The sequence below is a fragment of the Seriola lalandi genome, unplaced genomic scaffold (assembly GCF_002814215.2).
Source record: "Seriola lalandi dorsalis isolate HSWRI2012SDOR001 ecotype SW California unplaced genomic scaffold, Sedor1 jcf7180002054682, whole genome shotgun sequence".
Lineage (NCBI taxonomy): Eukaryota > Metazoa > Chordata > Actinopteri > Carangiformes > Carangidae > Seriola > Seriola lalandi.
In genome coordinates, this window is record NW_019525235.1 from 1224804 (window position 1) to 1296892 (window position 72089).

A 72089-nucleotide genomic window follows, 5' to 3' on the forward strand; every position below is an offset into this window, starting at 1 on the left:
TGCATCCTTTAGGAGTTGTCACATAGAGATTTTAATTTGAAACTTGTATTATTTCAGTTGAGCACTAGCAAAATGCAAAAATGAACTTCTGTTTTGGTTTGTGTTGAGTGAAAATGGGTCACAATTAATACAAAAAAACCCAAAACAAAACATCTGCTAAATGTAAGCCACTAATCCAAATATTAATTAGTCTCTTGATAAATGTATGGTTGTTGTAGTGAATGTAGTAGTACATTGTAATGTATTTGTCATAGCCAGCTGTTGACATCTTTGTAGACTTTTTTTTATCATACAGAGATCTCTAAATGATCTTATTACTGAAATAGACATAATGAATCTAACTTCTGTCTCAATGTCCACCCAGCTGGGCCTTAGCTATAGTTTACATGCAAAAGAAAAATGTTGAATAATTTATTTAGCCAAGAACAAAAACAGCCACATTATTATTTTTTTGTTGTGCTTGTGTTTACATCTTAATTCAGGATCCGCAACAAATGAAGGGCAGAAGAATCTCAAACATGCCCTCTGACCTTCTGGGGGAATCATTAAGAGCAGTGTAGTGAGAGAGATGATAAACACATCAATGTTCTGTTCCCGGCTGCAATATCACTGCTTTGTTAATGAGTACAGATAATGTGATCCTGTCACATTGTGGACAAGCCACTTCTAGTGTTTGAAGTGTGAACAGAGTCCATTGTATCAGCCCCTCTTGAGTTAATGTAGGCTTTTATTCCTGTGGGCAACTTTAGGGTGTCTGTGGATACCAGGTAGGAGGGACATTGGAAAATGGAATGAAAACTGTGTGGTCGGATGTGGAGGCTGCGCAGAGTAAATTGGCCTTTCAAGAGCAGCTCTTGTGAACTATACCCCTGTTGAGAATCTTGATCCCTTAAGAAATTTATGAGTTTGTGTGCGCGCAAGTGTGCCAGAGCAAGGAAGGAAGCTTGTGTCTTCTGTGTGTCATCATAAGCTCATTATTTTTCTTCTCTCCCATAGATCTGCGACCTGTCATCACCTCTCCCAGCAAGTGTGTGTGCCTGAGCACAGCGGCGCTTCTGTCACTTTGTGCTTCCAGAGCCCCCTCAGCGTCCACAAAAAAAAAAAAAAACACCCAAGGACCACAGGCTGTAAGATTAGGTGAGTTTAAGGCCACGTGCCTCCAGCTATTAGATCTGTCAGTGTCTCTTTCTTCAAGGGCTCTGTACTTACTTACTTTGCTTGCAGCCATCACTCTAACAACTACTAAAAGCCACTGATTCACTTAATCTTGCCAAATATTCAGGATAATCCTAATTTTATCACCTCTCGGTCTCTCTCGCCTCAGGCTTGTGGCTGAGAACTTCTGAGGTTTGACAAATGTGACATGACAAGTTATGAGGTATTCCACTTGTCCAGAGCAGTTCAGAGAAATGACTGAGGGCAGTGGTCTAATCACAGGAGCAATAAAAGCTTTCTAGTCAATCAAACAGGATCCCTGTAGTATTTAACAGGATTGTTTCAGAGAGGGGCCTGAATATGAAAGCAGCCGGAGCCTGTAACACGTGTGTATCTTGATTAATCATCCTGTTAAGGAAATGAACATGACTTTAACCTCTGCCTGCTCAGACGGACTGCTACTTAGAGGAAGTGGAGGCCTGATTGATTTTCTTTCGCATGTGAGTGAACTACATGAAGCTATCAATGCAGAAGATTAGCTGAACATGTGAATGCCTGTGTTATTGGATACAGTCACTCAGTAATATTGAACCCATCCCCTGTAACACCCCGAAGCGCATGCAGAGCACACACCAGCTGATGTATATACATGTATACACACTATCACTAATGCATATGATCACTACACACTGAGCCGTACAAAGATGCACAGACAAACTCAGGGGTTGGTTTCTTTGTATTCATTCTCATGTGTATGTTGTTTATGATACTTGTTACTCTCAAACTGCCACATCATATTCAGTGTCCTGAGGCAGACCACTATAAATAAGATACAGTTTTTGTTACTGCTCATGGCCCCCAGGCATTAACCTACAGCATGAGATAGTGTTGTGTGTCAGTCATACATGTGTCATCCATACATCTTTTATCTTCAGCATTGATATGCTAAGAGATAAGACCTGTGCATGTCGAGAATCCATCACTGTTATGTCCACTGATCATATACGCTCTTGCTCTTGCCTGTATGTCTGATGAAATAACCTTCTGGTCTAAACAAATCAGCATCTCTGTCACCGTCTTGATCTCTGCTGCCGCTCGCCCAGCAAAGCACATGTGGGTTTTGAAGGTCTTACTGAAGGAGACAAACGCAGGAGTGAAATTCTAAAAGAGCAGTGGTGTGTGTTTTGACAATCCAAAGCCTGCAAAGAAAGCACTTTAAGAGACCAGCTTGACATTTTGGGAAATGCAACAAAATCTGCCTACCAGCGTCTCTAACTGTGTGTGCAGACAGAAAGCGAAGCAAATCTCCACCTTGCATCATTCCTGTGAATTTCACTGCTGGGCCATTTGTGCAGTTTGTGTTTATTTGCCCCAAACATCCAATGCACCAGCTTGTCAGAGGTTAGCTGTGAGCTAGCTATATGTACGCACTAACCGTGTGTGTGTGGGAGTGTGTCTTTATGTGTTTGTGTACTGCTCAGCCTGTGACTGATCCCTGAACTCATCATAAACTCCAGGTCTTTCCATCATTTTCTTCCAGTCTTTCTCCTTCGTACTGTTATCTGTGCACATTTATAAAGCTGATTCATAAAGCGACAGGATAAGTCCAATCGCTTCGCTCAAGCTGAAACATTTTCACCTCACATGGTCACGCCTCTGTCGCAGTTTACATTGCCCTGGCCAAATTTGTGCTCACTTACTATGTGTATGTATGCAGTTGTGTTTTGTCTAAACACATAGTAAAGGTCACTAATTAAATGTCTGAGCTTTGGAGGTGCTGGTAGGTGGATTTTGTTACCTTTGCACAGAGCGACACCAGCAGTCTCCCCCTGTTTCCAGTCTATGTGAAGCTCAGCTAATCTAAGCTAACCAGCTGCTGACCACAGCATCTCACTTACTGTACACACATGAGGATGTCGAGCCTCTGATCTAACTCATGGGAAGACAGAGAATAACTGAATTTCCCAATAGGTTGAGCTATTTCTTTAAATGTTATTAAATTACTGTAGGTACAATACTTCCAAGAACAAATGAGTTCTTATTAGAAAGGACCAATATGAGGATAGATTCATTTATCTGCACAACATATATCTTTATTTTCCCCACTCTCAGAGTGAAAGATGGGGTCATCTGTTGCCCTGCTGGCCCTGCTGCTTGTCCTGGGCTTCGCCACTGGAGTATGGAGTCTGAACCCGGATGACCCGAATGTCTGCAGCCATTGGGAAAGGTGAGCATGTATCCTCTTGTGTTGACCACAGTACATTGAATTTTAGATTTGAAAGAGAGGCTGCAGTAATCTGAGAACACCAGCTCCCAGGACTGATGCTGTCGATCCTGGAACTTTTTCAATGCACCTGCTACAACCGCTCTTCACCAAAGTTCCAGATCTATTTTCAAAGTCCATACAGCAGTATTGATCTCACACAGCTCAAGTCGCCAGGCTCTGAGAGACTGGAGGAGTTGCAGCTTCAAATGAAATACGCAGGCAAATTGATCAGTGTACTCTCATTCCAATCAATCATGACAGCCATAGGGCCTGAATAATTATTAGTTGTGCTGGCCAGTGTCACTTTTGAGAAATAAGCAGGAATAATTTCCGTCTTCAATGCAAAGGGGAGGAAAGAAATCTGTGAAGATATATTATCTGGATTATTGCTTGACCAAGGTGAGGGTACTTAAGAATCACGGCTCCACCTTGCTGGCATCAAAATGAATTCCCTAAGTGGGCTGTCTTCATGGCTTTGTGGTCCCCCAGTATCCTCAGACTAGAACTGCATATATCACTAACGTGAATCACATAAAAGCGTCCTTCACTTCTTTTTGTTGTTTGTGTTGTTGTTGTATTTCCCTTCCCAAGGAGGATGAAAATCTATATTCCACGCTACATTCAACATGATTACAACAGTGTCTTTCACCAGTGTATTCAGTTCCTTACTTAAGTAAAAGTACCAAAGCAATATTGTAAAAAAAAATATCCCATTACAGGTAAAGGGCTGCATTCAAAATGTGCAATCAAAATGTATCATTTCAAATATCATTTCACTGTTTTGGTTGGTCAAAGTGGAGCAGGTTTTTAACTAGTCTAGATACAAGCAGTTTAATCCAGTCCCAACCGAGGGGGTGGGGCCTCGCTAAAGGGTCAAAGATGCATCTGACCTGCTGTGAGTTAATCAGTGGGAGAGTTCTGTTCTGCTACACAAATTTGTTCTTATTCTGTGGACTTTTTTTTCTAATCTTTGCTGTTTTTTGTGAAATATTGGATAATATAACCCCTTTTAAATGGTTGTTTAAATAAAACCATCTGCGACATTTAGGGAAATCACTGTTTTGGTTGAACTGCTAACAACTCATCTGAAACATGACAAAACACTGCTGTTTCGTAAGGACTCACAGGAAGCACTGACTTATTGTTTAACGATGGATTGTATTTTATTATCTTATCCTTTATGTAAAAAAAATCTGAAGGCTTACTAGTAACTAGAGATGTCAGATAAATGTAGTGAGGTACAGTAATTTGGAGGACTTGTTGAGTAAACTAGAGTACACTATTTCCCTTTGAAATGTAGTGGAGCTGGAGTATAGAGCAGCATAAAATGGAAATAGTCAAGTAAATTAAAAATGACCTCAAAACGGTTCTTAAATCCAGTATTTCTTTCTACCACATGTGTCCTTGCTTTTCTGTCTTTTAGCTACGCTGTGACTGTGCAGGAATCCTACGCTCACCCTTTTGACCAGATCTATTACACCAGATGCACAGACATCCTCAACTGGTTTAAATGCACAAGGCACAGGTAAGTTTACAAGAGTCTCCTTGTTTGTCCCCACATTTATTTCATCTGTGGCTCGAACTCTACCGTTTCCCAAAATCAGAGCCAAGTCTTTGAAGGCTTCAATAAACGTCCTTGTTAATGTCGCTGACAGTGAAGTAATCAGAGCCTGGATCTGACTGTAATCATCTTACAGTAAACAATTTAATTACTCCATTAAGGTTTATAGTGGGCATCCAACTAAATAAGTGCACAGAAAGTCACGTCCCAAATGCTGACTTTTATGTAGCAGGTGTTTTACACAAAATTCCACTGGCTTTTAATTCTTCTTCCTCTATTTTACTTTATAAACTTGATAATCCAGAACAACAAAATATCTTGGCACAAATGGCTTTGTCTATCTGTGTTTTTCTGCCCTTCAGAAATGGTCAGTCTTTACATCACGTAGCTTTCTCGGTGTGTCTGTTTTTCCAGGATCAGCTATAAGACGGCTTACCGGCGGGGAGTGAGGACCATGTATAGGCGCCGCTCGCAGTGTTGCCCTGGTTACTTTGAGAGTGGAGACTTGTGTGTTCGTGAGTGTCCTTTTTTTTAACTCCTTTGTCCTCGCTGATGACATTTTAGGTTATGCCTGCTAGACATTTAGAGAAAAGGAGTAAATATTAGGATTGATCCTTACTCTGGGTGGCTTGCAGATAAAGCTACAACTCCTTGGCAGGCCGCCACCGCCCCCCCTCACCCCCACCTCCGTCGCCCCCACTCCAGTCTGATCCTCTTTATCATGAACATCAAATAACACCCCACCACCACCTCCTCTGTTAGCATCCATGTGAGTTTACTCAGTTTAAGATGATTGAGCATGATTTAACATGGAGGAAAAGCATTTTACACCATAGCCTGCGCCCTGCTTTACTCTTCCTGCAAGAGTCATTTAATTGAAGTTGTATAACAATGAGAAAAATTAACGAGCCTAAAGAGTGCTGGTTACAGACTGAGTAGGTACAGCACCCACCATAAAAACACACTGGAGTTCAATAACATAAAAAGAGCAGAAGCCATGAAAATTGGACTGGAGCAATATGCTGATAACAATCCTTGACTGTCATTTTTATAGCTTCATTAATGGTCATCAATTTCTATTTTTAGTCACGCACATCAAACTGAATATGTTTGCATGTTGGCCAAATAAAGACAGAACATATAGCTTGTGATAGCGACGTTTTAGATATTCTCTCCTTACCTAATGTTTTATTCTCTTTAAATAAGATTAAAATCAAACTTTAATATTTTCCTACATCTTTTGCAGTATGAGGAGGTTACTGATACAGTGACTGCAGACATGTGGGTTTGCTCTTTGACCACAGCAGAGCTTGTCCTTGTCTAGGCTTTACTAGCCTCAGGGCAGGAGAGCACTGGGAAGTCAGCCAGCCGGCCAAGAATAAGAGTTGGTGTGATTATCTGGGGGTCGTAAGGAGATTGATCAATAATGTATCCATTAACCAGTTGACTAATAATGGAGGTACTTAGTCATTAAAAGTCTTTTCAGGGTGTTAACCAGGTGAATATCCAAGCTGTGGAGGTGCCTCTCCCATGTGGCCTCCCTATTGTATGAACAATAGGTTTTATTTTGATAATATATATGGCCAAGAGTGAAGACAGCCACTCTCCTCTTTAACCCTCTTTCAGGTGAAGTGGTGAGACTGAGTTGATAGGGGCCGAGAGGGCAGCTTTTTGCTTTCTGCTGCCTTTGCAAACTGTTCAACCCCTTTTAATCCTAGCACTCTCACTACCAGGATTAAGAGATTTGTACTCCCTGAGCTGTTTTGCATGCAGTGACAAAAGGGTGCCCCCTTTTGTTAGAGTAAATCGACCCAAAATTTACTCAAGTCGTTTATTTCTGGACACTTTGTTGTTTACTGAATGTAAAATATCCCTCCCCTTGTGTATTGTTAGTTTACTGTAGCATTTTCCATGAAGTAGATTTAATTAAAAGTCTGAAATGTTTGAAGAGTGTTTGCCTTTTAATCCTGCCTGTGTTTTTCTTTTTTTTCTTTTCTTTTTTTTTTCATTATGTGGCACCACATCAACACTTACATTAGCTCCAGTGAGAAGCGGCTAAATGAATCATGGGGATATGAGGACCTTGAATGAACCACAATTATCACACAAATAAGCAAAAGGAGAATACTTCTGACAGAATCACCAACATTATCTTTAAGGTTGTTTTATTTCCTTCCATATTTGGATTTGATTGCTTCATTTTCTCAAAGCTCTCCACTATGAGTTGAACTTTGATCTGTTTCTCGTTAATTAGTGCTTGAAGCCCCCGACTAGAGGTCTTTATTAATTCTGTGACCTTTGATCTGTCGTAAGTTATTACCTTAATCAGTAACTAGCCTATGTAGCGGATGTGAGGAACTCATTTCCCTCCTAATAAGCATGATTATTACAGTTGTGCAAGAGGAAGTGAGAGGAGCTCGCTAATGACAACAGCTTGTAATATCTTCAGAGGCTGACAGTCTCTGCAGGGCTGTGAGTCCCTCTTTTTGCAGAGCATTTAGGGCAGATGACTCCTGCATGACTCTTGCCCGTCCAGTGCTGCGAGACAATTCTAAAAATGGCATTGGCGGCAGAATTAGTTGGGTTTTGATAAAGTTTCAGACAGAAATATGCTAGCACATTTCACATTTGGGTTTTGATGAACGGGGAGATGATGAGATTTTTCTCCAGAAAGGAAGACTGTGCCTTTGATTTCTTTTTCATTTTGGCTTTGTTGCTCTATTTTTTTTTTTTTTTTTTTTTTAATGCTTCAAAGACGTAGTTTTAAAAAAAATCTTCTCGGTGCTACATAGAGGCACATGGCAGAAGCTTTGGAGGAAATTGTTTGATATGTTCTGTAGGCATCTCCCTTAGATTGATTTAACCATCAGCTACATCACATTGTTCCGGGCCTCTCACTTCACTTTGTACTACAAAACAATACAACTACAGAAATCGTAAACAGAATTGTAAAGGTAGGTCTTCTCTCCCTGACTGCAGCTAAGCTCTTCCAAAACACATTTAGAGTAGAGACTATAAAGATCTATTTTATCAGACATTTTAAAAGATTGTAGTTTGACTGGGCAAGAATATTAAATTTATTAACACTGCATGACAATCACCAATTAGCTCCATTGTTCGCCGTTCTGATAACACCTCTGCATAATGAGTTAGATTAGCCTTTTATCTAGATGAAAGACTCAATTTTCCAACAGATTCCTTAGACATGAGTTAAGCAGAGTGATTCATGAATTTCAATTAAAATGAAAGACCTACCTCCTACTTTATTATGCCATCCCTTCAGTACACCGGTTCAGATCTCAGGAGAAGGGTGCGCTTTATCCTTTCTCCCATATTCAAAACTTCATTTCCATATTTCTTTTTTTTCCTGAAGGATGTGACACATTTGCATTTCCCTGTTCTCGCTGATCAGAATTTGCTGATTGAAACTAAACGAAATCAACTCATCATGGTGACATTGAATTCGTCTCTCCGCTTCTCTTTGAATACTCTGCATACTGTGGACTCATTGATTACAGGTAGTCGATCTCACACCTTCGTCAGCACAAATGTTGGAGCTCTTCCCCCTTTTCTTTTTGCTGGCTTACTGCAATTAGACAGTTTCCTGCCAGAGTACTGATGCTCAGAAATCTGCCCTGAATTATCTTTCAATCTCTGGTTTACCATTTTTGCCTTGGGAGCATTTCTGAGATTAGCACCGGCTTGTGGGTGTTTGGGATTCGCTCCTCTTTCTCCACTCCTGCTGCATCTCTCCCGCTGGCGGTGGATCCTAATCGAAGCCTGATTGAGTGATAATCTATAGTAGCAGTGTTCAGGCCTGCAGCCAGCTCTTGCTGACCTCTCTGCCTGCAGGATGAGTGCCACGGTGTTGCACACAGAGCTGAAAAATTACCCCAGGGCTTATTTTGTTAAAAAAACAAAAACAACTCATAGATGCTGTCCTCGTGCCCTATTTTCACTTTTGATTATAAAACAAAAACAAACAAACAAACAAATTTAAAAAAAAAACAGAACAAAAGATGCAGAACTTGGATGATGTGTAGGATGAGGTCTGATCAGTAAGGAAGACGGACTGTCGGTTCTTCTGCCCTTGGATTATGTATCATCCCTCAACAGGCCATGTGGACTGCTGATTCCCATCAGGCAGGGCTTCTCTCCCCTTGTATTGGCCTGACTGTCTCCTTCCTCAGATAAGAGCCTGACTGTTTTAACCCTGCTGGCCAGATGACCTTGCCACAGATTTATTTATGCTAAGTGTCTATTTTTGTGATACTTCTCCTTCTTGTCCCGACACACACAAATAAACTGGTGCTGTGGCAAAAAAAAAAAAAAATTCCTTGTAGGTCACTTTATTATCCAGCTGCACCAAACTTCCAACTCTTGTGAACACGCTCCCAGGAATACTAATGTCGACCCAATCAATTGGGTGCCGTGTTGCTCAATATGAATGATCAAGAAAACTGCACACTTAGTAAACACTGCGGTGCCTGGACCTGCTACATTAAAGCATCACTATATGACAAAGCACTGGCTGATCAAATTAGAGGGGATTTACGGCTTGTTCCTTCATGGCTCAGCCTGCTGATAACAGCTCATTGTGGAAAGTAAAGCTATGTGATAAACCAAGATGTTGACCAAGGACTCAATCTCCTAAGAAATCATTTAGCCCAGTGTCAAGCAGTGAAGATGGATGTTGAATATGAGCGCCATGGAGAAGATTTAGTCCCTTGATGGTATTAGAGAGATATTGAGTGTTCAATTTTATGGACCATTTTCTTTCAGCTGTTATCTTGGTGGTTTTCGTTATGCTGTTTATTGGTGGTTTAATGATGTTTTACACTCTGTTTGTGTGTGTTAACTCCATTATAAACTGCACTGATGAGGGAACATCTGTGTGTGTGTGTGTCTCAGCTCTGTGCACAGAGGAGTGTGTCCACGGTCGCTGTGTGTCTCCTGATACATGCCAGTGTGAGCCCGGATGGGGTGGTCTGGACTGCTCCAGTGGTGAGTGCACTTTACTTCTAAACCCACAATCAGTCACTTAGACTCATTTATTCCTAAAAGGTGTTCACAGCCAGGTAGTCCATAAGACTTTGCTGTGAATCTGTTTTTGCCTCAATGTTCGTCTATCTCAAAGCTGCTCAGCTTTGTATCCTCTCTTCTTAGCAAACACAGCCAATGGAACAGGTAAGTCACAATGAATTCATTCTCATTTGCTGGAAGTGGAAGTGATTTGCTTGATGAATATAGCGGATGGATGGATGGTTGCATCCCCCTGTGTCTACCGAGTTCTCTGTTATGGTCTTAATCATGATTAGACTGATGCCTATGACTTGTTCAGTGGAAAGATGAATCAATGCCAAGCTGAAACAAACCATTGCAGTGGCCTTTCTGTTTACTGGGGTTAATTCAGCTTCCCGAGCTGGCTGGGAAGGTGGAGTTCGGGCTATCCGTCCCGCAATCAGCTAAATGCTGGAGCGTCACTGGGGCCAGACAAAGAGGATGGAATATATTTATACCTTTGTGATGTTTATATGTGTACAGAGAAATAGTGAATATGAAAACAGGAAGTCAGGACGGAGATAGCAATGACCCGGGTTCCATCTTTCTGACCCCAAATTCTTCAACTGTCTGCTCCCTGTAGCATTTAACTGTTATTACCTATTGCATATTTAGGAATGAGTAATGGGAGCAAAAATCAAATCAGTAGTGTTATTGTATAGATCTATGAGTTTTCATTAGCAAGAGAGCCATTCAACTGATTAGCAACTGTGTGTAAATCAGCTGCTCTCTGTGCGGCGCCGGTCCATTGGAGGTGGATTCATGGGCATAAATGACAAGGCTGAGCTGTTTGCTACTGCTCGCTCCCACAGACTGGTGAGGGTCCAACAGGGAGGATGTGAGGTTCAGGGCCCGCAGGGACTCTTGTCCCACTCTTGGTTGGTTAGGAGTGCAGCCGTGTGTGCCTTTCAGCCTGCAGGTGCTGGGCTAATCCACCTTATTAAAACAGACTTGATGATTGAGACAGAGGCATTATTCATAACTTTAGATTTCCATACCAGGCATGATTCCAGGCTTTTTCATTTATGAGCTTTCATCTGTAGAAATGAGGAATGCGTGCCAATTTTTAAATTAAATCTGCCCTCTTTTTCCTTCGTGTAAATGGTTCAGCATGTTTTTTTTGTCTTTCACTGTAAATTTTACTTTCAGCCAGCAAAGATAGGTGAAGTGAGATTTAGTAGCGTTCATGTAAGTGGATGTAGCCATCACATTAAGGCTCACATAGGCTGAAAAGCACACATTAACATCTATTCAGCGCTAACACAGTCAACACCATGCTTTACTTGCTGTTTACTTTACTACTGTTGTGTTTGAGTTGAGGTATCTGCGATTGCACAAAAGCCAATTCCGTGGTATGATAGCTGGTGAGAGGGCAGAATGGGCTGGTCACATGACGAAGGATGTGTGAATGTGATAAAAAAGAAAAAAAAGAAAAAGTGTGTCGCCCAGGCTTTGAGATGAAGAGCTGCCGTGGGATGCTCAGCGGCCTAAAGCTGAAGTGACAGTCTTTCAGCCAGTGATCTGGAGCTGGATCAAAGGCTTGGACCTCATTTCTGGAGCAGCACCCACCAGGAAGCAGTTTTGTATATGGGTCAGGTGGTGAAAATAAAGAGTCGGACTGTTTGTGGCCAGAAAAGAGAAGGCGATAAGGTGGGAGAGATTCAGTAAGTTGTGTTGGGAGGGGTGGTGAAGGCTGCAGAAAGATATCGCCTGTTTTTCACCTGCTGGTGTCCACCTGCTGTAGCCAGAAAACATTTCATCCTCTTCCCTGGCCTGAGGCAACTGTCCCACTGAGACCAGACCTGCCCTGTGACCTCCCTGGAGTCCTGGGATGTCTTCTCAAGGACACACTGGTAGATGTGACCAACAGATAAAACAGCAACACGGGATGTTTGCTATTGACTGTTGTTTGCAAATGTTGTGTTGTTCTACGTCTATCACATGTGGATTTGGAGCAGTCAGAGTTGAGGTTGCGTTCTCCCAGAAGAGTGATGAATGATTAATTGTTGCTGTTGGTTGGTGTGATTGCTCTAATGCCTGTGTATCGTGTTTGTGGTATGTGGTCTTGAACATGTTTCTCTAGTCATATATAATGAAATTATTATTTACTTTTTTTATTTTTTCATTTAACAGCTCAGGGTATTAAATGAGTGTGGTGACATGTACCTGTTAATGTTTGGGGGTTTTTTTGTCTATTTTTCTCTGTTGTGCTTGTGTTTTCTGTCACTTTGCCTTCTGCTCTTTTTATATTGAAATGCACTGTGCTTGTCTCCTCTGTGCCACTGTGTATACTTTGTTTTGTCAGTAGGGTTCGTCTTGAAAAACAACATTGTTCTCTGTAGGATTTGCACCATGTAAAAAAAAAAAAAAAGAAAAAGAAAAAACTAAATGATGAAAAAATATTAGGCACAATAAAACAGGGACAGCAGCAATTGTTGTGGCACAATTCAGATAGATAGAGCTCTGCTTATCGGGCTGAACAGCATGTCTTTAGTCATTTTAGTCTACTGAAGCATAGGACTGTGTTCTGCCAATGTGGTGATATTATTGGTTGTAGTTTGCAACAAATATAGTATATGTTGCTGTAAAAAGAACAACACAGTATGAGATGAAATGGGAAATCAAATCATTGTAGAATATTATGAGTTTATTGAATGAAAACTATATAATTTTTTTTCAGACTCTTATGAGTTTCTTGGATTTAAAAGTAGACTTTCCTTTTCTAAAGTTGCAGTGAAATGACGTAGTCTCTATCTCTGTGTACTTTTCAGCACTTGTGATTTAGTCCCTCTTTATGAGTCTGTCACACAGGGTCACTATATGCTACAGTAATAACAGCTTTCAAATAAAGATAGTGATAAAGATAGATGTTGTATGTACAAGGTATATTTAGCTATGACTGCCATCACTTGTTAAATATTATGTGCATTGAAGCACTATCATTGATTTCATGTGCTTCAGTTGGATAATGATACGTCCCCAGTGCTCAGGGATAAGAAATGTGCATAAATACAGAGGTTTGATTTTACAGTTACTTCTCTCTGCCATCTCCAAGTTTCCTTTTCCTTATTGTGGTGGAAACGTTCGCCCACTTGTGCAGAGATTCTATAAATCAATGCTACCAAGATGCATATCTGAAAAGTCCAAGGAGTAGTTTAGCTTTGTTAACCGCAAAAGCATCCTTTGTGTTCTAAGAAGAAATCTATCACACTTAATAGCCAAATCTAATGTGGTTGGTCAGCCGTGGTCCATGAAGTAACATATTCCTCCCTAATTTATTCAAATAGGAAGGCAGCCACTGCTGTGGGTGCATACACGTAGTTAATTGATGAATGTGGCCTATGAATGCTTGTTTATGGGATATTGCAGTAGACAGCGGCGGCTACATGCTACTTATTTTATGTTAATTGTCAAATAAAACAGTGAGATTTTTTATTATTAAGGTTTTAAATCAGCGATTAGTCTTTTAACCTCCTGGGTTGAACGGTGCAGATGCAATGTGAAAGAGTAACTAGACCGAAACCGTCCTTTCATTTTGGCTTGAGAAACACCCTTGTGAGGACTCCCTCTGGCACCCATCAGTAGGTACACATTATTCTCAGAAGTGCATCTGAGCCATATGGTTCCTCTCCAATCCCACAGCAGCAGGACATTGACATGCATCGCTGTCAAAGACCAAGAGACCGTGAATTACACTGAGAGGTACAGAGATGCTCACACAGATTTACTCTCGCTAAACGCATCACTCCAAGTGTCTCTGTACTTAATGTTTTTCTCTCATAACTTCTCTCCCCATTAATCTGACAGATTAAACAGAATTCACTGTGTGTTCATGTGTGTGTGTGTGTCTGTGTGTCTGCATCAGTGTATATGCAACAAGTCACTTCTCTTTGAGATTATGGGACCAGATCAACAAAAAAACAGGAAAAGTGTGATTTGATGTCCACGTCAACTAAATTGATTGAATTCCTCATTGTACAAACACATAAAGAGACATTTTGTGAGAATGATAAATATTCTAACTATCCTTCTGAGCGGGGTTCCTTGCTGCTTGTAACATCTGATGCCAAATGCCTCATTCATTTTGATAGATCAAACTGCCCAGGCAATGGTATTTCTCGTGGGGGCAGAAGATTGACCGATCTATAGAGCCTCATGGAGCACACTTAACTGCTCTATATGAGTGTGTGTGTGTGTGTGTGTGTGTGTGTGTGTGTGTGTGTGTGTGTGTGTGTGTGTGTGTGTGCGTGCGTGCGTGCGTGCGTGTGTGCGTGCGTGCGTGCTTGTCCATGAAGCCCTCCTGCGTTGACAGCTTTGTTTTTCTATAGCACACTGGGCTCCTGGAGAGCGTTGCAGCCAGTTTATATACTGCCAAGTATGTGACAGTGTTATTTATTTCTCCGAAGCACAGAGTTCATGCTCATTTCTGACTCCATATCACACTGATGAAATGGAGCCAGTGGAACCAGCTTTCCCTAAATTCAAACCTAACCTAGTTATCACATGTGTATTAGTGTTCATACAAAGCAGCCCTGCATCAAAACAATGGAGTGGATGTATTGCCTCAGGTACTAATAAACATAATTTACAAACCAGGAAGCCCAGTTTGAGTGACAGAGCCATGTGTTTGCCATCAGATGTGAAAACACTGAACAGTGGTTTACAGTACTCTGACTCTGACACAGGATTATTTCATCTTTTGTTGTGACCATTGCGATGTAAACAGCAGAAATACAGTGTTCATGTTACAAAGCAATAACCAGGAATGTGAGCTTGGTGTATGTGAAGCTGAGCCTGAATGAACTTTTGTTGAACATCATTTGGCAAGGCGCAGTGGTTAGGGTTTGGGTTATGACCCTGTGTTTTTTTCTGTCCCGGCACCGATGCTGCATCACCGGATTGGCCTCATACATATTAATGAGGCTGCGTTTTTTTCATGCAGGATTATAATTGGTCTGAACTTGGTCTTCATAACTAAAAACTGGTTTCGCCACACAGACTCATTCTTACATTAAAAATAGTTGCTATTAAATATTTACAGACAGTAAGATGTAATTCTTATGTAACTGACTGAACCAACTAAAGTTAGCTTACTAATATAGTAAGATCCATTTATATTGAACAGTAAATGCTATTTGATAATATAAACTAGATAGATTTTAAATTGCATTTCTCAATGAACACAGTACACCTCAAACATTATGCCAAGACTGTCAGACTAACTGATTAAATAATCTTGGTTTGATTAGTGTAATAGGATGTTTTCCACACATTTTAATCTGCATAAATACAACTACAATAACTCTGAAACACACATATTTCCTTTTGTTTGCATATATAATTGAAACAAAGTCATACCTTCATTTACAATTACAAGTTTAAGGTACCCTGTTGGGCCTTTGAACACTAGTAGCGCTAGAAAGCAACGTTTTTATGGGCGGGTTCCCATTTTGTTTGTAGCCAATCATGCAAGCAGCGCAATTCACATCACATGCTGCTGGTTTCATACTGTTCTGTTCATCAACAGTTTGTGGTGGTGAGGCTCCTACAAATGTCGCAATGGCAACAACAAAGTCAGAGAAGAACAAGACTGTGAGCTTGTAAACATGGATGTTAACAAAGCTTGATTTGAAAATATATTATAAATTAGCTTTGCAAATGTTGCAAAGATGCTTGTTAGACCTCAAGGATACACACACTGTGTTTTGTTGGAAAAATATGAACTTGCAAGAAAACTTTTAGATTTAATTTAAGCTTGGCCTTGTAAAACTTTTGTTTTGTTTTGTCTTTTTAAGTTATGTCACAGCTCATGATGCTGCAGTGGTGATTGCTTTTGATCGGATGGTAATACAGATATTTCCTAGCAACTGATTGACTAATTATCAAAGTCTTAACTAGCTAAGACAAGCTTTAATAATGCAACTCAACTTTAGTAAATCACTAGGTTGAAAGTAGTTACTTATGAAGGAAAAACTTTTATTTATGAATAACTGGTGCAATGCAAATCCAGGGGAGGCGTTTTATGTGCAGTTCAGAAGCGGGCGCTGGTGTTGGCTGTTGAACAGACCAGACTGAACCATGTGGATATGGGTGTCACTGCTGAGGCTCTGACAGAGATGCTTCAGGATGTGGCTTGGACAGTGTTGCCTCTCAGATCTTTCCCTGTATGTCTCTCATGTGACTTATGTGCTGTGTAAATCACTGTGCCAAGACTTCAGCAGAGTGATGGCGAGTCCACCAAATGAATTGTAGTAAATACACTGTAGCTGGGAGCCCTCTTTACTGCTGACAACACACACACACACACACACGAATGCTGATCGTGAACTAAATACGATTAAAATATTCTTACTGAAAGCGACCAACACAATCTTTTGAAGAGGTTTTGCATTAGCATCATGCATCAGCTGGTTTGACACACACACACACACACACACACACACACACACACACACACACACACACACACGTATCTGTAACACTTTCTGTACATATAAGCCTCATTGGCCCAGTATGCAGATTGACTTTGCCCGGCTCTGAAGATTTTTTTGTACCATCCCATTAAGCAGGATTTATTGTTCCCCAAGAGCTCACTGCTCCATTACCTTTGGGAGAATGCCTAAATGTGTGTGTGCGCATGTGTATGTGTCTGTGTCTGTGTGTGTGCTTTCCTTCCATGCATATAAGCCAGTGGATATCATGGCATATCGTGGTGATGGTTAGTATGATACAACATCCAGTCCCGCTGGTCATTATCACTGTGAAGTTTGTCATTAGTCAGAGAAAGAGTGTTAAGAGCTCCTGGAACACACTACCCAGCTCTGAGAGTCTGCATAGATGGCTTGATTTAATAAGGACATTAAAAATCCTTATCTCCTGTCCTTAAGAGAAGGTCAGTGTGTCTAAAATAGCTGAAATGCTATGATAACAGTTTAGAGAGATAAGGTATCTCCTGAATACTAACATGGAACAAAGCTGTTTTAGGCTCATTTCACAGTCTATAAGTCACACTTGATTTTGTGGTTCATTGCCGTTTTTATGAAGTTTGTTTCCATAGATTCAATAGATTTTTACTGACCATTGACTTTGATGACCTTTTTACAGGTCAATGTGTGGTAGACTTATTATCACACACCTGATATAGACTGTCACGGTGTTTTGTTTTGTGTTTCTCTCCATCTTCTCCGTTCAGTCTTCAGTGTCATATTTTTTTTTGTTTTGACCGGTTGCACATCGTTTGTGGCTTGTGACCTTTTAAAGCGAAGCTGTGTCTTCTTGTGAAGAAGTTTTTAGGGGCCTGAAGAGATATATCTGCTCAGTATAATATGATGAAAAGAAAACGATTATATAATTTTCTATTTCTCTCCTTATTAATCATCTCACTCAGTTGCGTATGTTGTGAGTAAGTAAGTTCAACCAGAGTGAGATTTTTTTTTCTATAGTTTTGTTTGAGTAATTTTTTAATGCTAGAAAAGCCTAAAATTATCCTATAATTCACAAAAAAACAAAGATTAGAGGAATGTGTGAGAAAAAGACAGAATATTGTTCAGGAGAATATTAATTAATATCCTGTTAATCTGTTCAGGACCCCCCAGTGTGAACTTGTGACCCCTTGTGGGGGTCCCGAACCCCAGATTGGGAACTACTGATCTAGACTAAACATTTGTCATAGACACCCGTATTACCTCTCGGGACCTTGGATTTGTGATCATTTTAGTCAGAATAATAGCCTGAGGTGTAACTCTGTTCTTAGGGATCATCACAGTCCTTTGGGTGCTGTGTTGCAGTGTCCTTGGTTTGCTTTGGGAGTGGGAGCATATTAGCAGTCTTTCTCAGATCCTCTGGTGCACCTGCAATCTCCTGATGTTTAACCCTGGACTTCATTGGAGTGTTGCAGTGATTACAGGCCGTCCTGAGGGACATCGATTGTCCTGCTCCTCCTAGGCAAGCCCCACACAATGCTGACGAATGAACTCGTGGCCCTGCCAAGTCCAATTAACTGTCAGTGCCGCATCGACGAGCTCCTCCGTTTGTTGAGAGTGAAGAAAAACAAACTTTTAATCAAATTTGCCTCCGGGCCCTAGGGTATTTGGGGTTGTATTTTGCATTCCACTGTGATCTGCCTCGCCTGCAGTTGTGCCACCCTCTCAGAAGGTTATATTGCATGTTGTTTGTGTGAGATAGCAGAATGCCCTGCACCTTACTTTAATGGCAGCACTATCTTTCCACTGTCTGTGACTGATGAATCATCTAGCTCTAGCATCTTAATATTACAGCCACAAAGCAGAATGACAAAAGACTAGGAAGCTAGGTCAACTCATGCAAAATTTATTCGTCCACATTGGCATTGTTTTATATTAAATGCAGAACTGGTCTGTGAAATAGACTCACAGTAGAGTATTGTGTATCTTTGGTGTGAGTTTAGTGCATTTTGTCACTGCAACATGCTTTCTTTCTGATGCCTGACTGCACCTCACTGACTTGAATGTCTATAAGCACCTTTGACTAGTTGATCGATAAAAGCTTAGGTCACGATCTTGCAGAATAGTTTGTGTTTTTTTTTTTTTAAACGTTACCATCTCCACAAATACCCTCTGCTAATTCTACCAAGGTCGAGATAAACAACTCCCCTCCTCTCTGATTAGAGTAATGCAGACATTAAAAGCCCAGAAATTCAATTAAATTGGTGGCTTTTGCCACAGAAGAAAAAGGAAAAAGGACAAAATGCGAAAAGACACTATCGCATAGCTAGGGCGTACTAAGTGGAACAAAGAGATGTAGCCTGGGATCTAAACATTGACAAAAGGGCATCTGGATGATAAGAATCAAAGGAAATTTTAGAGGAAATGTAATCATTACCAGACACAAGGATGCATTCATAAGGATCCAATCTGTGTTGTGCAGAAACCGATCCAAAATTAGCTGTAAAGCCGATACAAACAGCACCACCACCCCACCACCCCCCCCACACACACACACACAAACCCAAACCAAAAAAAAAAAAAAGAAGAAAAAAACAAGGTCAATGCCAATGAAGCGGAGTAGCCAAACACGTGGCGCTGGCGAATACGATGTTAGGTCTGAGCAGAAAAAGCAGCCCTATAGGAGTTCATCATGTCCTGTTGTATGCACTTCATTAAGACCTTTCAACTCAGTTTAGATGGATAAAAGACGGAAAATGCTGACTTACTGGTTCAGGCACCTGCATCCTCAAAGTGATGAAGCCCCCCTGAGAAATTAGAGTTACAAAGAAACTTGACACCATGTGATTATCTCGGCCTCGCACTTTAAACATTAGCTTGTATTATGATTCTGGGACTCACTTCCATTCCAGGCGCATGTATACTGTAGTATGAATGACAAAATCGCCCTCCGCCACAGAACAAAAAGAGGGTTAAGGTCCATGGATCAATAACACTGGTTCTTGCCTTGACTCTAAAATAAGGTTTTGGATGGAAATTTTTTTTTCTCCTGTAGCTTCTGTCTGTCCTTAAACTAGACAACTTCAGTTTAATCAAAAGTGACCAATGATTAAATCTATTGTTGTCTTCTTTTAAATATTTTAACCACTGCTCCTTCACTCATAGTAAATGTCATGTAGACTAGATTCAGGATTTATGCCCCATGCTGACAGGGGCTGGAGCCTCCTGCTCTTCCCAGATGGCTCGATTCATTTCTAAGCTGCCTGTTTAATGTAACTACAGTATCCCTTTCACTCACCCTCTCTCTGTCACTCAACCCCCCAACCCCCACCCTCTCTCACATACACACACAATACTCCCTAAGTTGCTGTTGTATACTTTTCACTTCGCTTTGACTTTGAGAATCGAGGAGAATAATTCATGGGCTTAGCGAGTTTCAGAGACTGGGAGAACAACGCTGCTTTCAGAGCCAGCAGTTCATTTGAGATGAACTCCAGGATTTCCTTTTTTTTAAGAGGGGGGGGGGGTTCCGCATTATCCTGGAGAGATGATGGTATAGAAGAAAACCCCTTAATCTACAGTTTTTCTGTGTTAATCAAAGGCTAGAGATGTTTTCGTGTTTCATATTGTAGCAGCTATTTATCCATCCTGCACCGCATCTTTTCATACCTAATTGAGTGTAACGTGCTGCTGTGGATTTCAAACTTCTATTTTTCAGATATTGGAATATTTCACAAGATCTAGTGCTAATTTGGTATGTTATTAAACACACCACACTTTGTCTGTTTTTAGATAAATATCAGTGAAGTCAGCAGAATTTTGCACAAAGGTGTTTCTTTTTGGCTTCTGTCTTGACGGCTCAGATCATTTAAATGCACAGGAGAGCGCTTTCTGATTGCACAGAGGACTAGATCGAGGCCAGTGAAAGTCTTCTGCCTCTTAACTTCCCTCACACAACATAATACAGTGTGTCAGTCTGTTGGCATCACTGGTGGTCAGGCAGGTAGAAACTCCCACCAAGATTTATGGCTTGATGATGGGCATTTGCATAATGTGAGATCATTAAAAAGCAATTATCCTTGTGTTTGCGTTCGCGTATGTGATCCTGTATTGTTGGGATTAATTTGGAAGGTGGATATCGGCACTGATGGTCCGTCTTTAAGCTAAATCATGTTTGTGTTTACAGTGAGGGACACATCCATATGCTGTCACATGTTAGACGCGTGTCATCGTTGGTGTGAGTCAACACTTGACAAGCGGCGTTTGCTTGCACAACACTCCACGGAGAGAAATGGTCAAGGCATACAAACAGGAAAAAATAATAATAACTTGCACTGCATTTGCATTCATACACCTCTCTGTGTTGAGTGATGGGTTTTAGTGCTCTTTGACTCCAATTTTATTACTTTCCTGCAGAGATACAGCTTTAGGTAATGCCAATAATCAAATAGATGGAAAACATTATTTACAGCCGCACACTTTAAGTTCTTGTCTTTTTTTTAAGTGACTGGTCTGCTTTTAGACATCCACAGAGAAATATGACTTGGAGGCATGTAACAGTAGTAATGAAAAAAGTTTAACTATTCTATACCCATTATAGTTTAATTTTTTTTTCATTTACTCTTGGAGCTTAGATTTCAACTTGAGTTTAATTTTAGTTTGTTCCCATTGGACATTTGCAGTTTTTTTTTTTTTCTGGAAATCTATTAGTGTCTAAGAAAAGAAATTTCTACAATTGATTTGTCTAAAAAGAAATTTCTGTGTATTTTTCCTTGCACAGACTGTTGGTGTACTTACTTCCCTTCAGGTCCTGGACACATGATTGATGATTAATTGCAAGGGACTAAACAATAAAACGAAGTCTAAGTTGACAGTCAAACAGCATTTTCCAATATCACTTTATTTTAACTTTCACAACAACTGGAACAAAATGTGAAACTGTGTCTAAGAAGAGATCCACCAAAGATTTTAAACTGGATGCAACAGTGGTCCATTAAAGTTTACAATCACATAATACAAACCCTTAAACCCTCCAAAATAGTAAATACACATGTTCCATTTGTCACAACCATAACATAAGAGGCTTTTCACCTGAGCTCAACATGTCAGCAGCAAATGAAAAAAATGTACATACAGTCAGTGGTGATTCAGTAGTAGAAAATGTGGATGTGGACGTTCTGATTTTCCAAAATTTTCCATTAAGAAAAATCCTTGCAGTCAAATTTAACTGTCATGAGTTCAAGCTAACCAGAGCCACTGTTAAACTGCCAACTTTGACAGCGGCTTTTCAGGCTTAGCAGGAGCTGAGTATTTGGTTCTTTTTTTGCCACTGACCAAATGGCAGGTGGTTGCTGAGATTTGGGTAATTAATACTGAGGAGCATGTTCAGGTAAAAAGAAAGAAAAAAGTCATGGCACATCCTGTAACTGCAGTCATCGACATACTACAGGTTGGACTATCTCAATTCCTCTCAAATCTGTTGATTACTCAATCAACAGAAAATGAATTGAACTATTTTGGTAATTGAATTAAACTTTTAAATGGTTTTCAAGCTAAATGACAAACATTCTTTTGCTCCAATATCTTGATTGGTAGTCCAGATTTTTTTATTATTATTTTGGACAAAGAATAACCAACCAACAGAAATTGGACAGGAATTGATGATTAAAATAATCATTATCTGCAGCCCTGTGGAGTTTTTATGTTAGTGTTCATAAAAATAACTCACTGGTGCTTTTATCCAGGTTGCACGAATAAGCTACCTACGGGTCAGGGGGAAATTATTGAAATTTAAAAAAATTAAATAAATAAAATAATCATGTTATCTTTAAAAAAATTATTTGTGCTCTAGGCTGTTCAAACAGTGTCTACTGTATATTTAACTGCATGGCCGCTTAGTGTTGGTCATTTATGAATGAATGAATGTATGAATGAATGAATGCTTTTCTGTTGTGTGACATTGATTGTAATGTGTGCATGTGACTGAGCCACTTGGCCTCACAGCTGTATGCTGCGTGATATCAGGTTGTCTGTACAGTGTGGCGTGCTGCGCTGATGCTGATTTTTGTGGTTGTGTTTTTGTGATGTTCCAAACAAACCTCCTTTTCAAAACCTGCTATTTTCTGGCACGTACATAGATAATTGATGTCACCTAGATGTTAAAGCAGACTAGTTTAAAAAATCTCTTTCAAGCTCACATCCCCCTGATAACAAGTCCTAGATTCACCTATGAGTGCGTCTGTGTCCTCTGTTTGAAGAGAAACAAACTTGTATGTTCAGTGTCACATGAAACGCTCCTCATGCAGAAACATTTACAGTAGATCATCATCTGTTAATGGACTGTGTCAAATTGTCTGTGTGTCTGGTACAGAACTAAAGTCATACTATGCACATAGAGGTGCACTAATTTGAACCATGTGCACAAATTTAACAGCTAGAGTTTTATTTATTAAGACCACTCATGCAAATCAAGTCAGCTACAGTTCTCTAATGAGGATACCTGAGACATAACAATGGACCCTGACACTGCAGCCTCGCACTACAAATGAAATACAGTGCAGGGGGAAGAGACCACTGTGATTTCACTTGTGTGGTTGAGCACACCAGAGACTGCAAGATGAAAGACTGCCACGTCGTCGAGTTTTGTTCATCTCGCCTTGATTTGATGTTTTAGTTCACTGTGTATTTCATCTAGCAACATTGGGAATCTCTATTTTCATTCATTTCATCCCCTGACGTTTCAAAGATAGTTATTATCAAATGGAACACCTGTCCTTTGAAAAGTTTTGTTTTGTCAGGATCAGAGGATGTACCTTCTCTAAATGTGCTTCACTAGAAATTTACCTGGTCATTTATTCAGATCATTTACATAAATAGGAGTAATAATACCCCACTATAAAATTTGCCATTAAAATTTATATTTTTTACAATACAAAAATGCATTTCAAATATAACAGTACTCATTATGCAGAATGGGCCCCTTTCTGTTTATGGTGTTATTGGATCATAATTATTGATGTGATAATATGTAAACTTTAATTTATTGTTGTAGTGGGTTGAAGTGGGGCTAATCTTACCTACTTGATATGGTGTATGTAATATATAATACGGCACAAATAATATATATAATAGAAAATACATCACATTTTATTAACTGATTATATTTTTTGTATGTACAATGTTGCCTGAAAGGTAACTTGTAAGTGTAGCTTTGAATTAAATATAGTAAGTACAGTCTTTGCCTCTGAAATATAAAAGTATACATTAACATTAAGTTGAATTTCTCAAATTGTCTCATTGTTTGTGTAAGTAGAGAATCTGAAACCCTCTCTCTCAGACTCAAACACACAGCTGCATCAGTGCCAAAGCAAACATGAAATATGGCCCTCAGGATTCTTCAACTTTTTCATGGTGTTGATGGGGATGCCCCTACTGACATTATAGGAATGTCCATCAGTCCTCCACTCTGTGACCGCACCCCTTCATATTGACTGCTGCTGCCCCGTGGCACATTCTACTTCATCCTAATTAGAATTAATAATTGAAAATAGGAAATCAATGTGTGCAAATTAAGTGTGGAAACAGTTGGTTTTATCGGGTTGACATTGTTTTTTTGAGCAGTCACGTCGGTGCCCGTGACTGTTGTGTGTTATGTCTGTGATAGCTTTATTTATACTCTGGTCACTGTGTGTTGGTGTGTACTGTAGATAAATGTCCACCTCAGCTGTGATTGCTTTTTTGTTTTTGTCCTGTGGCAAGAGAGCAAAGGGTTTGTTTTCTGCAGGACAGGGTGAGGGATAAATTATTAATTGGAAGGAGCGGTGGGCTGTGTAACAATTTGCTCATCCAGAAGCATGAGCCGTGTCAGGTTCTGTTGAACAAGTGACTGGTTTACTGCACTAAAGCGAAAGCATCTTTTACAGCCTGCTTGTATTTCAGCTCAACACAGCCAGCTTTATTAGAAAGAGAGGCCGCTCTTTTAAGTAGCATCACTCTTAAGTGCTTGTTTAGAATAAAGCACGAATTGACCTGGCCTTGTCTGTCTCGGTCAACCACCAGCCCTGTTAACCCTGTTAGAGCTGCGCTGCAGGGGAGACGGCTGGCACCTGCAGGGCTTGTATTGATCCAGGTTCACATCCTGAAGAGAACTTGGACAAATGATCAGATCCTCCACGGGATAAACAACCAGGCCAGACCTTTTAATCAGTAATGCATAGATTTTAAAGGATTAAGTTATTCATTCATTGGGTTTGTGGTTCCAACTAAGCAACAGTCAGATCTTGTTGCTTCTTATCCACCTCCATGGTGGTATCAGGGGGAGGATATGGTGCATTACAGTGAACTGTGTCTGTTGAGAGAGTCTCTGTGTTGGTATTGTGGGCTTGGTCCTGTGCTGCTCTTCCCTCCAGGGGAATGTGAACACACAGTGGCTCGGCTAAGATGAATTAGGGCAGGACAAACGACACGCCCAACAGCAGAAGCTGCAGCATGTTGTTATTCCAATTCAGCAGAATTGCCCCCATGACTATTGGCATTTTTTTCTGTATATTTAGAAATTCATTTGTCAAGCTCACAGGGATGTATCTAAGTGTTTACTTGTCTTGTCTGTGTTTTCTGAGGACTAATAAATAACAGTGTAATAGGTGTCAGCAGAACATGGAGGGGGACAGTGGGGACTGTCTTGTAGCGTAGTGGCAGCTTTTACAGCCACAAGTTTAACAACTCTGAGAGACATTTGTCACTCAATGCAAATTTACCACTTTGCACAACAATCATCACTTTCCCTCTAGACCCCGGTACCAGTCCTGTCTGCTTTTCACTCTATTAGTCTGCGTCATTGAGTCAGGGAGCTGTGATGAATAGCTGAACGTTGAGTCGTTCTTTTATTGAATAACTCCTTTAACAAATAGCTCATACTGACTGAAGAGCAGAATATTACATACTCTTGTGTCAGCTAAATTGTAGGCAGAAATGTTTCATTGTTCCTTTTAAAAATGATCATTCTGACATTTAAAATCTCTAAAGAAAGCCCGTCTCCTCATGCCATTTTGAAGGAGTGACTTGTCGCCATTAATTCTGGTCATGAAGTGTAATTTGGAAATTCTGATCTGTCACGGAAAGTAAAAAAAAAAAGAGCAAAGTGAGTGGTACAAACTGTGAATCAGACAATATGAAATTCAGAGGTGCACTCTTCTCATGAGGCAACGCAGGAGACTCGTCAAGACAATGAGTCACGCTGCTTTGCTTCGCCAGAAGCTCTGCTGGAGAGTAAGCAAGAAGTAAAAGGCTCTCAGGAGCCTGAGCATTTGTCTTCTAATGTCTTGTCTGAGTTAAGTTATTTCTCAAGTGTCAACAGTGTGTGTTAATAATAGTTATGTGACAGTGAGTGGCTCAGGCAGTGGGGTGTGAAGTCAGGCTGCGAGCCAAATATTCCAATAGCAATGATATGGTTTTTCCCAGTTAGAATTGGCAAAGCAGTAAGCAACTGTCTGCACCAGCTGCGTCGACTGGCCAGCATTTATCCAGCATTTTAGTCCAGCCATGATTCTAATTGAAGTTTACTTTTGCCCCACGTCCAGCTGAATAAATGAAGAATAAAACCAGAATCCCACTTGAATGGAGAGAGAGATATTCTGTGTTTAAAGAGCTTGACTCAGGCCCTCATTTTCAATTTGGTTTTGAGAAGCTTACGGCAGCTTTCTGTGGCACAGGCTCCCCCTCATACAGAACAGTGACAAACATTTTGCTGAAGAGGCCAAGTTCAGGAGAACTTCTGAATGCAGTCAGCTGCTGAAAGCTGTTTGGTTTTAATCCTGTTGCAGCCAGCCCCTGATCATGCAGACTCTTGAGCACACTTCAAAGCTCAGCACCACCATGATGGCTCACTCAGCCCATTCTTTGGACATCACCTTCAGAAGTTTACTATCTGCTGGTAGCCCTCAACGTGATCTGTTTTGTTCCAGCCAAGGGGATTAGCACCTTGGGATTGGACCTTTCCCTGTGTGTGAGGTTATCCACATTCTAACTGTTATGTGTTATGAGCTCTGAGAGTTCAGTGTATGTTTCCTCTGTTAGGCTCACTGACCCAGGCCAGATCAGTTAATGGGCTGGACTGCAGCTTCTCGAGTTTCAGACTTGTGTGAGATTCACTGCCTACACACCACAACCCACGGGGTCCTCATCACCTCACACTATTTAGCTGTACTCTCCAGAAGCTTAAGGCTTCATGCTACATGCTACTTTCCTGTGCTGTTTCTCTGTGTTTTTGCCTGCAGCTCATCATGAACTCTGACTCCTTAATCACAGTTAAATGCTGTCAGAGCTGGGAAGTGAGAGACCACTGGGTAAAGTTTGAGAACCTCTGTGTAGGAGAGAGACAGCGAGATAATGGGCTTTGCTCTCAATGTGCTGAGGCCTCTAACTGCGAGCTAAAGAAGGTTTAAAACTTCAAATGGTAACATTTGCTGAGCTCCTAAGCACCAGAAAACTCTGCAAATTAAGCGTTGGATAGATTTTGGTTTATTTCTCTTTTTCTCTGCCGCTCTGGGTATTTTTTTTTTTTTTTTTTTACTGACATCATATTTTGAGTTATACATGTAAGAGTATAAAAAGCACTCTGTATTAATATGGTCAAGGTTTGAAGCTGAAACCAGAGGTGATGATGCCTCCAGTGCACTGCCTGTTTTTTTTCTGCTGTGCTGAGGGAGCACTGTTGAGCTGAGGGAGCTCTGAAGAGTACTTATAGACTGCTAAACCAAGTTGCAGCTAAACTGCTCATCCATTACTCCGGCTGCCCGCACACACCTCAGATTTAATGTGCCTGGGTCGTTTGCGTGGCAGCAGCTCAACCCTCAGGGAATTCATTCATGCCAGACTGGAGGCCGGGAGCAGATTAGATCAAATCAATGTGAGCCCTGTAATGTGGCCTCTAGTCTGTCTGACCGTAGAAGTAATACTGCACTAGCCCAGTGTTTCGGGACCCCCTTCAGGGCAGACCTGTCTGTATCAAGGAAAGGCTGATCATCCTCCTGCTGTGTACATGGAAAAACAGGCTTCAGTGCCGACCACGAAACAGGGTTCATTAAGCTCCCACTCTGGCTGATGAGAGTTCTGGCAAAGTGAGCATACAAGGAGAGGGCGTAGTGTCTTTACATTTACAACTGAGTCTGCGATGATGTGAGAATCAATAGTGAAATATTCGCCTTCTTAGTTGTTGTGCTGGTCTGGATCTCGAGCTGGGCTTTTATGTGAGGCAATACAGCTGCTGCTGCTGCTGCTGCTGATGATGATGATGGAGAGACATAAGGCCGTACCAATCACTTAAATCACCAGTAGATCCTCAAAAGAACAGGACCCTGGTGAGAGTGAATACAGCCTAAAACCCCAGTTCAGTAATTGTTCCTCACATAAAAGCTGGTTGTTCATTTAACCTTGAAGATTAGCTTTTTGCTTGCAGTTTATGAGACATATCGAGTTTTTCTGAGCAGAGCCATCCCTTGAGGAATGTGGAAATTGCTTGTTTTACATCATTCCCTTAGGTACCACTTAGTAATGTCACAGAACTGTTTACATTAACCCACGTAAAGCAGCTAGGTTATATAACTTAACTTAATTTTCTCGAGTGCCAATATTACAATACAGCTGGGAAGACTAATTTTGCTGCTCATCGTTCCTGATGGTTGACACCTCTGGGATATTTGCACAGTCGTCACAGAGGATGAACATTGTCTCATCCAGGTGTTATTCCATCAAATTGAAACTTCCTGCACTATTACTCCAAGTTCATTACAATTAGTCTGTTTGAAGTCGATTTGGAAAAAGTGAACATTTATGAACAGAAGTTCGAAAGTTTCACAGCCTCCAGTCTCTAAAGATTTTTTTTTTTTACCACTGGCCATTTTGACAGCTGACTGCAGAAGTTACACCTGCGAAAAGGTGTTAAAAGACATACTGTTATACATGAAAAATCTCGTTCCTCGTGTTCTTACTCTTTGCGTCCTCTTTTGCTCTTCCCTCTAGACACTGAGAGGTGTGAACAGCTTGCACATTTGCGTCCCATTTTACAGATTAATTTCATGGTGTTATTTAGACCTTTCTCTATGATGTTTGTGGTATGTCAACATCACACACACTCAGTGTGGTACATTTTATTTCTTTGCCCATTTCTCAGGAACAGAACTCTTTTTCTCACCAGTTTGTATTTCCAACAAGTAAAATGAAATGATCAGTGTTAGTCATTCTAAAACAAGGAAAGTGCCAGAGTTTTAATTAAAACACATTAAACCTGCATAACCATTGTTGATATTTATTCTGAATCTAATGAGTTAATGTCTACGGCTGTGTGTAATGTGTAGGCTGCCTGCTACAGAGGGTTCACACAAGTCTGAGTGAAAATGATTAGTTGATTAATTAATTTGTCAGTTCTTATCAAAGTCAATTTTCAAGCATAAATGCCAAAGAAATTCACTGTTTCTAGCCTTTCAGATGTAAAACCTTAATGGGTTTTTTTTAGCCCTCTTTGATAGTTAACTGAATATCTTTCAGTTTTGGACTGTTGGGCGGATAAAACAAAGCAATTTGAAGATTTGTGCTCGAGGAAATTGTGATGGGCATTTTTCAGTTTTCTGACATTTTACACAAAAAAAATTAATCAAGAAAATAATGTGCATCTTAATTGACAAAATAATAGTCAGCTGTCCGTCTTCAAGCTCTGCTTAACCCATATTAAGCTAGTTATCAAGCACCAAATGACAGGTAAAGTTAGCTAGCATTAGCTGGTGAATATGGGAGAGCATCTAATTACCTGTTCCTAAATACACACATAGTTTGCAGAGACCTAAACAGAACTTAAAGGGGAGTGAATATTGAACCTCAGATCACCAGAAAAACAAGCAAGTACTGATGTGTCAATAGTAGGCTACTGTTGCTGCTAACACTTGCTGCTGCACGGCTGTGTAGGAAGAAGATATGTTAGCATGTTTTGATGCTTCTCTTCCCCCTAGTGGTCAACTAATAAATGCAGCTGCAAATAATAGACAAAGACTAAGCAGCTGCAACCAATTATGCTCTTAGCATTAGCAGTCTTTCTCGAAGATGTGGATTAATGTTAGGAAATTTTTTTTTTGCAGGTGCTATCCATAGAGTTAGCTCACCATCACCATTTCTGAAAAAGAAAATGGAGAAATGCCTCAAAATATGCAATAAGGTAATTTAGTTCATATTAATGAGGTAACATACAGTCTTGTCTAATATATTTAGTGACTCGACAAAAAGACAAATGATTTTTTTTAGTTTAGTTTAGATTTTTTGAGTTAACTTGATTAAGCAACCTGTACGCAGAGTAACAGAAAGGTTTACAAGCTCTGTATGCAGTGTATTTTTCAGCCAGGAGCTTTCTTCAGTCACTTGTCTGGGATCCCAACAGGTTGGTTACAGCTTGATTAATGTTTTGGAAGGCTCATATGGACAGGTGATATGAATTTTGTTCTGCAATGTCGCTGGCTTTATATTTGTCTTTCAGAAGCTTTACACATAATAGAGTGTTTGATAGTGTGAAACAGAGGCTCAGTGGTCACACACACAGTCTCATTTTGATTTCTGGCTCTGGTCCGTACTGTGTGGAGTTTGCATGCTCTTCCTATGTCTGTCTGTGAATGTGTGTAAGTGAGTGACTGTCTGTCATTGGTTCACTCTGTGATGGATAGCAGCCTGTAAATGGTGTTACTCCACTTTTTACTCAAGGCATGCTTGGATACTCTCCTGTACCCTGTGACCCTGACCATGAACAGTCCTAAGCCCATTTATTCATACTGAACATGTAAATCAGGTCAGGAATATATGCTTTTATTTTGTGCAAAGGCTAAATAAGCTCAGCTTTTAGCAAATAGTCAGACAGGAGAATTTTGTGTATTTGGTTATGCTCCACAGAGTATTTTTAGCTATAGCAACAGCAAGGTGTATGTGGGATTGGCCCAAAATAAACTACAGTGCCCATGTTCCTGGTAATGAGGTTATCGAGTGTGGCTCATTTATGTGTTTTTAATAGTTTTTGGATGACAATGGAGCTCTGTGGAGAACTAAGCTAAATCAGGCTTTGGCAGCACAGATAATACTTGTAAGATCAGGAATTGGATTATTAGTAGCCTTATCATTTAAGACAAGAACACAATTACATCGAAATGAATGAGCTGTCATTTTATTGAATTGATAGAAAATGATTAATATAGGCATAAACTGAAGATTGATGTCAAGAACATCGAGCTTATGCAGCATTGTAAATGATGAACTATCACATGTATTATACAGGATTGAATTTCTTGCTTAATTTGACATGTTATTTCAGGAGTTTTTGAGGGTAAATGCTGGTGCAAATTCTCTTTTATTTTGTTACTCTGTCCTGTCTGATGCCACTTCTCTCTGTGCCTGCAGGTTGTGAGAGTGACTACTGGGGTCCTCATTGCAGTAATCGGTGCCAGTGCCAAAATGGGGCAAAGTGTAACCCCATCACAGGTGCCTGTGTCTGCACTGATGGGTACCAGGGATGGCGTTGTGAGGAGCCCTGTGAGTACGGTTACTATGGCAAAGCATGCCAACTACCATGCCAGTGTCTCAATGGTGCCACCTGCAACCACGAAACAGGAGAGTGCATCTGTGCTCCAGGGTACACAGGGGCTTTGTGAGTACCAGCAACATATTTACTCCTTTGACACGTTCTTTGTGTCTATTAAAAAAAATTTGATGAAGTCTTTTTTTGTTTGCCCGAGTGTTCTTTGTTGATGCAAAGCACTGCAGGCAAACACAGGTTATGTGTCTGAGACATCTGACTCTTGACTTGTGTGGTGACAGCTGTGGAGAGCGCTGCCCCTCCGGTAGTCACGGGCCTCAGTGTGAGCAACGCTGCCCCTGTCAGAATGGAGGAACATGCCACCACATCACTGGAGATTGTTCCTGCCCTGCCGGGTGGACGGTAGGTCACATAAGCAAAGGTGGGAGGGAAATGAGGTAGAAAGGCCAAAGAGAAGAAAAGGGCTGAATATTATTGGGCTTCCGGTTGAGGTCTGTAATGTAGTCTTTACTGACACACACACAGACGGACATGTTGAGAACATGCACCTTAGGATCAAGATGCTGTGTTCAGTTAAATATGAGAAAGTGGGATCCTCTGCTCACTGCAAGAAGACGGAGAGGCTGCATGCTTTCTTAAACCTTAGTTCATAAAGTGAAAGTAAGTCAAGTGAACATTGCCACCCGCAGTTACCATTGTAAAGTGTTACTTTAGGCACATCCTCATGGACTAGTGGTTTGCATACGAATTAACCAGGTTGAAATGTCTGTTTTTGGCTAATCTATTGAATGCAGTACCTGACAAAATTGAGGCACTTCATCACATGTTTTCAAGAATCCAGTTGTGCTGTAAAGAATTTCTGCTCATTGATTTGCCACACCATCCACAATGACCTAGAATATTTTAAAGGGACAAATTATACTATATAAACAGTGATAATTGTCTATGTTAATCCAACCAAGGGATGGAGGTCAGTAATGACCACTTTGGATTTCCAATGTGAAAATAAACTCTTCATTAATATGAGCTTTTTGAAGATAATGTGTGAAAACTGTGTTAAAAGAAGAGCAGTGTTATTTTGAGTAGTGTTGTCAGGTTGTCTCAGGTACTGCAGTCCTGGCGAGGTGCAGTGATTTGCGATGGTTCTTTGTTGGATGTTTTTCAGGGTTCAGTTTGTGCCCAGCCCTGCCCTCTTGGCAAGTACGGCATCAACTGCAGTAAAGACTGTTCCTGTCGTAATGGCGGACTGTGCGACCACATCACGGGACAGTGCCAGTGCGCAGCTGGCTTCAGTGGACGCAGGTACACAGCTGACACCCCTGGCAGACAGACCGCTCAATTATAATGCACAAAAGGCTTTTGTGAAGTACTCTGTGCAAACTTTTGTACTCCTACTTTGAAAATAGGTCAGACAATGGCATGATTTATTGATATTAGTATTTAATGCCAAGGGATGGTTTCATACCGACAGTTACACATTAAACAGTCACTCATTGACCTATTCTCTTTGTTGACTTCCAAATAAGGCACAAACCTGGCTGTTCTTTTATAAAAGAGAAAGGAAATGCAGGAATAATCTCATGCTCAAGAGAAATAAGCATTTATAAATGCCCATTAGTCCATTTGAAGGTGGATTGTAAGCTTTTAATAGGGGTGTTTATGTTTAATTAATCTCGTACTTCATGCTGGCCGGCAAGGCTTCATGTCTTCAGCCTTCATCCTCCTCCATTCCTAGCCTGTCCATTGATCTCACCATGGGCTACATACGGTTTGGATTCTGCTCATTAATTATAAGTAATGGGCTTATATTAAGGTCTCATTGAAATCCACAGATCTTTTTAGTTCCCCATGCCTGCCAGAGCAGCCCAGAGCAGCCTGGGTTTATTAGTTCAGCTAAAGCAATTGTCTCTTGGATGGAAACACTTCCTCGACAAGACCTTTCCTTTACTTTATTATTTTGTAAAATTGCCCTCATTCGTTTTGTCAGTGGCAGGTGAATTAACCTGCCTGGAATAATCTGAGATTGTGTTAGCCTCCACCCTGTCTTGTCTACTATAATAATACTATTGTCCCCTGATAAAACTAAAGCTGGGGTAATTTAAACATGAAACATAACTCGACCATTTTATAATGTAATTGAGCTATTTATAATAGCTTTGTTAGGCTCTTGAGATTGATGCTCCACTGTATAAGACTGTATAGTTAAGTCAGTATATTTAAGTGAAGAAATAATCCATTTTCTCATCTACTTCAGTGCTTCATGTGGAGAAACTCCTCAGCAATTCAAATTTTTATGGCCAATGACGATTCTTGTCCACCTCCTGTAGAGAAACTAAAGTCGTGACGGCTGACAGCAGGGCGCTGCTTCTAAGGTCTCCCTGCTTTCAGGGCTTCCCTGTCATGTACTCATTGATATTTGGCCATGTCAGCCTTGGATTTATGAAAATGTTTTCAAATTAAATATTCATTATTTAAATGATGAAAAGACTATTAATAATGTAAGATGACCATATTACAGTAGCTGCCGGAGAATTTTATTCGAAAATGAAATGGTCACGTTCACAAAATACTAACTCAAGTTTTTGAAACACTAACTGAGAATTTTAGTCATAAAGTCTGTCAAAATTTTCAGCCTTAAACTTCCAGTTGCACAATATTAGTAGTAGCAGGAGTATTAACAGAGGCGGTAGTGTGATGAAAGAGACAATATTGTATATGTATATATACAAAACTCCAACAAAATAAAATGTGTAATATTTTTAGTATATTTTTTTACTCCTACAAGTAGCAATTTCTTTATTGATTATTTTGTCAGTTACCTCATTGGTTACACTTGACCTATAAAATGCCCAAAGTCATTGGAAAATGCCCGTCAAAGTTTCCCACAAGGTTGTTGTTGATGTTTTCAAAGTACTTGCTTTGTCCAACCAGCAGCTTAGATAGATATAAAACAGAGAAAATTAGAAAATCTTCACATTTGAGAAACTGGAACAACAGAAAGTTTGAGATTTTTTTTTCATCATAAAATAAAGAATTAATCAATAATCATGATGTTGCTCAAGTTGTTACATCTCTTCGTTTTTTAATGCATCATGTCTGCAGAGCTGCTCTAACCTTTTTTCATATCTGAATTTCATGTCACAAGTCTTGACTTTAATTTATTTAATGCACTTGACATGGTTAGAGAACTAATTTAAAAGACAGTCGATGTAATTTTCCCCAGGTGTCAGGATGACTGTCCTGTGGGCACCTTTGGTCCGCAGTGCAACCAGAGGTGTGAGTGTCAGAATGGAGCCAAGTGTCATCACATCAATGGAGCCTGCCTGTGTGAAACAGGGTTTAAAGGGCCTAATTGCCAAGAGAGATTCTGTCCCCCGGGCCTCTATGGCCTCATCTGTGACAAGTACTGTCCCTGTAATACCACCAACACGGTGAGGTAAGTGAAACATCAGTCTAAGGCCACACACAGCTTCACTCTGACCAAGCCCTGAAGCGAAGCCACCTATAGCTCCATATGAATAAAGACTTAAACTCCAACTCAATTTCGCCTCATCTCTGCTCTAAGCCAGGACTCATTCTGAAGTCTGGACACCTCTTAGCCGTGTCATCCAGTTAGCTTTTAATCGTAACCTTTGCTTCATTCATAATTTCTCAGCCGCATTCATAGTTAATGCAATGTTAATGCTCTGATTCCGGCTGGAGTCAGGCAGCGACCATAGAAGTCATTACAGAAAGAAGGAGAGAAGGGACACCTCATCTATCTGAAACAAGCACGTAGACACATCGATGAATGAATTGCTGTTGGCGCAGACTTCACACTTTGACCCTGCTCAGGAATGAAGTGTTGATACTCTCAGAGCTGAAACTTCGTCTCACTTTTTCTTCCCGCTGTTGTCGCATCCTTTTTTTCTTCATTATGTTGTAGCTGCCACCCACTTTCTGGTGAATGCACCTGCTCTGCGGGATGGACAGGGCTTTACTGTAATGAGACCTGTCCACCTGGATACTATGGAGAGGTATGCATACTGCCTTGCAGCTGCACCAATGGAGCTGACTGCCATCCTGTCACAGGTGGCTGTATATGTGCCCCTGGGTTCATGGTGAGTATCGTGTATCTTTACTGCAATACAGTGGCTGCTATCGTGGTAATGTTTTATTGTTATTTTAGATGTTATATGTTTTATTGTTTTTTATTTTATTTTTATTTGACCTTTACATGCTCTCATGACATCTAAATCTCAACACTCTCAAATTGCAGAACAGTTATGATACATAATTCATCACGCAGCAACATTTACTATAGAATAGTAAAGAAAGGAGGAAAAAGAGGAAAACGTATTATCTGTTTAACCACATAGGAAACATTCATTTTTCTTGAAACTATCACAGGTTAATTGCCATTGTAACCTTGCTCCTTGTAATCTTTGTTATACTAAAGAGAATCTCTCATAATCTACTAATAATTATATAAGGAGATTCCAGTAAGAGTATCTCATACCACAAGTGCTTCATCCTTCTACAGTCTAAACTTCACTTGAAAAGGTCGTAGCATTGATTTATATTTCATGTTATTTGTGGCCTCAGTAAAATGTTTGCGTCAGTGTGACCATAATGTCCTGGACGTGGTCCCAGCATTACTTTAGAGGCTTTTTATACATAGGCAGGCAGAAGCAAGGTGAGACGTTTTATTATTGCCTCATTATGGATGTGCTCTATTGCACCACAAGAAATTCCTTGCTAAATGTGCAGACATTAATAATTAGTCGTGTGTATTTTACAAAGGCGCTTCGTATGCCTTAACTTGCAGCATCATAAAGGATAAGCTGAGAGCAAGCGTGGATCTATATTCCTCGACCAATTGGGAGAAAATTGAATCTTTGACCTATATACAGCATGTTTCTGTTTTAGTAGTTTTTCCGCAGCCGTATTGTTCCCTTTTACAACTGTCAAATTAGTTGGGTAACTTCAATCAGTTTTCCCATTGTATTTCTTGTCTTGCAATCTGAAGTTACAGAGCAACAGAGACCGAGAGGGTACATTTCTGCCAACATTACATTTCAGTGGAAATTGCCTGTGTCTTACAGCGGGCCACTGTGGTGAATTGAGCTACCGAGCGGGGCCGCAGACTGTGTCTTAATTTGCTCCACCTGTTCTCTTTGGCGGCTGCTGGGAAGGGCTGCCAGATCCATTAAACAGACCTAGAGGGCAGGAGCTGGATAGAAAGGAGGCAGTCAGATGGGAACAGACACACCTCATATGGAGGATTGGAGTGTTTGTGTGTGTGCGTGCTGTGTGTGTGTGTGTGTGTGTGTGTGTGTGTGTGTGTGTGTGTGTGTGTGTGTGTGTGTGTGCGTGTGTTGGAGGGGGGCGTTTTTTTTTTTTTTTATTCTTTTAACAAAGCTGCCTCTTTGCAAACAACACAGATGGTTTGTTTGAAAGGTAAAGCTGTGATCGTCTTGAGTTTGTAACCTTTTGTCATATGCATGGCATATGATCGTTATCACGCAGTGGGATTTTAAAATGTGGCTAATGATGGAGTTGAGGATATGATTGGTGGTGAAGTCATTTCTCCAGGGGGCAGCTGATAGGACTAAGCCTCCCTGCTGCATCTTTGTTCTAGAGTCCCATCTGGGGGCAAACTAAGCAAAGTGTTGGAGCAGACTGAGCTCCTGCACGCTTGATTTAGCTCTAGTAATTGGACATGCTCTTTCTGACTGGGACAAAGTGATTACATGTTACCTATTCAGGCATTGTCCCTTGCAATCTGCAGCATGTACTCATACTAACATTTCTCCCCTATGTCTACAGTTTATACAGATTCTGTTGACACTGCGGTATTTGAAATATAAATGCATTAGAAATGGTTTCCAGTCTGCATTTGTAGGTGGTGAAAACAAATCATTTTCCCATCTCTCAGGGCTTTCTAGCCTCATCAAAAGGTTCAGCGGTTCATTTTCTGTCTTGCTGCATGAATTTTAAACTGCAGTCACTCATCCTGCAGTTAGATGAACTGTTAAGGAGTGAGACTGATTGGTAATTAGTGCTGCCATTTGCATCTAGTCTCAGTGGGTACCAGGCTGATCAATGTCATGTCAGCGAGAAGCTTTTCTTGAAGAAAATACTCACCACTTACATTAAGATACTAATAGGTATGAATTTGGTGCCTTGGGATGACCTGGCTGCTTCCTAGCGGCTCAGGTCTGGTTGCTGCCTCCAATGACTGTGTAGTTATGTAAGGGCCTCCTGCTCTCATGCAATGGACTGACAGCCCGTGTATTAATAATGATTCTCCACATACAGACTTCTATTCTTCACAGCTCAGAAGGAATATGAATCAGGCGACTAATGAGAGAGCTGCCTTTCCCCTCTTGAGAGCAGACCAACCACTGGTCTCTGCACCTTGAGGGTTAAACCAAGTGGAATCTGACGCAGCCATGGATGCAACAAAATCCATGTGGTCATTTGTGGCTGCGTGACGTTTTATCCATGAGTCCAGTCACCAGTAAATTGCCTCTGCTCTGAAGACAGGCTGAACACCCACCCCCTCACCCTGCCAACACCCCCTGGCGGGTCGAACTTCTCTCCGCACTTAACAACTGTAACTGAACTGCTATTGTTAGCAGTCTTGAAGCTGTCATTTTCAGTAGAACAAAGGTTATTGCAACCGATTGATAAAAATTTCATTCACAGACAGGCGCTTTTATGTGGTGTACAGGGAGGAGAGATGTTTTAAGATGTGTGTCCTGCCCCTGGCGTCCACTGGCACATCTCCTCCTGCCTCCTGTTTAAACTGAGTTCAAAATGATAATGAGAGCAGCGAGCAGCCAGCAGTCCGCCAGTGCTCTGGTGAGCGAAGCAGGAGCCACTCAGGACTCCTCTGGGCCACTAATTGGAACTCTAAATCATCGTGTCACCTGCCACTCAAGGCCGGGTTTGGAAGGGAAGGTGCGGGAATCCATAGACTGGCTGTGATCTCAAGCTTAGGGAGGGACGAGACTCGTGGAGGTGGGCTGTGCTCAGCTTTTAAAGCAGAGAAATTCTAATGACCGAAGGCTGCAGAGGACAGGGAAGGAATACTCCGTGTTTTTTACCAGATAGCTCGCTCTAATGCAATAGTAGGAGACTTAAAGGCTACACCAGCATGGCTGCCGATATCCCACTGGTGTGCTTGTTAATAGCAGATTGAGACTCGGCTGCAGTCTGTTAGAGATGTCTCGGGGATCCAGCTTTCCCCCGTCCGTCCACCTCACTGTGGAATTTATTTGTTTGGTTTTTACAGGTTTTACAGTATACACCTTTTGTGTGAGCAACTCAACCAACCAGTAGCTAATTAGAGGACAAGGACATAATCCTCAAAGACCGTCAGCTGTGTCCTTTGGGATGTAGGGACAAAATGGAGGCTTGGACTCTGGTCTTTGATTTGGTAGATGAGCTTTTTGAGTTCTGCGTTGCTCCACACTGGGAATTAATCACTCTTGGTGGTCCCTCTTATTATGTCAACAAAATCCCTACATCTTTCAGCAGCCGAAAACCACAGTTTATTTAGAACAGAAATGATTGTATTGAGGGCAGATTTGAGAGAAGTTTGATTGGAGATGAATAAGGAAAGCGTTGGGGTTTAAGGGTTTTTTTTTCTGCAAGACCCCCCCATGAGAGCAACCTAAAAGGAGACCGAGAGCAAGAGAGAATGAAAGAGTAGTAGAGCGATGGGGTGAAGCAGAGCTGCAAAAAGGACAGCATGGCTGGCAGTAGGTGCTGTCAGAATGTATATATAGACTGCATAATTGGAAGCTATGAGGCAAAAGCTTGGGGTGATCAAGAGTGGTCCTTCCTCTTGAACTTCAGCCTTTATCATAAATCCCTTCAGTTTTACAGTTCCCTCTCTCCTCAGTCTGTATACAGAGAACAGACATCGAGAAGTGCTTTCTGTCTGCATCTGCTCGGACTATATTATTCTTATTTTAGGGCTGCCAGAGTCAGCATTTATTGCCATGCTGATTCTTTGCCTCATGACTTTGCATTATTTCTACCACAGGGGGAGGACTGTGCTACAGTGTGTCCTCCTGGTCTGTATGGACCAAGCTGCATGTCCACCTGCTCCTGCCATAATCATGCATCCTGCTCTCCTGTCGATGGCTCCTGCATCTGCAGGGAAGGTACAGTATAACTCAATGTGGTGGACGCTCAGAGCAACTACTGAGTAAGATAGCTATACTGACTGTAGATGAGCTGAAGAGACAGATTCTTACATTGCCCACATACATACTTATGATCTGATTTCTCTTGCATTCTGTACTTGGAATATAAGACTAATTGGCTGTTTACTTGCACATACTGTGTCACACACAACTGCCAGATTGCCCCTGATGCCAGATGACCTCCTCCTGTTCTCTCCTTGCTATTTTCAATTTTCTTTTTTAAATTAATGATGCATTACATAAAATAATCTTAATAATAAGTTATTCTCTTCAGGGGCCATTTGGAGGAATCTGAGTGTCATTGTCATACATTCTGTTCATAAATGTGGGTCCCAGACTTTTTGGTTTGTAACCCTTTAAAATTAGACAACATCTACTTGAGACCCTTAAACCTGCAGTATGAGCTTAGTTAATCAATGAATGATTTTTACTTCTCAGATTGTTTTATCTGAGTGATTTTAGAGGCCATGAATAGGTAAACGTTTTCTGTATCTCAGAAAAAAGGGACAATTAAATAATATAAACAGGGAGCACCCATCTGGTCTGAAGTTAAGGAACCATCCATGAACTGCAACGTCCCTGGGTCACATCCACCTGGGGACATTTATTGCATGTCAGTCCCAGTCTCTTTCTCCCTCGTTTCTTTTCATCTTTATACTTTCAACTATTTAATAAAGACATAAAAAATACCCCAAAATTAAAGGTCTTGTAACAATACTAGGAGTCTGCAGTCATGCCAGCTGCTCTGTTGATCTGTACTTATGTATAGTGATGCAAGGAGCTAAATACTACAATACTACTACAGTTTATCATGTTAGCATACTAACATTTCCTAATAAGCACTTAGCCCGAACTACAGCTGAGGCTGATGGGAATGGCGTTAGTTTTGCAGGTATTTGGTCAAAAACATATTGGAGAATGACAGTTTTGAGTCGATGGTTGCGCTAGAGGGAAGGTTAATGTCTCACTAAAGTTATTACACCTGAGGGAAACATGAATATTTGTACCAACCAAATAAATGGTTTTTGAGACATTTCACTCACAGCACAAAGGTGGCATGGTGTCGCCCGGGGAAGAGTCAGGGTATCAACAAAGTCAGTAGGTCCCCGGACCTGTACAAAATTTCACTTTAATCCATCCAGAAGTTAATGAGATTTCAGTTTGAATCAAAGTGATGGACTGACCAACTGAGTAACAGATGTCACAACCTGGCAACATTGTCATAAGGCCATGACCAAAGCCAGAGACGCAACCTTTTCAACAGTCAGAAAAAAAAAAGTTTTAAAGAACTGAGGATATTTAAATACATAATGCAAAACACAATAATTCATGGTGTGTGAATGTAGAATCAGCAGTGTAGGAAGTGCATCAGTGTAGGCAGTGCATGAAAACAAAGTGCAAGGAAAGAACTAACAAAGGACTAAAGCGTCCTAACTAAACGGCTGCCCGCAGGGAAGGTGAGAGAGACACTGCCAGCAGCAGCCAGAGCTTTTATAGGCTGTTAGCACCGGGCCGAGTTGATACCAGTTGGCACAGACGAGGAAAGGGCAGAGGTCTTCGCACAGAGCAACATCACGATCACTAGATCCTTGCATGGCTACCAATAAACAACATTTTTGCAAAATAGAAATTATTTCTTTCTTTCATATCCATTAAATCATAGTCACAGTCGACCCCTCAGATTTATGTTGAGGGTTTGAACCCCAGGCTGGGAATCAATGTACTATACCATTATTTTGATTGTTTATCCGTGTAAAATTATTATCTGTATTCCAATGTAACTATATCTATAAAACTTTGTCTATATCAATGTCTAAAGGTTGATATGGCTCCGCTTTCTTTGACCGCAGGATGGCAGGGAGTGGACTGCTCCATCCTCTGTTCCAGTGGAACATGGGGTCTGGGCTGTAATCAAACATGCTTATGTGGCAATGGAGCCGCTTGTGACCCTATGGATGGCACCTGCACATGTTCTCCAGGTTGGAGGGGAGAGCACTGCGATGAGTCCTGTCCTGTAAGTTGGCTCTCTAACTGAGAGGGTGCTGCAATGAACCCTCTGACTCTTGAACCTTTTAGACCGCCATACAACTTGTAGTGTCTCGACGTGCCCTAGTGTCACTTTTGAAAATGGTAGGTTTTTAAAAAAATGTTTTTTATCATTGTCAGGATGGCACCTATGGGTTGGAGTGTCGTGAGCGCTGTGACTGTACCCATGCTAATGGCTGTGACCCAGTGAGTGGCTACTGCCGCTGTTACCCCGGCTGGACAGGTCAGTACTGCTTTTTCAAATCAGTAATCAGAGCAAGCTGACATTAGGCGCAGGAATAACCACTTGAGACCTAAACTGTATTTATTTATTCTCATCAGGTGAAAATCACAAACATTGGATGCTAGTCAGACATACTTGTTTCACAAAACAGAAGAATATGCTGGGGCACTTATGGTTTGTGTTTTACAGTATGTTTACAGAATGTCTAAGCAGTGTTTTGTTAATTAAATGTTCAATTTGTTTTGCCACTGAGCCAGCGGGGTATGTGAATGAGAGATGTTGAGAATTGAGCTCTAAATTAATTCTGTTGGCTGACACACTGGATGCTGGTATGCAATCATGCTTATATTGCATCCATTATTAGTTATACACAACATCTGAAGTGACTCACCAGATAAATATTTGGAGATCAAATTATTGGCACAGAATGCCCTCGTGAGTTTTAAACACAGCCTATGATAATTTTATTTCTGGCTCTGTTAATTATTTGAAGTTGCAGGTTGTTGTGAAATCTCAATGATCCGACAGCCATATTTATACATCAGAGGATTCACTCTTTCTTACGCTCTCCGTTTGAACTCTGATCCCCTCTAGACGCAAATTCTCAGTTTTACATGAACATATGTCTGCTCTTTGTTTCTTGTCATTTCAAACATTTGCTTACAGGAAAAGAGCAGTAGGAGGTAGGAAAGTGTGAATGTCACAGCAAGGGTGAGGATCATTATTCTCAAAAATGAAGCGTTGCATCTGAATGTCAAATACAGGGGGCTAGCAAAGGACGTGGTCTCTGAGCCTGGGTGGAGAGGTGCAGTCAGGGAGGGAATAGATTTAGCAGGAAAGGTCAAGCCTGTGAGCTCTCAGCAGCCCACTCCATTCAGCCTCCTGAGCTTAGGGCATTTATTCTGGGAAAAAATGTGGGTTTTATTATCTGCAAGAACAGTGCCAGCAAAACGGGCCTCTCATGCTCTGAATCCTGCACAGGTCGGGACCATCTGTCAGCCTTAATTGAGTCACCGGGGTGCTGGGCTGGGGGCAGCCTGCAGCCCAGTGGGCCACACAAACACACATACATACATACTTGAATCGCCGAGGCTTGACAATGGGTTCTCTGTAGGAAGGAGCACCTAGAGAGAGGACAATGTGGGATTCGTCACAGGGCTAAGTCAGGGATGGAATAAAATGGCTATTCACAGAAACACTATAGCTAGTTTCTTTTTTGCCATAGACACTGTCATATCAGCCCTACAAGTTGGCATGGCATCCTACTTTGCTGTCAACTTCCTGTTTGTTTTATTGTAAGGTTTGCATGAACTGTCAAGAAGCTCGTCTCTAGGAGTGTGTGCGGGTAAGTGGCTCAGCTGCCTGTGACCCACACAGATATTGCTGGACTGTCGTAAGCATGACATCAGCCAACAAAGATTTAAAACAGTGCTCTGTGACTAGACACTTGATGCAGGGGCTTCATACTAGTCCATGTTGGATAGGACTTCACCCTTTATTTCTGAGGAGATTCTAGTCCATGTCAAAGAGCAGTTAAGGTGAGTGTGTGTTTACATGCACTGAGAGAGAGAGAGAGAGGAGAGAGAGAGAGAGAGTTAAACAGGGAGAGAGAGGTTTGCTTTGCTGTGCTCACTCTGTACAAATTGGATAGTGAGACCTCTGGCACTTCTCAGCAAAAAGCCTCCTTTGAAGAGACTTCAGTTCTGGCTTCTTTCACTCTTTCTTCTTCTCCCTCACTAGGCATCCAAAGCCCCTCTGTTTGTCACCATTAGACTGAAAAGTGTGATGCTCTGTCCGCATTCATTTTCTGACAGTAAAGGCAGTCACTGTTTTTTCTGCCTGGCCTAGCAGAACCTCAAACACACTTGCACAAGCCTTGCCCTCCTTTTGATCTCCATGGCTGGGCTTCTGACTAAATCACTGCTACCATGCCCCCTCCTCATCAGCACTAACATTTCCTTTCCGTTACTCCTTCATTCCAGCCCTAAGGCGCCCTGGTTACTGTATAACATTGGTCCCCAGAGTTTAGTCCAGGTTTAATTCAAAGGTACTGCACTAATGCTGCTTTAATGGCCACACCATTCTCAGATATTCTCATTCAAAGGAAATTTCAAATGAGGCTTCGAACTAAGGGCTGGTGCTTGAAAGGTTGCAGAGTTTGTGCGCATGTGTCTGTGTGTGTGTCTGTGTGTGTGTGTGTGTGTGTGTGTGTGTGTGTGTCTGTGTGTGTCTGTGTGCGCAATTGTCTGTGTGTTTGCAGCGAAATATTTTATTTTATGAACCTGCATGTATGCACAGTACAGCACATGTGAATTTTCCCTTTCGTTTTTTTTTTTTTTTTTGAAAACATGGGTACTGCTGAGAGAAAACGTGCAGCTCCAAAGGATGTGTTAATGCATTCATGTGCAGAGTGAGAGCTCTGTATGGATGCAGTATTTTGCGTTTGTTGGTTGGAGCTGCGCCAAATACACAGTGACACTTCCAGACTGTGCTCTTGTAGCCTGAATACTTCCCTTCGGCTCTGTACACTACCCCAGCTCTGCTGAAAGAGAATGGGAGACAAGCTCGGCCTCTCCGGAGACCCAACCCTGTTAATCAACACAGTGCACTGGCATGGAGCCCCAGTCAGATCAAAAATAAAATACATTTGGAAAGGAGAAACAGAGTCTGAAAGGATGGGCTGAACTAAAAAAAATAAAAAAAAACACACTCCAAACTGCAGCTTCTTCATTCAGAACTAAAATCAATCGAGGGTCCATGGTGGGTGAAAAACCCTCCACAGATCCGCTGTGATCAAGCATTGTGAATGCTGCCCTTTGATGATGTGTTTTTACACAAGGCACGCTGTTTACAATTTTACAGCATACCAGTCTTTGCCCTCTTAGTGTGCATTCGCTGAAAATTCGTCATTGTGTGTGCCTGCAGGAATCCACTGTGATAATGTGTGCCCACAAGGCTTCTGGGGACCCAACTGTTCAGTCAGCTGCTCCTGTCAGAACGGAGGATCCTGCTCTCCAGAGGACGGCACCTGTGTGTGTGCACCTGGATACAGAGGGACCTCCTGCAAACGAAGTGAGCCTCCTTATCTTTGTCTAAGGAAACTTCCTTTCTATCCAAGCTTTAAGAGTTAGAGCAGTGTACTAACAAACTCCATCGCAGAACTGACCTTGCTTTGATCTTTGAAGAATTGCTGAAGGGTGAGCCAGCTGAGGAGAAGCACTGCGTTGTAGGTCATAACTGCTTGAGTGTAAACCCTTCATCACTGCTATCACTTAATCACAGTGTCTTTACCCCATACAGCAACCCAACAGACACACACACACACACACACACACACACACACACACACACACACACACACACTTCACCCCCCTACCCTGTCCTCCACAACTAACTCTCAGTGGGAGACTCACAGTCCTCACCCAAGGCTCATCAGAGGGCGTGCACACTGGGAGTGCCAGCTCTGGTTTCTGAATGGGGTCTGTCTGAAGCTGCTCTCAAGTGATGAGCTCACTGATTGGGAGTGAAATTCACAGTCACAAACCTGTAAACATCAATTTGAGTGGAATTTAAGAGAGTGACTTAAACAATATCCTTGTGTGTTTGTGTGTAGGTGTGTGTGTGTGTGTGTGTGTGTGTGTGTGTGTGTGTGTGTGTGTGTGTGTGTGTGTGTGTGTTTGTAAGAGACAGGAAATGATTACTCCTCCAGATTCAATGTTTACACAGATAATTTCCTCGTCAGAAGAAAACCTCATAACCACAAATTTTCTGTTTTTCCTGTTGAAACTTTAATTGAAGGATTACATGCTTCTCTGCTTCTCCAGAGGCTGATAAAGGTGCATCACACCTGCTGCTTTAAATAAAATCAAAACCCATGGGTAAACTTACCATTGTATGGTTGTCAAACAACAACCCAGGGTGTTTTTGTCAGTTCCTAATAGGTTTCTATTTTTGAAATACCTGATCGTCTCCTGAGAATGGTGATATCGGAGTATGAATTTTCCCAAATCACTGCGTGAAAAAAGGAACAGAACATGGGTATTCAATGCTCTCGCTTTACTGAAATGAAAATATGTTTTTAATATAAACTGCTGCCTCTTATCACGGTTGCACAGTTAAGACTCTTTGTATAAAATGTTCGTATAATTATCTTTGTATCACCTTGTGAATATTTTTAATGGTTCAGATTCTTTCAATAAAAATCCACATTATTAACGCACAGTTGTGTGTCTAGAGCTACTCTCAAGATATTACATAAAACAGACTTTCATGATTCTCTTAACTCATTTACTACTTCATCTCTGGCAACAGATGAAATGCAAGTGACTACAATAAAGACAGACTTTTCTGCTTTTTCCCTCCCTTTGCTGTCTGTCCTCATCTTTTCTGCTTTAATTCTTCCAGCCTTGATTTTTCTGTACCCCCTTGATCACTCTTGTCATGCCCTGTTTCATTATTGTATACCTCTTGTTCCACCCAACATTGTCGACTGATTCCCTCTTCTCTCCTGCCATACTCTGCCGGCTGCAGTCTGCTCTCCGGGCTTCTATGGGCACCGCTGCAGCCAGTCGTGTCCACAGTGTGTCCACAGCACCGGGCCCTGCCATCATGTCACGGGCCACTGTGAGTGCCTGTCCGGCTTCTCTGGCTCGCTGTGCAACCAAGGCAAGTAGCATTCTGTTTCCCTTTGACCTTTCCCTGCTGCCACTAACCGTCAAATTCATTCACTGTGAAATTTTAGTCATTGCTGCTGGAAAATGGTAAGTACAGTTTATATCTGAAAATGTCTTGGCATTTTGTCTTGGCATAAAATACAAAAATCTGTATTTAAATGGTTAGAAAATAGCAATGGCTATAAAAACAGAGTAGAATAATGTGCCATACGTTCAAGATTATGCAGTTTTAAAAGTTATTATGTGCTGAATCCTACAAAATCTTATAATATTCTAAGGCTCAGTAACATGTCAATAAAGCTCTCCTGTCATTTTGTGAGGACACCTTACAGTCCTCTAATAAGATCAACGGATGACCTGCTGCCTCTCCCACTGGCATCTTAGCCTTGAGACGTTGAATAATGCCTATTATCAGTGCAGCCCAGACCTAAAGGAAAGAAAACTCAACCTTCAACAGGAGCCTAAATATTGCAGGGACCCACTTTCCAGACAAGGGATACATCAAATAAATGTTTCTGTCTCTCTTCCTTACTCTGCAAAGGGAGATGCATGTAAATTGCTTTTCACAAATACAAGGAGACAAAGGCAAAACACGTGTGCACATCTGTTGTTTTGGTTAAATTTCATTTCAAGGCACCAGACAAACTTTTCTTTGTTAAATTGCCCTTGTGATGCTGCACAGCAAGATGATGACAGAAAGCGTACCGCTCACTTCCTTACAGTTCTTTATTTTAGCCCCAGATGTCTTTGATTAGGTTGTTACACTTTTAGAAGTCATGACGCATTTTAACACATCTGTGTCCTTCTGAGCCAACATACATTTTAAATAGAAGATATGTCGACAATTAAGATTTGTTATAATCATACAATGTGATGACAATGTCATAAATGTGTCAAAGGTAATACAAGTGTTTCTTTAATAATGTAGCTGGTACTCTTGTTTTTTGTCAGGCGTATTTAAGCCAAGAACATTTAAACTGAAACTTAAAAACAGATTAGAGGTAAAATGTCACCTACTGTAAAAATCTTTGTGTAGCACAAAAAAATAAATAGAAATAAATCACAGAAGATGGCTCAAATAATTCTATTTTAAAATTCAAAGCAGCATCATGGATGTTTTTGTGTCCTCTCTCATCTATTCACTATCTATTTAATATTATATTTATTCAACAAAGTATCTACAAGTGTATAAACATTTAATAAATGGTGTATAATACACTATAATGTAGTTGTGCACAGACTAATGTTTTTGATGTATTTGTCAGCAAGTTTGACTCCCACACTTGGGTGCTGGTGTATAAATGAATAATGAATGACAGTATAGCAGTGCAAACTTTTCTCTATGAATTGTTAAAAAATATGAAATATGCCTTCACAGGAGAAGTTATAATTGTTCACTAATACTGTACATTAATATGTATTAACATGACCATAGAACTGCATAAATTACATGATAGTTTGTGATCAACCTCGAGTGTGTATAGAATACACTGCTCATACATGCTAAATAGTCTAAGTTGATCTAATATGTGTGATCGTTTGTGTGACCAAAGGTACTGTCTTTGTCTTGTCAGCTGTTCCTCACTGGCCATAAAGTGCAATTGAAATCTGCTCTCCATCACTGTGTTGAGGAAAGATACCTACAATGTACTTTAGGTTTTATGTCTAATAATTTAGCTTTTTTTTTTTTATAAATTACAGAAAGGCAGATGGGAATTTTTGAATTCTCTTTCATGGCTTTGAGCAATGTCTTACAAATAAAAGTTTAATAGGTTAGCTCAAGGAAAGGGAAAGAGAAATAACGAGACCCAGTCCTAATTTGTCTGGACTATAATTACTGGTGAGCAGGCGTTAGGCCACGGGGGACGAAGGTGGCCAACAACATGCACATTCTCCTCTTGTTGAGCCCTGTTGACGTCCTCACTTGTCCTCTGTCCAGCACAAAGTCCCAGCCTAATGAAGCTCTCCTGGTGTGTTGAGGCTTGAATCCCCAGAAGCAGCAGTATGGGGGAGCCAACCTCATGGCCTAATGACAACCTGCTTGAAGGAGCTTGAAAGAGCTCTCAAGAAGAGGGGAAAGCCAGTTGAAATGTAATCATTAAAATCCCCCCACATGAAAATGAGTTAGACCCATGTCTTTTACAGCCAGCCACCTTATCTGATATGTGTAACTCTGGGCTATTCTCTTTATATGAGACCTTTTGATGTATTCGCTGGCGCTGCAGCTCCCTCATCCTGATGGTTATAGAAACACCTTGGTTCACTTTGTCCCATGGTCCAACAAGAAAACACAATGGAGGTTTCATTGGAAACGACATCTTTTATTGAGGAGTGCCAGAGAGCATTGAAATATTAATTTCATAAAAAATGTATAGAGTGGTCTGTGTACATGGTCTATTTTAATTCTGTGGCACATCACTCATTCCACTCTAGCGAATGGAAATGGGGCAGTTGTGCCACTGGAGGCAGTGATTGACTCCTCCTTTTGTCTAAACAGATCACTTCATGTCCACCTAAACAGAACAATATCATCCATTAGAGAAATATGTTTACACAACCTTTCACAGGACGAGTTTGTTTGTATAAATGTGCTCACAATAAAGTGTCCAAGTTTGATGTCATAATGTTAATGGATTTTACTAGTCTTTGCATGTAAGTGATAACATGCAGATCAGGGTTGTTCTGTCAAGTGATGTTTTTTTTTTTTTTTTTTGTGTATTGTAGTGTGTCCAAGTGGCAGGTACGGGAGGGCCTGTGCTGAGATCTGCCTCTGCACCAACAACGGCACCTGCAACCCTATCGATGGCTCCTGCCAATGCTTCCCTGGCTGGATAGGAGAGGACTGCTCTCAGGGTATGGCTTCACTCCTTTGTCCTGTGTTTAATTTGCTCATTTTCTCCCTCTCATTGTCCGTCTCCACTCCTGATTTCTCTCTATCGCTTACCTTCATACACATTTATAATTTTTGTGGCCCCACATTCCAAGAACTACCCTGAACCCCAGCTGATGTAAAACACATAGCTTGCTTAAATGATTGTTGTAATACATTATGCTCTTTGATTAACAGCACTGTAGGCCAAAGATCATTAGCAAAGCTTTGAGCTGTCATGCCATGTGAAATTGATGTGTGGTTTTTCATTGCATTAACTACTTAAAGTGAAAATAAGTTATGATCAGATAGATGTAACATTACCAGCGCTTTACTTGGCTTCTTCAACCTGACACCCATGTCTGCTCATATAACACAAATGATGGGCTTGTGGAGAGGAAAGATCACGCTCGATTTTTCCACAAGGATTTTGTAAAGTGTACTGTGGAATATTGTATGTATGTGTTTGAGTTTGTATGGGAGAGTGTGTGACCATGAGCTTGACTGTGTCTCTGGCGTCTGCAGCCTGTCCCTCTGGGCACTGGGGCCCTGATTGTCTCAACTCGTGTAACTGTCACAACGGAGCCCAGTGCAGTGCCTACGATGGGGAGTGCAGGTGCAGCCCCGGCTGGACCGGACTCTACTGCACACAGCGTGAGTCTCTCACATGCAGTTAGTAGACACACACTGTCATCTACTGGCAGGCCAACAGAACTGCAGCAGACGACAAATGAGAAACAAGTGATTTTTGTCAGAGGCAACTGGATGATATTGGGTTTTTCATTTACAAGTTGTTTTTCTTAGAGAAAGCAACATTAAAATAAAACTAATGGTCACTTCATTATTTTGCTTATTATACATTCCAGTCATTCACGCAGGGATAATGCAGACCATCATCATCAGTCCACTAATTTGAATTCCATTATGTATCGCCCCAAGGGTTTATTCAGTCTTTTTTGTGGTGCCATGCTCCTGCTGTTGTGCATGGAAATGACATTTGTTTTAACAGTTTTTTCTCTCTACCTCAGAGAGATTCTTACTGTGTCCAGTTGTCTTTATCTCCACCTATATGTTATGTTCACAGCATAAATGCATTTTCTGCTGAAGCAGGAAATGTTTCATTTCCATTCATTCTCATTGTCCCTTATTGAGTATGCTGCAGAGACATTGAATGGTATTGATTTTCCTGTTCCCTTGCAATATGACCTTGACTCTATACATTGTCTTCCCCTCTCTTTGTTGTCTTCACCGCTCCCACCCCAACATTTTATCCATCCCTGTCCCAGGCTGTCCTTCAGGGTTTTACGGCAGAGATTGCTCTGAAGTCTGTCGCTGCCAAAACGGCGCAGACTGTGACCACATCACTGGCCAGTGTGCTTGCCGAACAGGCTTCATTGGGACGAGCTGTGAGCAGAGTTGAGTAGGCCCGGCTCTTTTTTTAGCTCTGAGCAAAAATTACCCTGTGGATGAGTGTGGTTATGTGTATGTGTTCTATAAACACTTTGGCTCCCACTCTCTAAGTGCTTTAATTTTGATGGATGTAGTAATGCACCTCTCTCCCATGCAGAGTGTCCTGCTGGCACATTTGGATATGGTTGCCAGCAGCTGTGCGAGTGCCTGAACAATGCTACCTGTGACTATGTGACTGGAACATGCTACTGCAGCCCTGGATATAAAGGCATCCGTTGTGATCAAGGTGAGAGGTGATTGAGATGATGGAGACTCTCCACTGTAATATCACTCAAATACAGATGTGTACACAGCACTTAAACAACCCACTTTCTGTGTTTTGTCTGTAGCAGCTCTGATGATGGAGGAGTTGAACCCGTACACCAAGATTAGCCCGGCACGAGGCTCCGAGCGCCAGTCAGCAGGGGCTGTCATGGGCATCATCTTTCTCCTCCTCATCATCATGGCCATGCTCAGTCTGTTTGTGTGGTACAGACAGAGGCAGAGGGACAAAGGCCACGAGATCCAGCCCAGTGTGTCCTACACACAGGCAATGCATATCACCAACACTGACTATTCCCTGTCTGGTAAGATATTTTAGAGACGTCATTTACTGTCACTGACCATTTGTCCACCAATTAAATATATAATTTTGATTTTATTTGATTTATTTAGAGTAAAAACAAACATACATGTTAAAATCTCCATGTATTTCAGTGCTATGAAGATAGTAGCCAAAAACATTATATGCACAAATGCACACATTTAGTTTTAAATCTTCTAAACCTGTTGTTTGAATCCTCAGAGTGTGGCAGTACTGTAGCAATGAGGACCAGTGCTGCAGAGGTCAATCAGAGCCAGAGCAGCAGCAGCAGTGGCCAGTGCTTCTCCAACCCCAGTTACCACACCGTGGCCCAGTGTAATGTTGTCTCGACCATTTCCAGCAACCTGGATGGCACCCTGACCCTCAAAGTATGACCACTCTCCATATGTGTTTCCATAAAACATAATTTCCCAATAACATACTGCAGTGCAGCAGCAACACCAAACTGTGCTCTTCCTTTCACAGTCAAGCACCCTGAAAAGCAGAAATGGCTCCGAGTGGAGAGCCTACTGCAACCTCAATGATCTAGGTCGGTTGTTCCTCTCTCTCTTACCGTGACACCCCACATACACCCTGAATTTAGACTTTGTAGCACAGTCACTTCAAGGGCAAAAACGCATTCATCATTAGTGCAAATCTTTCATTGGCACCAGCCTGGACATAGCTAGCCTGCTGTGAATGAAGATGAACCAGGGGTTTCTTGTTAAGCCCTAACCTTTGCTCTGATTTTGATAAGATATGCGAGCGGGACAGAGGAATCAGTGCTGCAGAGGTGAATAGGGGTGACTGTGAGCTCATTAGTCCTCTTTCACTTCCCCCAGTTGCACATTTCTCTGTGATGACTTACACTGGGTCAAGCGGTGCACTCCTGGTCTATGGATTACAGAAAATTAAGTGTGACGATAAAATTACTTAATAATAGCTTAAATCTCAGGTTTATTATCTGTGCTCTCTGGCTGTATCCTATTTAACATTTAGAAGCAGAATATAAACATTTCATGTATGGTTTATAACAACACTATAATTTGTGTTTATACGTGTATTTGTCAACAGCTGTAACATGAACAACAATGAATGGAAATATAGTAAAACACAGTTGCAAAAGTATATAACTATGTCTTCATAGGAGAAGTTATAATTGTTGACAACTACTGTGCATTTATAGACATTTAAACATTTCTTGCGTAAAATGACATAAAAAATTGCTAAATTGTAATGATTTACCAGTAATAATGGTTAAATAGATAAATCGTGCTCTATAGTCTCATGGTTTGTGGTGGTGTGAAACCAAAATAGATTGTAAAAACTTTGCTGCTGGTGTGAAAGCTATGCTCGTGTTGTCATTACAGGTGCATTACTACTAAGCAGCATGCAAAAAAATCTAAATATCTACGTACACCTTATGCTTCGTCATGCTTGGCTTAAGTCTGATATCTTGATCTGCACATTCCAGTTTGTGTTAGAGCGCACAGCACATCAATCATAATGACAAGTCACTTCCAGAAAAAGTTGCGCGTGTTCAAACTGATGTACTAAAGTCCATTAGACTGATGTAGCCTCTAACAGTCGCATCTTCTATTCATGATGTTTTGTTGTTTTGGCAAATATCCCACCATGACCACCGGTGATTATATAAGCTTGTAGGCCTTGGTGGACTGTGATAGAAAGCGGGGGAAACATTCAATAATGTCTGTCACATTCCTTATATTCTTTCAACAAAATAAGACATACATCATTGTACCTTAATGAGATATTTCCTGTCAGCTTTCACACATTGGGGGTATTCCTATGTGATGCTTGACTTTCATGTCCTGACATTTGTTACAGATGTTCAACAGGGAGAGACACAGACACAGAGAGGGTCGAGAAAAGGTAAATAATTAATTTTAATAACAATGCATGTGTTTGTGTGTATATGTGTGTACGTGTGTGTGTGTGTGCAGACAGACACTTCATGTGGAATCCTGTTCAGCTTCACCAGCACCAATATTACAAAATCCTTTTATGCTCAACAGCCCATGTATCAGTTTCCCCATTTGGTTTCTATTCCCCTCTGAGACTGCTATTTATGTGACCTGAAATCCCATATCCTTATATTCTCTATGATTTATGTGAAAACTCTCTGCACTTTGGACAAGATCATGGTGGGCTGAGGTTTTGTTCCAACGGTAATTGCTCTCTATGGCTCAGTGCCCGATACGTCATTTTGTCTCCCACACTGTGCAGTCGGTGGTGAATGTGAGGGACCCAGGGGTGTGAAGAGTGGTCTGAAGGAGCTTTGCTGCGGTCTCTAATGAGGCCTCTTATCAGGTTGATGAGACTGTTATGGATGAGATGAGCCCTCCACTTTCTCCCCTTTGTACTCTGATTACTATATACCACCATTAGTCACATGTCAGAGACAAAAGAAGTACAACTTCTTCAGAATGGCAACGATTTTCAATTCCATTCTCCTGGCCACATTGATGTCTCTTTAAATTTTAGTCATAATATCAGAGTCTAGCATTAATGCCACTATTGCTAAGTGACAATCTCTTCATCTTTGCTGATACTGAATATGTCCTTGTCTCACAGCCACTGCAGATTACATCAAGGGCTCCATGTGCAGCAACAGCTCCTGCTCGCTGAATAGTGAAAATCCATATGCCACCATTAGAGACCCACCAGGGTTGACTTGCAAGCATACAGAGAGCAGTTATGTGGAGATGAAGTCCCCCTCCCACCGTGAAGTGCCCTTTGGAGGCACTGCCACCCTCCTGGGCAGTGCGAGCAGGAATGTCTATGATGTTGGTGAGTGCGTTGTTGCTCTGATGTGTGGAGCTCAGCAGGGTCCTGCAGTTTTTGGCCTCTCTGGTCATGTTCCCTGCTGTGAGCCTGTGCAGACTTTGTAAGCCTTGATAAGAGGAAGTGTGAGCTGCCTCTCTATTGCATGCACCTCTCCTCTCTCCTCTCTCCCTTCTCCTCGGTGTGTGCCTGCCACTTTTCTACCTCAGTGAGTCTCATGTACCTCTCCTACTTTTTTCCCTCCTTCTTTCCCAAACTACCACAGAGCCAACGGTGAGCGTCCTGCAGGGACCCAATGGAATGGCCACCGGCTTCTCCCAGAGCCCCTATGACCTTCCCCGCAGCAGCCACATCCCCAGCCACTATGACATACTGCCCATGCGTCACAGCCCCACACACACACCCCCGCCACCCCCAGAAAGCCCCAGCTCCCTGCTCTAGAGGGTACAGCTTCCACCTGGCCCTGACAGCGTGCCAGCATCCAGGCAACATTCAGCCAACTTTCAACCAACGGCCCTCCCTCTGTCTCCGTATGTGTTTGATTTAGATACTGAGATGTTGAGATGAAGGGACAGCCACAGCTCCTCTGGACCCTGCTCTCTTTGGCTCCCTCATCCACAATCTTTCTGTGGCCCTGAAGGAGGGAGGGGAGGAAAGAGTGTCCCACACACCAGCGACCATTCGTCCATTTTATTTTCTTATAGAACTGATCACTCAAACTGCTGCCCGGCCTCTTTATGGACCTCATGAAGTGGAACATAATGGTTCCAAACAGCGCTAAGGGCGGCATACATGGATTGTTTGGAGGGATTATTTACAGGGAGAGGGCCACACTCACACTCATTTTTAGCCCATGGTATAGGTTTACTCCTCAAAGGCAGCCAAGTGTTTATAATATCCCCTAAACAGAAGTAATTCCCACCACATGAAGGAAGTTATACCAACCTTGACCATGTCAAAGCAAGCAAAGATTTATTATATATAGACACCAGAGTTTATGGTTCTTCACTGTGTGCAGCTTACCATGCGGCTGACATGAAGTGATTATGATCATCTACTCTGAAGTAAAGATATGTTCAGTCATATAATAGAGAACTTTCTGTTCTAAATAACCATGGAAACCTAGCTAAGAGCGAACCCAGTCTGATGAAGCATGGATAAATAATAAAATATATTGTAATGGTTCTTTATTCATTCTTACTCAGTAATGATCACACAGTTAATATTAATGTGATCTCTGTCTGTGACTTGAGATTTTCTTTTAAGTTACAGTGTAAATGAGGCCCAGTGTGTCTGGAGATTTATTCAGGTCACCAGTGTTCATGCCCTTATTGCATAACTGAGTTACACATACACACAGAAGGTTTAAAGTTTGGATTTTTCCCCACACTGATGAAGTGATCAGGTCTTGTGTTGTTTTCTATGTGAAAGCATTTTTCTTGCAAATGTCTTAGTTTACATTTTTGAAATATTGGGTGTTAAGAAGGGATTGCTTTGACCCTTTATGTTTTGTATTTATTAAGGTAATTGCTTTATTCATTAATTTATATTAGTGATGGTGAATTTTTATCAATGTGACACTCGAATTAAAAAAAAAAAGAAAAAAGATGAGCATGATCAGATAATGGATACCCACCGATGTAGATAACACATAATTTATCTTCTTGTGAGATGATCAGTGTCATTTTGTGAACCGTTTTTGAAGTTACTTAGAATGTTATTTCTCACTCTCTGTCAGATTGTAAATTTAAAATAAGGTTTCATCTGACCAACTCTAGACCCACAAATACCCTGTGCAGTATGTACAAAGGGAACCGTATGTAAAAAGTCCATTTTAAAAAATGTTTTATGTTTGTATCCGGCTAATTAACTTATTTATTGAACATAATTTATTAATTCACTATGTGAATTCCATTTCACCCTCTGTAGAAGCAATAACATGTTGACAATCGATGCCCAGACAGCATTTCATTAGTGCTGGACATTATCTTTGACCATCTTTGACCAGTGTGGTGACAGTGGATCATATTTTATGTGGCTGTTTTTTCTCTGAGGAACGTTTTTCCAGTTGCTGTCATATCAATGCTGCTTGTTGTTTTGGTACATAAATTTCAAATTAAAAACCTATTCTATCATCGGAAACCTGTTTCAGTCAGGTCAATACCGGGAAAGATAGAGATGAATTTAATGAATTCACTGCTTATGTCAAGTGTTAGACAGGACATGCCTCTCTTCATCTGTAGCTGTGAATATTGAAATGTCATGGCAATGAATGTTGACTAGACTGTTTGTTGCCGGTGAATGAAAGATTCTACTCTAGCAAATAAGAAATGTTATTCAAGTCTGTAGCTGGGTGCTTACAATTTCTGACCTACCTCTGCCAGAACTACAAAGTGTCAAAATGTTTTGAGTCTAGAGTCAATTGGTGAGTAAAAAATCATGGCCAAACATTAGTCTTCGTAAACGTATTCCAGTTTCAAGAATGGGGACATTCTATCGAAGAGCTCTCATGTTAAATAGACTTTTCAGAGAGGTGAACAGCACTTAATTATTTTAAAGGTGTGTCAAGCTTTTCTGACGTTTGGATATTTGTGGCATACTTGAGTCAGAATCACTCTCATATTTTCAAACATTTTAAAAGAAAAGGTTGAATTCCTACACACTCAGCACCACACATGTTCCATTTCTAATAGACCTGACAGTGTGGAAATTCAGCACTTTCCAGAACTGCACACCAGGCTGAAAATCAAGACTATTTCACCACTATTTAACAGCATGTGGCTGGATGTGGTCAGAAGTTGCTTTGTTGTACTGAGGGATACTGGGATTCAGACTGAAAACACACCTGCGTTATAACGCCGTTCTGCGTTAGTGAGTGTGTGGTGTAGATCCAGGAAATGCTCACAAGGTGCCAAAACACTGCACAATAGTTTGTAACACTCACAAACAGGCTTTTACAACTCAGGGCTTTTGTCGTTAATCACATGATCATGAGCTGAACAATAGAAATACAGTGTTCACTTCACACAGGGAAATGTGCGCATGCATGCATGTGATTGGTCGACACAACACCTCCATTCAAATGAGTGAGATAGCTCAGTGTGAACACAGCCTAACAAATACGCTGCACTGTAACAAACACCAGTAATGTCACAGGGTCCTGGAGTACACTTGTTCATCACTGCATCAAGGTGAGAAGTTAAACCACTAGTGGTCACCAAAGACAAGATTTTTAAAGGGGGTGTGAAGTTACTTTTTGATTTCCTTTAGCAGCTTTCTACCAGTTTGCATCAGGAAACACTTTTTTATTATTGAACAGCTTAAAATTGTTAATATATGAATTAGATTTTGCACTATGCAAATATCAAATGATCTATTGGTCTTTCATTTGTGCATGATATGCATACATTACAGAATACATTATGTTACCAAACTGCAGGGTTTTTACAGGCGCTAGCTTAACTACCGCTTCAGGCATCCAATGACCTCAACCACAAAACCAAAAGTGCATAAAAGGATCTGCAGAAAAAAACAATGTGCTTTCAGTATAATGGAAAGCCTGAACTATGTTTGATGCATAAAGAGATGCAGTGGAGTTTGGGCTGATTATTAAGCAAGTTGTCTTTACTGAATACAGTGGAGGAGTTCTGGTTGCTTCTCAGTTATTAGGAGCAGGTTTCCTGAGCTCCGCAGATGATGGACATGCCGCCCAGCTGACAGCCAACAAGCCCTGAGTGATGCCCCACTGAAGGAGAATGCAGCCAGTAAGTCAAGGAGCTAATGGACCGAATACAAGTGGGCACTTCAGAGAGAGCTCAAAAGAGAGAGAAGCGAGAAAAGACAAGGTCACACTGCGGCAAGGTGAGAACTGAAGAGAAATTTTGATTTTGTGTGCAGTTTGTTGAACATCCTCACAACATTGAAATAATTCATGTGAATTCTCGCAGCTCAGTTGGGGAAGAGAGATAAAGACAGCGCCAGCACAGAGATTACATTTAACTTTTAGACTTCAGATTCAGAGCCGGGCAGATACTGAAGGGTGAAAAGTGTTCAAACTGTGTGAAAATCAGACTCTTCCCAGCACGACGTTTCCCTGAAAATGTACTGAAACCACTACTCATGTTCAAATGCAGGTACGATTACTGCTGCTAGGGGAGCTGACGCTGCCTTTCAAGTCACTGTGACAAGAAAAAGGAAATGTTTTTGATTTTCCGCATGTTGATTTATTGTTCAACCATTCTTGGCTAATCTGGGTTACAGTTCAGTGCAAAGTATATCATCATTAAATAATATCAGTCAACTTTTATGAAACACTAGATTCTTGAATCCTCATCTGTCCACATCTGTGTCATTATTTCTAATTTAGCAGAGGAAGAAATTTTTTCTATCGAACACATTTTCAGGTTTAAAATTAATCACAGTCGGGGAAAAAAAAACGAATTGCCTCTTTGTTCCTGCTCCTCTTTCAGCATTGTGTGTTGAATACTTGATTCTTCACTTGATTAAATCCACCAGTTAAAATTCTATGCAACTGGCAAGTTTTCTGATGTAAAAATCACAATGAAAGATGTGGAGAATTTAGTTTAAAGACTTCATGTGCCACATTTCATTAAGTCAATTCAATGTGTTTTGCATTAAAATGCATAGAGCAACAACAGGTACAGAAGAATACAATACATATAATATAAGAAAATCCAACTTTAACAAAGAGGAAAACATATGAGAAAAAACACCAACCCACATCCACCTCACAGACATAAACTAGCAGAGGTGAAAGTATAAAACTTCAAGATAGTTAACAACAAACACTCAGTGTCCTTGCCATAGAAGCATAATGTGAATAAAAGTTCACAGACTGAGATTGTAATTTAGGTTGTACAGTACAGAACTCTTGACTACATGAATGTCTAACAGACATTGTCAGAAAACAGATAATGTCAAATTGCAGCACAGTAACCGATATTAGCAGAGTACTAGTTTGTTTTCAGTGTCAGTTCTTTGCAGTTCAGACTGCAAAGCAAGCACTTGCTTGGATTCAACATGATCTTGTTTCATGAAAGATATAGATGCAACACATGGAATAATAGAATCTGGACAATGTATGAATTCTATGCAAGGCTGTCTCTAGGCTGATTATTTAAGTGCTGTAAAATATTGCAGAGGAAAAAGAAGAATTGCAGGGACTTACTAATGCAGGCCTCAGGCATAATCCTTTCTGCTGCAGTCAGCCTGTCAGCTATAGCTTTCAGCCAAAGCTGTTTTTCACAGAAGCTGCCACTGAAAAGAGGCTATACTTTTAAATGATCTGACAGAGTTGCACCTTTGGTTTATTCTCAAGAGGCTGCACCTGGATGCTGACCACACTGCTGCTGGATAACCTGTCACTTTTACTTCAGTCTGACATCAGCTGTTGAGACCCAGGGTGGTAGATTTATGTGGAGTGAGGAGAACATGAAATGTTTTAAAGAATTACCGGCGCCCGACTCACTTACGTTAAGATGAGCTTCAGTTCATATTGTTGCAATGAATGTAATCAGAAACTGCTACAGGAACTGTAAGGATCCATCAGACCACAGCTGGATCTTTTCTGAACCATTCTTAATGGATAATCTGTATTCATTCCAGTCAGGCTGATCATTTTCACTTCCTGTGTCTATAACTACTCTTAAATTCAGATCAAACTGTACCTGGACATGCATAACTCTACACAATAACCAAGTAAGCCCTTTAACAAAGTCTTGGACAGTAATTAAGGACAAAAGTTTTGTCTATAAATAAATCTAATTAGAGAGGCCACGCATGAAGGAGACCTCTGCAAGAATACTTTGGACAGTTATTTCCACATTATTTCAAAGCTGAGGTCTCCAGAGAATATTTCATAGACATAGACCTACAGAAGGGTTATTCATCATTAGACTGCTTCTTCATCCACTTTGAATGCCAATACCAAGTCTTATTATGAATTTAGTGAACCTTGCTTGTATAAGCCTTTTGGCATAAACACTGCCGTTCTCCTCCTCACCAACAGGGGGCAGACAACGTGACGGTGTGAAGAACTGAAACCAGTGGTAAGTTAGTACCGGTTTTCTCCCTCCATGAATTCGTCTAAATATTTTTCACTAACTAAACTCACAAAAGATTATTATTAACATAAACATTAACATTATTAATACAAAAGCAGGACAATTAAATCTAGCTGTTGAGTTGTTTAGAGAGCGAAGCAGGTGTGGTTCCATGGTGTAATGGTTAGCACTCTGGACTCTGAATCCAGCGATCCGAGTTCAAATCTCGGTGGGACCTGACTTTTCATTGTTACCAGTTAGTTAAGTGTTGATCACTGGTAAATATATCGCACATGGAAATCAATGAAATCACTTGTGATAGCAAGTAGTATGTCTGTTATCGCCACATCGCTATCCCTGCTCGACCTCTGTAACTCTCAAACTGTTCAGCAAGTCAGAAATGATTTTGAATTGTTGTAACCCAATATTAAAGTGTTCACACACTTCAGAGTTTGCTTGACACGTTCACTGAGAAACAGAAGGTTTTGGTTTGCAGAGATAAATGCTCTTTCAGCCTCATTGGCTGTTTATTTCAAGATTTTTAACATTTTTTTGATTCTTTTTTACAATATAGGCCTATATTACCATCAACAATAGACTCAGTCCATCAAAAAGTAAGCAGTGTCTATTGACACTCTGCCTGTAACATAATTCATAATGCCCTTATTAATCGTGAATAATGACAGTGACTCACACATTTACATAAGACAGACCAAAATAAAGCTGTCGCAACACTAGGAGGGAGGCTGGAGTTCTTCTCCAGTGTGTCGTCTTGGTCCATAAATGGTTTTGTGTAGAGCTTACATTTATCTGAGACACGACAAACTAATTCACCACTTTTTTTGTGTTTGCAAAAATGACTGTCCTACGTGTTAATGAAATGATCATCACCTTGACTTACTGCTCAAATTGCTGTGTTTTACTTAGTCATTTAGTCGTTTTCCTCTTTGAAATATTTCACTGTTGTACAGTACAGGCTGTTGCTATGGATGCTCCGTTTCCCTCGTTTGAAGCAGCACGATTGTAGTTATTGACAAGCTTTCATCACAGGCTTCATCGTTACATTCCCCTTGTTATGTGAATGGGTGTAACGCCTGCAGAAGCTGTCTGTTTCGTCTTTGATCTATGGCTCCTGAGCTCATGCTGAGCTTCACACTGAGATCAAAAATGTCATGTGATGTAAGTGCCAAGGATTCATGTTTCTGCAGAAGCGATGACTTCATTGTCTCTGGCTTCAGACAGCAAGAAGTGGATAATATTTTCTGGAGCTCCCTATAAGAAGTCAGAGATCATGACTGATCCTAGCATTGAATGTTATTATGATCACCTTTGATCATATTCTGCAGATGAGTTCTTGTGCAAATTATACTCTCAGTCTAAATCCATATTTGCTGCCCATATGTCTTCCATTTACTCCCCTCCACACCATAATTTAAGGTCATAGTCAGCCAATGAAAAACACCCTCAAACCTGGAAGCGGTTTGAGTTCTTATCAAGGCACTTCAACAGAGCAGATGCTCGACAAGGTTTTGAAATCATAATCCAGTTGAAGGCCAGTTCACCCAACATTCAAATTACTCATCCACCTTTGGCAGCTTTTCAGGTAAGCTCAATTATTTGTTATGCTAGATCACAAAATATTTACTTAGTGATCTTGACATAATTGAAGAGAAAAATGACTGCTACCAGCTAATGCAGAGAGATATCAAATAACTAAAGTGTTCTTTGAGACTTCTTTTTGAGTTTGTTGATTATTTATCTATCCTGACAGCACTTTTGTGGAAGATTGGGAGACCTCTGTTGAACTGCTATTTGTAGTTTAATCAGAATTGAACTTCACAAACTGATCAAGGCCCCAAGGTGTCAATAGAAAGTGTTTTAATAGATGATCATGATTTTTACATTTAAATGAATGTTGCAACAACAACAAGTCACCTTGGAATATCATAAATAATATAAAAATGTGTGGCTCTGTGAAAGGGAAACTTGAACTTGTTGATCCTTTTTGAGTTTGTTTATGCATTTATTTTATAGACAGCTATCATGGTAGATTTGGAGGCATCTGTTGATACCTGTCATACATTTTCAAAAGCACCTGAATTGTCTATAGTAGCAAATCAATGAACAGTTACTTTGGAGGCTTGTTCATAACTACACAAACTGCAGAGAATTAGCAAACTGTTTGAACTGATGTAAATCCTTTTGGCTCCAGTGACTGGACCTGTCCAGACTAAATTTGAGCACATTGTCTCACTTTCTCTGTGTGATAGATAGAACAGATGATGATTTTTGTTTCTGCACAGACATCTTGGACTGGAGTCAGGGGCTTTCACTCTGTGTATGATTCAATCTCACGGAGACAAATGCCGCTGTTGGCTATTATGCAATAGATTTAGAGCATTCAAGTTGTCATTCATTCTCTCCTTTTAATCTCTTGCATTAATATTCTCCATTTTTTATCCAACCAGAGCTTCACAACCCAGACGGTCACCGTCATTCATAGATCTATTCCACCCTACCTGTCTTATAACTTATTTTTTCATCTAAAGTACTATGACTCACTTTCCACTTCTCTGTTAAGATAATACAAAGTCTAACATTTTTGATTTATTGATTGTCATGATCGGTTATACCACAAAACTGCAATGTCAGTACGGCATGGATATGATTATTATAAAGATATAATTACCACATCAAAGATGACACAGCAAAACGTCTGAGAGGCTCAGACATCTAAGCTGCCTACAATCTTCCGGTACTCAAATATGGTCATTTGTAAGTTTTAAGAAAACTGTGTATCTTGGTAATCTCCACACAAGGGCAGTAGAGGGCAAAATAGGCCATGTTTTCTCTGGCCTCAGGCACTGATAGTTTTCTGTACTGGTTCAGTCTTACCAGCCATGAGTCATTCATGGTTATATCACTAACAGGAAAAGTGTCATGCCTGCAGCAGTTCAAGTCTAATTAAATAAAATACAATAGTTAGTTATAGCCTATTTCTTTTTACTCTGTACTAATATCCATTTTGGTTCAGTTTAACTATAAAGTTAGCTGACACATAAGGAAAGTACTTTGACTATGAAGCCTGTAATATGTTATAGATTAGTCCTCCTCATATAATTCCAGTGATGATTTTACAATTCTGTTTCTTTTGGGACATAATCAGACTGCACTCTAATGTATATGATGTAGATTTCAGTCATCAGTCTGTCTTTGTTTCCCCAATTTCCTGTGATCACTGCAACATACCTGTGATTTCCAATTAAAGCTAATTGCATGAACAAGGTTTCAAAAGAATAACCAGTGAACACCAATGCAACATGGCTCCACATGGTAAAGAACTGCCCGAGAAAATACGAATCCAGACTGTGAAGCTTCATAAAGATGTGAGAGGATACAAGAGCATCAGTGGGCTACTGATCATAAGCTGAAACACAGCAATGAATGAAAATATAACTTCCAGTCTCAAGACACTTGGATGGAGAGGAATGATCCCAGAAACACTGACAAGGAAAAGTGGAAGGTGGAGCAATGAACCCCACCAGCAAAAAGCAGGTGAAAAGAATGGCAAAACATCACTCCACAGATTTGTGGTATCACCCATGCGCAGGATGGTTGAATCTGTCATCCAAAATAAAGGTGGACATACAAAATAAATAAATAAAAAACAAAGCATAACAGGATAGAGCCTCAATAATGATGGTTGTACTGACTTTTGTTGCAGTTGGTTGTTAAATGTTGATCTTTCATTATAGTTTAATTAGTCAGAAATTTCAGTTTTTCAAATGAATTTGCTTCATTCATCTCCTCTAAAAACATTTTTGTAAATACTTAAGATTTTAGGGTTAGTCACTCAGTTTTTCAGTTTTGTTGCACATGTGTGAAAATGTCCCAGAAAGACAGGTGAAACGATAACAAAGAGACACAAAACAAAAAGAGATGCAAGATAACTATAAAGAAGAAAAACATCCACGTGGCTGCGTGGTTTGTGATTGTTTTGTGTCTTTTGTCTTTAACAGTGTGGCTGTCTTGAGTGTGTGTGGTGTGTGGTGTGTGTGTGTGTGCGTGGTGGTGGTGTGTGGTGTGTGTGGTGGTGTGTGTGTGTGTGTGTGTGTGTGTGTGGGGGGGCAATATTACCAAAACTGCTCCTACTACCAACAACAACAACAACAACAACAATAATAATAAAGATATCTTTTTTCTGTCATTCCGTGTGCAGTGGTGTAGTACAGTATGAACCAGATGTTTCTTCACAGCTACAGACGTTGTTCCTCTGTCACAGTTGCCAGTCGTGTCATCAGTGACGTCGGTGAGGTTTGTAATCAGTCACGTGAACCGCGCAGGTCTGGATAAAGCGGTGCTCGGGTGTACACAGGCTATTTGGATGCGTCCATCCCACTGTGAATTCTTTTTTTTGGTGTTTTTTTTACGATAACACAGAGGAAAAAATATAAATAAAAGAAGCAAACGCCGAGGGATAAAATTAGCTATCAACAGAAATCTCGGTTTTATTTCGCCTCGTATTCGACACATTGATCTTGCAGTCGTCGTGATTCGTCAGATGTGAGTAGATTCTTCTTTTATTGAGGATAAAAACAAACCAACCTCACACACCCAGTCTCTATAATGAAGGGGTCTCCCAACCTTAATTTTTAATAATTTGAACCTGTGATTGTACGTGAGGTGATGACTGTTATCGCTACAAACTGAATCCTTTATTATTATTATTTTAATGTTGGATGCTTGGTTAGGATAATTCAAAAGGTAAACAGGTCATATTATTGTTGTATAGCTATATGCATTGCAAGAATAACTTAATGCTTTATAGTGAGCATCGCTGCCTGTGTGTGATTCACTATATTTACAGTGCGCTCATTGGCTACAATGAAGTCATATGGAGGCTTATTTCGTTGCATCCCGTGTAGATGCTCTATAAGATGGCTTCTTCTGGTCGGGGCATATGAGAAAACCCCTCTGTATTATTGTGGTCGCTGTGATCAGTTATGTTTTTCAATGACCATTTGCTTGCTTTATGGTATTCCTAATGTAGTTGCAAGCTTATCATGGAGGGTTCCTATATATATATATATATATATATATATATATATATATATATATATTTGCAGTACCACCTTAGAGTATTTAATTCTTAATCTTTTTGCTCTGTTTATCTTGGGCGTGTGTGGTTTCCTCATCAAGCAGCCAGGGTCTCCCCCTGTCAAACATAAGGAATGCAAATGGATGATGAGGGTGAGGGTTGTCTTCATGGCTAAGAGGGAACAGATGCTGAGTGAAATGTTGTGGTGGTTCCCTCCCCAGATCAGACTGCCCATCCTCCCTGCCCCCCTGCTGTTAACACATCCCTCTCTAATCCCTGCAAAGCCTGGGTCTGACTGTCCAGCAGCCGCGGCCTCTGTCTATTGGGCCATAATTACAAGACCACTGTGATGCTCAAAGCAAAAGTGAAAAGGCCTTTATTTCACTTCACAATATCACATGCATTATAGAGACAGGGTCTAGTTTTTTTTATGGTTTAATGTCAAAATTCTGCTGTTTGGGGGGAAATGTAGAAAATAAAATGTTTCTTGCATGGAATACTGTATCAAGAAGACATGTAAGATAAATAATCAATTATTTTTTTTCAAATGACAAAAGCTCCTGTTATAATTTAAAAATGTTGGATTTAATCACAGTTCTGTCAGAACTTTGAAATATTTGCCACTGTTCAAGCTTTTAACATTTTCTTCTTTATTATTTAGTGAAATATTCTAGCCAAAGGCCCAAGGTACCCATGCTTAACATACCAGGCTGAAATATAAGGGAGTCTTTAAAATTATGCATAAGATGTCAAGAATATTACATTTAAACTATCTACAAAAGGCATCTTGGAATATGTCAAATGAAGCTTTGGGACTATCAAATACAGAAAATGATGAGTTATGTGAGACAGTGTGGGAAAAATCTAATTTTGTGGCTTTCTGTGAAAGCAATCAATCCAAACATGAAACCATTATGGCACAAGTGGTTAGAGAATTACTGCAAATCTGACGGTTGGAGGTGACTCATAAAAACAATAGTGGATGTGAATGGGGAAGTTGGCTTGTTTTCTGGTGAGAAGAGGAAATCCGCTGTGTCCTTATTTGTCTGCTTTTATGAAGAAAACTGTGGTGAATGAAAAGATTGCAGTTTCTGGGGAGACCGTGAGTCACTCACTTCCAGTGTTGAGCTAACGCAGGGTTGCCTGCAATTAGTGTGATGGTGTGAGACTGTTGAAAATCATATGGAAAATAAAACGTCAAGTCTGGTCGAATCGGGTTTATTTATGGGCCCAAAGAAGTTTAGAGGACAAGTCTTCCTAGACTGATACACAGAACAATCAAAGTTATGCAGTATTATGTAGACAAAAACAAAGCACTGCACACATGACAGCAGAAGGCTAATGACCTTTCGACTCTGGTGCAGCCTGCCCAGCAGTACTAATGGAAAACACACAAAAACCACTGCTAGGAGAAAAGGGAAAAACTGTGGACAAGACCTGCTCACTGAGAGGTGACATGAATGTGTAATAGCTTCCAGGTCAATACAAGAAGGAGGCCACGAACATGAATAAAAACTTAATTAGATAAACAGACAGAAACTATACCTGTTCATTGTACATTCAGGGTATATCTGTTAATATTTAGACCTGAATAATTTTATTCTCTGGCTCTCCCAGAGACTCTGTGGTAATGAAACAGCCCATTAGTAATTTCAGCATCTCAGTGAGAAACATAGAATCTTCAATTTTAATGTTGTTGCTATGGTGAGGATTAGATATGATTTTAGGCCTGTGCTTCCTGTTGAGGGGGAGGAACAGACGCAGTGGATGTCGTGGTAGTTGGAACTGGAGATTACATCTATATTTAATCCTGAACCTTCCAAGTATTGTATGACACATCTGCCATGCCATCAACTGTATATTTAGCAGCACTCATGCGATACCTACTGAGAGCGGGGATGTTATTACGGATTGGTGTGAGTGCTGTGTCACATTCAAAGGAAGGGGGATCTACTGAACGGAATAATTAAGGCCTTTGATGACTTTCATTGGTTGTAAGTTCCCTAAGTAAAATAGAAATTTGATTCTTTATTTCATAATAACTCTGTTTTGCTCTGTCTCCATTTGGATCAGTCTGTGAATTTGATCACAGTTACAATGAAAAGTTTGTGAACCCTCTAGTAGATTATCTGAATAGTATATTACCTCAAATGAGACTTGAGATTTGAGCAGCATGAGACATCTTTTGTTTGGAAGGCGTTTAATAGTCTAATCCATCCAAGACGGGAAAAAAGATGATCTTTTATAGACAAATCAGTGTTGAAAATTTAAAGGCTGCTGAATAAAAAATACTTTGGTGCCATTTGTCAGAGGGATAGGAAAGTACAACCAGTGGAGAAACATGGAAAAGAGACTATTTAAGCAACTAAGCAACTTTAAATATGCATCAGTTGTGAAATAATGGGACATTTTGAAAGACACAGAATGTGTCAAATTCTGGACTTTTTTGTTTTCCAGAAATCAACTTTACAGCTCATACCACTTTTTAAATTATTTTTTGAGAGCAACAATGAACAAAAGATGCAAGGGAAACATAAATACTATAAATCATAAGTGCTACTGTAACGTGTATTTACATATTTTTGCCATTTAATGAAAACCAGTTTTGGAAGGAAATCTGAAATAAACTGTCCACTTTTTGCTATACATGCTGAGTCACTGGGTTTACCCACAGGGCTGCAGAGTGCAAATAACCTGCATCAACACAGCCACTGGCTAACCAGGGAACATTGGACTTAAAGACTCTTTAATGCAGATGAAAACACTGTAAGGCCAAGAGTGATGATGAGTCATCATTTTGAAATACCACTCTCACTGATGCACAGAGCAAACAGGCTTCTGAAACAAGATATTAGACTGAATTTTATTCGTAAATTGTTTTGCTTGGTCTTATGGATTCTAGGAGGATCAGTAATTAGCCAAATAAGTAAATCCAGGTGTCGTTGGATCAGCAGTAACAGCGAAATCATTCTCATCCCAGCATGAGCGTGAGCATGAAAATGGAAATTCTGCAGCATGTTTGCTACTATAGATTATCTTGTTTTTTTGGCCCCTTGTTCTCATGTTAGCGGTCAGTTTCACGCCCTAAGCCAGTAAGCAGTGCTTAGTTTTCTGTCCTATCACACGGCCACAGAGGAGGACAGCACACAGATCCATTCGCTTTAAAGCCAGTGGAAGCTAAAGTCCAATGGCTTTAAAGTGGGTGACATGGTCGTGGCTTCTTGTAGTACCATGGCTCCTGGTAGTGACACATCTAGCACAGAGGAGTGGGATAACTTTATGCTAACTCCCTCATAGCCCAGTGGGGAAAATAATAGGCAGCTGTTTATCAGTTTGCTACTGAGTGTGGAAGAACTGCTGAGAGAGATAAAACAGGCTCTTCAGCTGAAGCACAATAAGCTGGCCCAGTGCTAAGAGGCCTTCCAGGGCTCCATGCTTTGTGATAAAGCTATAACAAGCTGACTCACAGGCGCTCCCTCTATTCCTTTTTTCTTCACAACATTGTTCAGCGCAGAATATACGCTGTCTGAATATCACCTCGCTAAAAGCTCCAAAAAAAGCTTTTTGCTGCACTACAGTGCGCACTCTCTTCTTTTCCCAATGCTCAATTACAGTTCTGGTACTTTTCCTTTCCACACATTTTTTTCTTCTTCTTTTTCTACAGACGCATGTGTTTTATTTTACATAATCAGTCAGGGCATATAGCAAGGTCATTGGTCTTAAACCCTCCCATATTTCTTGGAGAAATATGGTGTTGTTGCAGACAGGAATGCATGCTAAATGCTTCCAGATGCTCTCATTATATTTGGTTATTTCTTCAGTATAGAATGTATGTGCAATGTAGGTAATGTCTCTGTTTTACATGCTGCACGGTATCTCTATCCCCATGATTCATTTAACAGTTATAGCAGCAAGACAATTAATAGAGTGTGCTCAGAGAGTGAATTTAATGCTGATGCTGCTCGGCCAGGTCCCTTCCTGATTGCAAAGGCCCACTTTCTTCCTGTGTTTAAGCTACACTACATCATATGTAATTGCAATATGTTTAAAATGTATAATGGAAGCCCTCCGCCTCTCTCCCTCTCTCTACTTTCCAGCCCTCAGTGTGGGAATGGGAAATGATGGAGGATAAAGGGCCTCGTGTAGCCGACTACTTTGTGGTTGCCGGCCTCACTGACTTGTCCAAGCCTCTGGAGGAGGAGCTCCACTTTGACGACGCCGGTCCCAAGTCTGTGAAACCCAACGCCCCCATCACCGACGTAGCTGTGGTGATCCGCTCCCTGGGTGAAGAGGTACCCCCGGGATTCACCTGTGTGGAAAGCACTCCCTCAGGCCTCTCTGCAGAGCTCAATGGAGCCAGCCTCAGGGGCCCGCAGATCTTCCTGTGTTTCAAGCGAGGCAGAGATAAGCCTCCACTGACAGATCTTGGGTAAGCAGTAATCCTCAGCCTGACCCTTTACTCACCCAGCACCACTAATCACTTCTCTGCCTTGGGTCACTGTAATCTGCTCTTAAACACATCCTTTAGTCTGACATCTCTTCTATGAATATATTATCAAAGTCGAATTCTTTCTCAAGAATGTCTTTGATTGAATAAAAATTGAGTAAAAAGTCAGTCTAACTCAGCCTTGTATTTCAGGGTTCTGTATGAGTGGAAAGAGAAGCTGAAGCCTGGATGTCACATCGTCCAGACCACGCCCTCAGGTCGCCCTGCCAACATCAGCAGCTCGTCCTCCCAACGCATCTACATCACCTACCGCCGTGCCCCGAAGAGCCAGCCCCACACTTCACTGGCTGTCACTGATGTTTGCATCATCATCCCAGGCAAGGGGGAGACACCCCCTCACACCTTCTGCAAGGTGGACAAGAACCTCAACAGCAGCATGGTGGGATACACCTCTGAGAACACAGCTAAATCTCAAGAATGCTAGCAAAAATAATTCATGTTTTCATTGACCTGTGGTGGTCTGTGTCTTTTCTCGTATTCCAGTGGGGATCTTCGATCTACCTTTGTTATAAGAAATCTCTGGCTAAAGCAAACACAATTGCATACAAAGCAGGTAAACTATTGTGCAGAATATGCACTATGTATGAAATTTGATATTGGAATAGTCAGTATTTTATCACATCCTCTTTTCTCTATGTCAGCATGTAGTGAAGTTTCGAAGACGTATTTGACTGTGTTGTGTGTATTTGCGTCTAGGTCTGCTGTGTAGGTATCCTGAAGAGGACTATGAGTCCTTCCCACTGCCTGAGTCAGTGCCTATGTTCTGCCTGCCCATGGGGGCTACGATCGAGTGCTGGCCAGCGCACACCAAACACTCCCTGCCTGTTTTTTCCACATTTGTGCTGACAGGGGCCTCTGGAGAAAAGGTAACACCACCACCTACTGACACGAGTGTTACCAATAACCATGTCCGTTTCTCCGTGTTTGACTTATCTTGTCTTGCCTTTCTGTGTCATGCGAAACACACAGAAACCTACAAACCTGGACGCGATATTGCCAAGAAAAAGAAACACTACTTTTTCTTCAGAGTCTCATTTCTTTCATCATTTCATTTACATTATCATTAATTAAGCAGTTCTCCCAAAGTTGGCATCAGTTTCTCTGCCCTTTAATACACAAATGCTCTGTTAATTGCTTAATTTCAGCCAGCCTCTCCATCTTTATTTCCCCCTCTGTCTCTCTCTGCGCATTAGTATCCCTTATGGATTAGTATGTTGATGAACTGCAGGAGTATTTCTAAGAATACTAGACAATCTTAATCAACTTCCAAACTACGACTGGAATCAAAAACGGTCTAAAGGCTGTGTTTGGAATACTAAAAGGCTGTTAGGCTTTGAAAGCAATGCAGCATAAAATATTTTTTTGCAGCTCATCTTTTGAATAATGGATAACCCATGCGCCACTTGGGCTGGTGCACAAGTTTTAACTGCTGAATGCCTCAGTGCTCACTCCTTCTTTCCTGCAACCTCTAGTCTGCAGGCTAGTCTCCTGGCACTTCATGCCTGGAATGATTTGTTTATTTATTTGGGAGGAACAACTTCAAAGGACTGAGGATGATTTAGCTGATTTATTAGGATGAAAATTCTCTAGTGGAGCAGCCACAACATCCTTACCTGAATAAGTTCTTTCAAAGGACCTCTGACTACTGTGGTTTAAATCTTTGTAATGTTATTGAATCATCAACCTTTATATTGTGATCCCTTTGTGTGCAGGTGTACGGAGCAGCCATCCAGTTCTATGAGCCTTACTCAGAGGAGAATCTGTCTGAGCGTCAGCGCTCACAGCTCGGCCTGCCAAGCTCTGATCTCGGACCTGACGGGACCAGAAGTGTTTACAGCAACAAGAGCATCTGTCTGCTCTCCCACTGGCCCTTCTTCCAATCCTTCAGGAGCTTTCTAACGTTCCTCTACCGATACTCCATCTCTGGGCCACATGCTCTGCCTATTGAAAAGTTAGCAAGTTTAACAGATTTAGTCTTTTTGTTGAAGTCTATCATAAACTGGTTAATTCTTAGTCTTACAGACAGTACTTGGTGTCTTTACTGACTCATTTTCTCTTTACTTTCAGGCACATCTTTCACTTCATGCAAAGTGTGCCATTCCCCTCCACTCAGAGACCACGCATCCTAGTGCAGGTGGGCTCAATATGTGACATTTGATGAGTGCTTGCTTTATTTGGTTCGTCATGAAAGTCTGTAAACACACTGTAATCACAAGCTGAATCCTCCACCCACTGCTGCTCTAACGCTCCTCTGTGCATCTTCCATAGTTGTCTCCACATGACAGTCTGATGCTGAGCCAGCCTGTCTCCTCTCCGCTGCCTCTCAGGTGGGGGAACGTCAGTAAAATATAAAATTATAACACAAAGACATACTATATTTGTTGCTTTCTTGATCTGATTTTGTTTTTTTTTTGTTTTTTTGTGCACTAGTGGTGGAAGCCTCTCTACATTACTGCTGAATCTGGGCCCGAAAAACGCAGCCACTCTTCTGGTGTTGGCTGTTACAGAGCACAAGATCCTGGTTCATTCTTTGCGTCCAGCGGTACTC

General features: G+C 40.9%; 3 protein-coding genes and 1 non-coding gene across 5 annotated transcripts in view; all 4 read left to right on the plus strand.

Annotated features, from left to right (window-relative positions):
• Positions 1-3274: 3274 nt before the first annotated feature.
• LOC147818190 (multiple epidermal growth factor-like domains protein 11) lies at positions 3275-31434 on the plus strand. Its single transcript, XM_087178319.1, has 7 exons — positions 3275-3382; positions 4845-4946; positions 5397-5497; positions 9894-9986; positions 10149-10169; positions 30893-31024; positions 31310-31434. The coding sequence occupies exons 1-7, from the start codon at positions 3276-3278 to the stop codon at positions 31432-31434; spliced, it is 681 nt and encodes a 226-aa protein (XP_087034445.1). The 5' UTR covers position 3275.
• Positions 31435-38947: 7513 nt separating this feature from the next.
• LOC111666916 (uncharacterized) lies at positions 38948-56028 on the plus strand. The gene is made up of 15 exons (XM_023422440.2): positions 38948-39184; positions 41077-41240; positions 41393-41495; positions 44421-44567; positions 46026-46160; positions 48893-49021; positions 49563-49691; positions 50324-50452; positions 50605-50733; positions 50837-51073; positions 51292-51458; positions 51556-51619; positions 52918-52962; positions 53665-53880; positions 54140-56028. Exons 1-15 carry the CDS (start codon positions 39115-39117, stop codon positions 54313-54315), a joined length of 2040 nt encoding a protein of 679 aa, XP_023278208.2. The 5' UTR covers positions 38948-39114; the 3' UTR covers positions 54316-56028.
• A 4074-nt stretch (positions 56029-60102) lies between these two features.
• Positions 60103-60174, plus strand: trnaq-cug (transfer RNA glutamine (anticodon CUG)). Its single transcript has one exon. It is a non-coding gene; the product is annotated as a tRNA-Gln (tRNA).
• A 4128-nt stretch (positions 60175-64302) lies between these two features.
• dennd4a (DENN/MADD domain containing 4A) overlaps positions 64303-72089 on the plus strand; it is a 23690-nt gene continuing 15903 nt past the window's right edge. For both annotated transcript variants that reach the window (XM_023422501.2, XM_023422502.2), the window contains exons 1-9: positions 64303-64499; positions 69132-69463; positions 69674-69920; positions 70025-70094; positions 70238-70407; positions 71254-71492; positions 71609-71675; positions 71810-71868; positions 71972-72089. The exon at positions 71972-72089 is cut by the window's right edge and continues 27 nt beyond it. In XM_023422501.2, the coding sequence (XP_023278269.1) occupies positions 69153-69463; positions 69674-69920; positions 70025-70094; positions 70238-70407; positions 71254-71492; positions 71609-71675; positions 71810-71868; positions 71972-72089 (1281 nt within the window). In that variant the 5' untranslated portion in view covers positions 64303-64499; positions 69132-69152. The remainder of the gene's footprint in view (positions 64500-69131; positions 69464-69673; positions 69921-70024; positions 70095-70237; positions 70408-71253; positions 71493-71608; positions 71676-71809; positions 71869-71971) is intronic.

Coding starts and splice junctions, on each gene's coding strand:
- LOC111666916 (XM_023422440.2), top strand. CDS start 39,115: ATGTCCACCTGCTCCTGCCATAATCATGCATCCTGCTCTCCTGTCGAT. Junction 51,074..51,291: donor CACTGACTATTCCCTGTCTG/GTAAGATATTTT, acceptor TTGAATCCTCAG/AGTGTGGCAGTACTGTAGCA. Junction 51,459..51,555: donor ATGGCACCCTGACCCTCAAA/GTATGACCACTC, acceptor TTCCTTTCACAG/TCAAGCACCCTGAAAAGCAG.
- LOC147818190 (XM_087178319.1), top strand. CDS start 3,276: ATGGGGTCATCTGTTGCCCTGCTGGCCCTGCTGCTTGTCCTGGGCTTC. Junction 10,170..30,892: donor AAACACAGCCAATGGAACAG/GTAAGTCACAAT, acceptor CTGTGCCTGCAG/GTTGTGAGAGTGACTACTGG. Junction 31,025..31,309: donor ATGGCGTTGTGAGGAGCCCT/GTGAGTACGGTT, acceptor GTGTGGTGACAG/CTGTGGAGAGCGCTGCCCCT.